This window comes from Tinamus guttatus, unplaced genomic scaffold (genome assembly GCF_059628265.1).
Source record: "Tinamus guttatus ecotype Peru unplaced genomic scaffold, ASM5962826v1 Tinamus_guttatus_pri_ptg000213l, whole genome shotgun sequence".
Taxonomy (NCBI): domain Eukaryota; kingdom Metazoa; phylum Chordata; class Aves; order Tinamiformes; family Tinamidae; genus Tinamus; species Tinamus guttatus.
The window spans coordinates 9330708-9402796 of NW_028288747.1; the positions used below are offsets into that span (position 1 = coordinate 9330708).

General features: G+C 40.0%; 1 protein-coding gene and 1 non-coding gene across 2 annotated transcripts; one reads left to right on the forward strand and one right to left on the reverse strand.

The window, feature by feature from the left end:
* Positions 1-757: 757 nt before the first annotated feature.
* On the reverse strand, positions 758-875 carry LOC148594701 (small nucleolar RNA SNORA26). The gene has a single exon (XR_015913379.1). It is a non-coding gene; the product is annotated as a small nucleolar RNA SNORA26 (small nucleolar RNA).
* Positions 876-8070: 7195 nt separating this feature from the next.
* USP46 (ubiquitin specific peptidase 46) lies at positions 8071-32782 on the forward strand. Its single transcript, XM_088524713.1, has 9 exons — positions 8071-8281; positions 20678-20758; positions 21580-21793; positions 23145-23374; positions 27661-27737; positions 30253-30336; positions 30622-30819; positions 31280-31358; positions 32528-32782. Exons 1-9 carry the CDS (start codon positions 8246-8248, stop codon positions 32627-32629), a joined length of 1101 nt encoding a protein of 366 aa, XP_088380839.1. The 5' UTR covers positions 8071-8245; the 3' UTR covers positions 32630-32782.
* Positions 32783-72089: the final 39307 nt, after the last annotated feature.

A 72089-nucleotide genomic window follows, 5' to 3' on the forward strand; every position in this document is an offset into this window, starting at 1 on the left:
GTACAGGGGAAGTTACCCAAGATGGTATCAGTTATCAACCACTCACCACATCATGATGTTTTACATCAAGTCCCAGTTCCTTGCACATGCTGGTTTCCTTTCCTATAAGTAAAAAATACATATATATTTTGAAATCAACATCTCACACAGAAAAGGTTTCTGGCCAAAGACCAAACTATATCAACATGAAAGTTATCTTGAATATACAGACATGATAGTCATCAGATCTATTCCACAGTACAAATTAGTTAATTAGTACAGGATAGAATTTTCCTTTCCCTACCTTTAGTAAGGATCCTGTTCAAGAACTAGCCAGATTTGAATCAACTGATACACTGACCGTTCTGCCTCATCCTTAAAATTAAGCATTCCTCAGACTTCTTCCCATTTAGATTTGCCAATATATACACATATAGCACTATAGCAAGTAAAGCCTAACTTAAACTTCTTTAGCTACAGCAGGCATATACTGAAGACTAGTATTCTCTTCACAGTGCATACCTGGAGACTGATCAATTTACAAGCAACTCTTTCCTCAAGTTGTTTATCCCAGATCACACACACTTTAGAAGACTCATGAAGTGTACTTTAGGCAGTTGACAAGCACCAACATGCTTCAGCTCTGGAAAAAATAAGATTAGCATAAAAAAAGAGTTAGATTAAGTGCTAACCTGATGGCAATTCAAAATTTACATGAAGGCTGCTCTGAAGGCAGTAAAGTTGACTCAAAAACTTCCTAAGTTCAGTAGTTTTATGAATGTGTTTCTCCCAACAGGATCCAAAGTAGAGTTGCAATCTCACCTCTGGGTTTAAGAGAGAATTTTTCTACCCCTCTGTACTGGCCACTTAAGACACCATCAGACTTAAGAGGGCAAAGCAAAAAAGGGGAGCAGACTGACACCATTTTTTGTCTTTAACTAAAATGAACTGTATTACAGCATTTATTTGAAAATAGTATTACGATTCACCAAAAATTTTGTAAGTTGTCATTATCAAAAGCAAGATTCAAAGTAGTCCAGAACTGTCATTCCATTGGAGCCCACTTACCTTCTGGCAGAAGGCATTTTCATTCTGAGGAAGTTGAGCACTGCTACAGCTTAGGTGTGATTGTTCATCTGTTCAACATTTTAAATATTAAGTCACTGTGACACCTAAACAGCATAAAAAAGACAAGAGCATTATAACACATATTGAATCCAGGTTTTGCTAACCAGATTGTACAAAGCTTCAGAAACCACTTGCGTAAAACGCATTATCATAACTAACATCTAGAGATTGAAAAGATGCTTTTCTAATCAGCAATTTTAAACCATATAGAAAACGTTTTTAAATGTGCTGCCAACCAAAAACCTTGAAGTTGATTAATAAAACTCAAGTCATTTTAGTCTGTTACTGTGCTGGAATCTGTGGATTTGTGGACTTGACAGTGATTTTACAATGTAACTGCTACCTTCTGCCTACTTACCCATGCACAGTAACAAATTACCCAACCACCTCAACCAAGAGGAAACATCAAAGGCCACTATTGAGGCACACTGTAACAGAGGTCTGAAAGCCTGCTTACATTCCCCAGAGTTGAGTCTATTTGGACTCGAGCACCGACAGCGTTCAATACTCCAAATATCCCGGGTTATTAGAACTTTTAAACGAGATACTGTATCTTTATTGATGAGGCCCACAGGAAAAAAAAAAAAAAGTTTCCAAATGCATCAATGTATCTATAACACAGCGATGAGAGCCGAGGCCCTGAGCAGAGCAGCGGCTCGTTACTCCGTACAGTGCCCATAGAGGGGACTCTCCCTCGGGGCACCGCCGCTCCTGCTGACCCACCGCTGCGGGCCGCGTGTGCCTCGCGACAGGCTGCAGGGCGGAGAAGGGGCTCCGCGCTGGGTTTTTGCGAGGCAAGGGCTCTCTATCCCCCTGTGTTGACTGCTCGGGGCACAGCCAGCCTCCGAGAGGGCAAGGTGCGAGGGGAAGGCCGGCGCGGAGCCCGCGCGCCCCCGCCCGCCCCGCGCCGCCCCTTACCGCAGCGCCGCCGCAAAGAGGGCGCGCGCCCCCGCGCCGCGCCTTAAGTAGCCGCGCGCCGCTCCCGGCGGCCCCCGCGCGCGCGGCCGTTGGAGGGGCGGTGCCCGTGGCGCAGCGCCGCCGCCCATTGGTGGGGCTGGCGCACGTGACCGCGGCATTCTCCCCCCCGCCCCCATCGCGGCCGTTAGGAGGGTGTTGGGCCGCGGGGTGGGGGAGCCGCTCGGGGACCCTCGGGCGGGAGCTGAGAGCTGAGACTGCCGTTCGATCGTGGCGAGAGGCACAGTGCGATGGGCCGTTGTGACCGTCACGGCCCAGCAGTGAGGGCATAAGACAGAGAAACAAAGGCATCCTCAGCGAGGATGCAGCTGCGTAGTGGCTCTAAGGAGCGAAGTGCTTCTGATCTCTGTGCAAACACCATCCAAATCCTTCTTTAGGAGGATTAGGGCATGTCTGTAAGGATAAGCCTCGGGCCAGCCAGGCTGGTGGCACGTGCGGCTTGGTCTGGAGCGCAGGCATGGTGGGAAGACCCAGAGCAGCCTTTGGTGCAAGGCCTGAGCCTCTGCTCACACCTCCAGGTGTGAGGGCTGCACTTCCAGCCCTGCTGGGGGGTGCTGCCTGGCTGTGGATACTGCTAGGAGGTGTTAGGGTGAGTACAAGCAGATTAGCGGGCTCAGGGAATCAGCTTGCAGCACGCAGACTTCAGTGTCATGCGCACAGAGCAGAGCTAGTTGTTAGGAATCGGCAGCCTCTCGCTTCCCCTGAGGTTGTGAATTCGTCTGTGGTCCCTGCTGTGTGCAGGGGAGAATGTGTTGCTGACAATTCATGACAACAGGGGCAACAGTGTTGCAGGTGAACTCCCTGTGCTAATATGTATATTGTGAGTCCCCCAGGATTCAAAAGCAGTCTGCTGGCTGTCCCTGAGTCATTTGAATGAGAGTTTGCAGAAGCACCTCGCTTTGCATTGCTTCACGTGGGATTCTCTGCAGCGAAGGTTACAGAAGGTTGAAGTGACTTTTGCCTGTACCTTTTCAAGTACCTTCAAGTTTCTTTTCAAGTACTTTCTACTTTTCTACTACTTTCAAGTTTCAAGGAGTGCTGGTGGAATATATGTTAAGATAGTTTCTTTTCCATTAGGTAAACTGGTACTACAGTGCATAGCAAACTTGTGAGCAGTATCCATCCCAGATAAATGTTTTTTGTCGGTTAGATAAAATCAGTCATTTTTATTTTCCCATAGGCACTTTCCCATTCATGGGACACTTCTGTCTTCCCTGTTCATTTTTTGCTTTAGCTCCATGATTTTTTTTTTCCTGGTAGAGGCATAGGTTCAACAGGAGTAATAGAGAAGTTCTCAACTTTTGTCTTCCCGGACTTTTCCTGGAGAATAAAACCCTGTCCTAGCAAGGGCGAGATATGAATTTGAGACTCTATGAACAGGAAGGAATCTCCTTTTCCTTGAGCAGGTGTAGTAACTGCTGAGTTTTGCATGTAAGACTCTAGGCAGATCTACCATTTGCATGAGTTTTGAAGAGAAAAGGCTGTTGGTAACTTCTGTCTGATGAGGCTTCCCAGTTGTGCTCTAAGTCTGCCTGCCACACTGGGTACTTTAGGCACTTGAGGGAAAGTACTTTGCATTGGTGAATGTAAGTGTAGCTTAACTGGGATCTCCCAGTGCAGTGGCCTTTTCTACTTATGCATTAAATATAACAAAGCTGGGTTTTGAATAAAGCTGCTAATTTAATAAAAATATAATTTGATTAATTTATGCCACGATTTACATAAAATGAAAGGGCTGTTTTAAATTCATTATGAAAAGAGACCCAATACCACTTGCAGCCTGTCTACTTTCAAAATATCCATTGTGTTTTGTTCTCAGAATATAAGTTAGTTAGAGCCTGTAGAATAGAGCAAAAATAACAAATAAAAAAACTCTGGAGAAGAGGAGGGTAATACAGGATTGTTATTTTCTTTCCAGAGGCAGAAATAACAATACATTTCTGCAAGCAACTTAAGTTTTCAGATAGTTTTACTCAATGAGGCTTTTCTTGTTTGGTAAATTCTTGACTTCTGTAACTAAGGGTTTTTGTTTGTTTGTTTGTTTTGCCCCTAGGTGATACCCACTTATTAGAATTTACATAGCTTTTTTTTTTTTCCAAAAAATTTTTTCATAGGTACATTTTTCATAGGTAACAGAAAAGCCAGTAAAATTCACTAGTAAACTTCCTTGCTAAACAAGGTACCAAATGATAAAGAGGCCATACTGCAAGCTTCTACCTTATGGAAATGAGGGAATAGTTTGAACTGAGCAGTGTCAGTGAAGATCAATATTAAATATACCTGTAAAGCTGTAGCTTAATATGCAGTTCTGTTACTGTCCCTGTTCAAAGCTCCTAATTGATATCAGGAATACAATTTTATGAAACATAATCAAGTAGGAAGAAAAAAAGGCAGGAATAAGATACTGTGAGATAATCTAGGTCATTAAAGAGCATCAAACTGTCTGGAAACTGTTACAGACAGAAAACAAACAAAAAAACACCTAATAATTTATTTCATCTATTCAGCCACCTTTTGGAGTATTAGATAACACTATAAGTGTATTCTGCCTTTTGGTTTTAAATATGACATTTAACTGCAAAAACAAACAAACAAACAAACAACAAAAAAACCACAGATGCTGTGTCTGTATTTTGTTTTCTTTCCTAAAAGTGGCAATTTCTGTGAAGAAGGAAATGAGAGGAAAGAGTGCTCCTTCTCTCCCATCTAATGTAATGTCTACATCAAGCAAGCTAGGCTAGATAAAGAAGAGAATTTAATGCAGAGTTTCATCCTCTGTGCTTCATATTCAAGAGGAGATAGTATGACTTGGTAAGATTGTACAGTGAAAATAAAAGTATACATATGTTTTAAATCAAGGAAAATGACTCAGATCATTTGAAAAAGATGAGTAGATGCTGATGGGTAAAGTTAATACTATTCAAAAGAAGAATAGCGATTTCACAGGTTTTTGGCCTATGTAACCTCCCCACTTACTTTTATTCATTTATGTATTTATTTTTGTAAATCACCATCAATTTTTTTATAGACTGCAGCCTGCTTTCATCACTAGATGTAAATACAGGGGGTTCCACGGGCTCACTATGAACTGGGAATTATGGCCTCTCTGCTCTGGCTACAGTTTGGAATTTGGCATTACAGTAAAGCTCCCAATCTGCAATTTTGCAGTGGACACCAAGCTTCATGGAAAATATCCTTTGGTAAATTCAGGGAGGGATTTGCATAGGATTTATTACGGTCTTCCCTGTTTCATGGCTTTTCCTGTAGGAAAGCACAATTGTTTAACTTTTAAATAGGCCCTGCTTACCCGACTTGGTATTACTTTGAGAGAACTAAGAATAGAGTCCTGAGAGCTGATCTCAGAACTATTTCTCTGCTGAAACTAACGATGGACTATGCTAAAAATGGATGGCCTTATGTAGACAGAAAAAGGTCAAATAGATTTGCTCCTGTATTTATATATATATATCAATTTAATTGTGCTTCTTTGTGAAAAATAGGAGAATATCAGATACCTTTCTATTTCAAGAATAAAAATTCTACACTTTAGGAAGCAATACTTTGTGTTGCTAAAATTTCCTCTCAACTGAAATAAAAATTAGAAATTATAGCCTCAGTATTCTGATATATGCCTTCTTAGTATTTTTTTTCTGCTTGTATCATCTGCGTATTTTTCATCCTAACAGACATACTGATCACTTTAATCATAACGTGATAATCAAAATACGAAGTTTCCAAAATTATAAACACACTTTCAGTACCGATAATGTAATTCGGATATTTGAGTTCTTTTTTGGTTCTTACTGTACTTTAATTTTAACTGCCTCCTTTATTTTTCTTTTCAGCTTCTTTTAAACCTGAAAATATCCTAAATTTGATGCTGTTCCAAACACTTGTTTAGCATAATTGACTGATGGACATTCATTTCTGGACCCTAGTTTATTAGAATAAAATGTAAATGAATCCTCAGTGGTATTCCCTAAGACTTCTCTAGGGGAAATGTAGTACCCTCCTGTATTACAGAGTAAGCATATATTCTAATCCCAGCTTTGCTCCTCACTTTTCTCTGTAACTTTGGACAAGTCACTACATTTCTGCTGCCTGTTTTCTTGTTTTGTAAAATAGGCTAATATTAACTTGCCACCCAGTAATTTGATAAGGCTGGGTGAATGTTTGCAGAGTACTCTGAGAACTTCAGATGGAAAATGTTACTGAAGTCCAGAGCACTGTTAACCAAGGAGGATATTTACTGTAGGTGCTTATTTTATGTAGTGAAATACAAGTGTTGAAGTATATAGCCAGATGATAAGGACTGATCTAAAAGTAAATGCAGGAGACATTTTTTGACCTTTCAACAGAAATTATATAAGCACTCTTAGGTTATAAATAGCTCTTTGTTTCCCTTCTCTTTGTCTAACACTGAAAAGAAACACAGGGTTAGTTGTTTGTTATGAAGAGATAGGGTAATGCTTTAGACTGGAAACAATTGTTCACTGTTCTTTATTTATACAGTTCCTATAGTGGTAGGAACTAGCATTTGCTACTTTTCTTAGCACTTTGTCGTCAAAAAACTGCAGAAATAAAGTTTCTAGTTCTGAAAATAATGGCACCAAAAATAAAATAAAACAAAAAAAAAACACATTTCAAGTCTAAATGTTCTTTTCCCCTTTCCTGGTTTGGTCCATGGCTAAAGAACAAAAAGGTCTGTGCTATACTTATTATTACACTGTGCATAACCACTTGTGTATTATTTTCTATTTTTATCATTAATCCTCAAAGATAAGACATCAAATATGTACACCCTTAAGTGAAAGGCTCTATATAAGCTTTAGGAAAATGACCTTGAAATCTTCTGATGTATGCATACGTATTTATACATGTGCGTGTATGTGGTATATCTCTGTGTGTGCACCTTAGGTTTCCAAATATGTTTATTTTCAACAATGGGCATTTCCTTGCACAATCAACAATTTGCTTAGCTAATAACAATTTTGTTAACAGAAATTTTAGCAAACACAAGCTCCTTGAAGTCTTTTCCTGAGGTCATGTAGTTGAGATCAGCAAGAAAGCAAAAGTATGAAAATGACGCTTACCTTTCCTTACATTTCTTACTGTGCTCCTTCTTGCTATGTTTTCTTTGGGTTTTGTACTATGGGAATAATATCCTTCACATTACAATACATGTGAGGTAAATTGCTTTATTAGTTACCACATTTTGCTTCTTTTGATTTTTAATGACCCGTCAAAACCATTCATTTGCTTTGTAGTTTTCTTCACAGAGAGCAAGTATGATCCATTGCAGTAAATTGGAATAAATGAGGTGCAGCAAAGAGTGCAGAATTAGGCTGCCTGAATAAAAAGGCGTTTGTTTGAGAAAGAGCCGTGGTGCAGTGTTGTTATTCTCCACAGGCTACTGTGAAATGCACTGGAGAGCGAGTCGGGGCCTGGGTGCTTCAGAACTGAGTCTGGGGGTGGCCGGTGCTGAAATGACATCTCTGTTTTAACTCCTATTTCTCTTGGCTGTATTAGGAAGACATGATATGACTCATAACTCAGCCCTTGGAGGTTAAGCAAGTTAAACAGCTGGGGTCAAATTCATACACGACATAAGACCACGAGCGTAGTAGAATGACACCAAGGCATTTTGGTGCTCGGTGTTACTTTCACGGTTCTTTCGCGCGGTGAGCTTGCACCTTGAGGGGGAAGCGCCTCTCGGTGCGGCCGCCGAGCAGCCTTGCGGCTCGGCCCGGTGCCCCGAGCGGGTTCCCGCGCGGCCGGGACGGGCCCGGGAGCGCCCGCGGCGGGAGTCGCGCGTCTGCACCTGTGCGGGGCCGCCCTCCCGGCGCGATGGAGCCGCCGCGGCCGAGGAGGAGGAGGAGGAAGGGGGAGGAAGGGAGAGATTGGCGCGGCTGGCGCAGAGGCGGCTCCGGCGGGAGCCGGGCCCTGCGGCCGCGCGCGGAGCGGAGATGCGGCCGCGCTGCTGAGGCGGCCGGGGAGGCGGGCGGCTCCTTCCTGCCGGCAGCCCCGGCTGCCCGCGCTGTTCCCTCCTCCCGCCTTTATCCCGGAGCGGGAGCCGCCGCCTTCCTGCGCGCTTCCCACCATGAGCGCGGCCGTTTTCACCTTATAAAGATGGCGGTGCGGGATCGCTGCAACCTTTAGACTAATGACTGTCAGAAACATCGCCTCCATCTGTAATATGGTGAGTGCCGCGGGCAGGCCCTGCTGCGGGCGGCCGGGGGCTCCCCCGGGCCAAGGGGCCGCCGCATCCCGGCCCGGGGAGCCGCGCGGGCCGTGCCGCGGAGGCAGCTCCGCGCCCGCCATCCGCCGTGTCCCGAGGAGTTTTCCCGGAGCAGCGCCGGGATGCGGGGCCGGGAGCTCGATCCGGAGCGGAGCTGGCCCCGGCCTGGCCCCGGCTCGCACGGTTGGAGCTGGAGTCTGCCCTTCCTCCCCCTGCCCTAATAACGTCGCGACGGAGAACTGCGAAGCTCTGAACCCCCATCCGCATTCACTCAGCGGCCCCGTTTCACCCTCCCGGGCAGGTGCCCTGTGGCCAGGAGCTCCCTGGGTTGCCCAGACAATGAGGACACTGATCCGGAGCTGTGACTTGTTTGGGTGCTTTGAGAGCCGGGTGCTCGGTAGCTGTTCTAGGAAATCTCTGCTTTAGAGTTAACGTCGGGGTTTCTCTTGCACTGCATGGCACTTGGAGGACTGCGCTTTGGGAAGCGCTCTTGGAGCGCTTGGCTTGCTCTAATCATAGACTAGACAATTAGGAAGGAATGAGGAAATGTTAGTATTCTGTTTGTGTTGAGACTTTGCTGCTTTCATCCCCAGGAGAAAATGAAAGGACACTTCCGTCACTGTGTGCTTGGGTCTAGGTTTAATCTTTACTCTACCAAACTGGAACATCCGACATTTTGGTTTTTTAAAACTTTTTGGTGAGGGAAGGCAGAGCTCAAATCATGCCTCTCAAAGGGGTTTTTAATTTGATAAGACAGTAACAAACTTGTTCAAGGGATGAGCTGAGCGCTAAGGACCGCTGCAATCAGGGCAGCAGCTTATTCCCACGCATTTCGTTGTGTTTGTACTTCTCCCCCTTGTTTCCAGGTTCTTCAAGAGCAGCTACGTGCAGTTGCCAGCTCCCCTCCATGAGGTGCCCCAGCCCGCCCTGTGCTGGCGATGCCACGCGTGCCGTTCACCCACGCCGGGGAACAGAGCCTGCATGTGGGGCAAGGCAGCGCACGGCCCCACACACCCGGCTCCTGCAGGGCCGGCAGCAGTGGCCTCGGGGCGCTGGGGCTCTCAGCCTCCTCCCTTCCACATCTCCAGGCCCCAGCTTCCTTGGGCTCGCTCTTTGCTTGCCCGCCAGACGCTGGGAGCATCCTGCACGTAGTTCTGACACATACCTCACTCCTTCCTTTGAAATACACAAAGATGGAAGGCTGGCTTGGGGTTACAATAAGTGAAATAAATCCAGGCTGCCCGGGGTAAAATAACTTGCATTCTTAGCTTTCTTCGCCCACAGCAAGTAGTTCTCTAAATTTTTCATTCTTCTCAGTAGTTTTGGTCCTATGAGCCAATGGGCCAAGGATACTGCAAAGAAAGGTTTAGGAGCAGTACAGTACTGAGGAGAAAACCTGGGCTCAAGCTGACCGTCCTTTTTAGGCAGACTCAGTTTTTCTTGCTTGTAAATGGTAGGTGTGATATCCTGCAAACCCCTTACCAGAGCGCTACATGAAGGGGAGCTGGAGGCTAATGGTTATAAGACATTAACATGGCCATAAGGTATTACGACCTCTGAGATTTCTCTCCATGTTCTTCAGAAAGATGAGCTTATAACCTAACATGCTTCTCCCAAGGCATGAACCAACCCAGGGCTGCTGCTCAGCCACTGATAGCAAAAGTAGTGCCTGAGAAATGGAGTGGCATGGTGACACTAAAGGGAAGAATGAAGAATCTCTGACAGAAAAACCCAGGCAATTCTGGCTTATGATACCAATGCAGGTGACAGTGGGTAAAATTGATTTAACAGTAGCCATGTGTAAAAGTTATGTATTCTTTGGGCTCTGCATAGCCTGCTTTCAGAGATGTTTCGCGGATCACATTTAGCCTTTTCTGCATAAAAATAGTGGTAGGAAGTACTTTTAGGAAGAGCAAAGCTGAGATTTTCAGAAAGTTGTAGGAGTTCAGGGGGCTTTAAGAAAAGCACACAGTATTGTAGTTATTGGTAGCACTGCATCATGCCTTCCCGCTCCGAATGAGCCCATCTAGTTGAGGTGGTGGCTGCTGCACACTTGGACTCAGTGAACTATAGCAGGACCTACGACAACCCTGCATGAGAATGGGACTTGGGAAGGTTAAGGATATTTGCATTATATTTGCATTAAAAAGTGTGTATTTGCAGTGCTAGTTTGATACCAGGCATCTGCAGAAATCTACCAAAGATACTAGTTGCCAGATCCTGTTCCTGTACTACAATTTAGTGCTTGAAGAAGTGAACTACTTACAGTCAATGACCTAGTAAAGAGCTCCTTAATTCTTAGGTAAAATATTTGACACATAATGCACATAATGATAGTATTTTTAAAGTATTTTAATATAGTTGGACATAGTAATGAGAAAAAAAATACTTCTTTTCCTCTTTTTTTTTTTTCCCCCTTTTGTGTTTTCTTTCCACTTGAGGAATTTACAGGGTTGTTTTTTCCTAACCACTTTCCCCCCAGAATGGATGATATCTGCTTGGGCATTTTTTGCTTGTTTGTTTTGCGCTGTTGTGTTTTTCCCTTGATGAACACAACATAGGTTTTCATATTTAATTTCACAAATTTTTCATATATTTTCAGGAGGAATTCTCTCTAGATGAAGGCTTTTGTTTTGTTTTGTCCTAGTATTTTCATGTCCTGGAGGAGAAAGGTTAGATGGAATTTCGCTGGGTAAATATGGCTCGAGAGAGCATGGCTAGTCAATGTTGTAGGATGTATATTTGCTACCTAATTGCCTGCCTGAGGTCTAGTATTTCTGGTTTAATTTTGGTCTCTGGAAGGTGATGGGGATTCAGCATTTTGCAAGAAGAGTCAAAGCCAGTGTGGTGAAGTAAGGGAGAGTTTTTAGCTTGTTTTCGAAAGACATACCTTGTATTATGTATGAACTAGATAAGCGCTCACATACTGAGGCTAACACAGTAGGAGCTAGCCAGTGAGAAAAGAGATAAGGTATAAATCTTAGTCTTGGCACATGATTTGTTGTAAAACTTCAACACAGCCCAACTTCTAGGATTAATCACCAGAACTCCTTTGTTGTCTTTCCCATTTTGTTCCCCTGATTATTGTTCCTTGTTATTATTATTCAATGACTTAGTAAATAAGACAAAAAAAAAAAAAAAAAAAAAGAAAAAGTTATTTATTCTGCTTGGAGAAGGCAGGGAATTCCTGAAAGATTCAACGGGACTCTCATTTGGGCACAGCAGCTACCCTCACTGAAGAGGGATGACAAGTCCCAGAGATGCTGCTCTTAATCTGCCTTTCAGACACTTAGGAAGCATAGGAGGCATCCAGGAAACACTGTTTTAGGGAATACCAACAGTTGGTGTCAGGTAACTCTTGCAGACTCTGGGCAAAACTAGGGATGTGTTTTTAGCCCCTATACTTGCACTGAGATCTTCTTTGGCGGTGTTCCTGTGAGATAACCCACATGACTCAGGTGCAGAAGCTGGTTCAAAGGTGGAGAGGCATGTTGTCATTTTAAGATTGTTGCTTACTGAAATCCTCTGCAATGTGTTTCTCCGTGGATGAGCTCTTGATTCACCCTTGAGCTCAGAATTAAGCTCATGCTGCAGCTGTGGCCTAGAGAATATTATTACTATGTGCAGTATATGGCATCCAAGTATTTCAGAATGTACTGATATATATTTTTATAGAGATGGCTATGGTACCTGGTGGACCATATTCTTCTTAAATTCCATTTAATGTCCTGCTGAAAACTTACATAAATTTCCTCTTTCATAATTCTGTAATAGTATTTCAAACAATCTGATCTGTACTTCAGCCTGCTCTGTCAATTTAATGAACACCAGATTATCATCTCAAATACCTCCCAGTTGCCCCTCATAGTTGTTTTATTGCTGTCCTTTGAATAAAAAAGTGCAGTACGGAAGTTCCTCAGATTAATTTTACTCTTTATTTATTCGTCTTTCTTGTTACCTCTTATTCTCATAATCTTTATGACTTTCATAGTGGTGGATTATTTTCTTCAGGCTCACAAATCAAGAGTTATGTGAGTAGTAGCGAATTCCAGCTCTCATTCTAAAATGAAAAAAAAAAATCCCTCTAAATGTTATAGAGAAAAACTTTAAAACCTGAGAGACTTTACAGTCAATAAATAAGTAAATAAAAATATTTTCTTTAGAGACTCATTACAGGATTTTTTTGAATATGGGGGATTGGTAGGATGAGGATTCAAACCCCTGGATTTGGCAAATGTTAGCTGCTAGAAAATATGAAAATTCTATTGCTCTAAAATTAGTCAAATTCTGTTTTGTACAATAAAAGTCTTTTGGGGTTACAGAAGTTATTACTACGAATTTTAACTAGATTCATTTGTATGGGCACCCCACAGTGCATATGTCCTCAAAACTTCTAAGACTTCCTCTCAGAAGGACAGATTTTACCTGCCAAGACAGTAAGCCATCTATCTGAAGATATACTTAGAATCGTAAAGGACCATGAATTTTTATATCTGAAAAGATTAGCTGCAGGCAGCTTAAGCAGTGCGGTTTTAGAAACATAGTCTCATGACTGCACAATTTATGTACGACAGACAAGCTAATGCAATACTGTGAAAATATAGAGAATGTGAAGTCTAATTATTGTCATGTGAAGTAAAAAGGAGTTTGCAAGTGTGACTGACAAACAGGTGTTGAACTAACAATCATGAAGTCACTATTCCAACAAAGACAAATGAAAGTTCACAAAAGAGACTTTATATGTTCTTGGGTTGAAGAGGAAATGCAAGATGGAAAACATGCAAATATGTAATTTCTGATTTATAATCTGGATTTGGGGCTTGCACAAATACTTTGTTTATGGCTGAAGTGATCTCTAGCTGGTTAGAAGGTGGCAAGCACAACAAGACAATATACAATATCATGCAAAGAACTTTGTGTTTCCTTTATATGTATATGGTCTTTGCATTATATAGAGCTGATGAGTGTTATGCTAAGTGCCTTCATGAAGCAATCTCTTAATTACAACTCCACAAGGCTGAATGTGTCACAGAAGGGGTGGTACTGGAAGCAGCCTGTTTGGCTCCAGCGACTCTGGAGCCTGTTTGTGGGAGCTGAGGCCCTTATGAGCTTGAAGAGCCTCCAGAGTGTAGGTCATGGCTAGTGGGAGAATTAGTCAGCAAAGTTCCTTCTGCTCCTCTACATTTAGCCTCAAGGAACTGTCTTTGGCCGGTTGGTTGATAGATGCATGTCTGCTGAAATTTATGTATTTTATGTACACCTTACACTGCAGTACCTTGATACTGCTTGGGAAGAAATGGTCTTGCATCTCCATCACCATCAGGATCCAGTTAAAAATATGTTCCTGGTATGCTCAGTCTTTGGAGAGAATGCTGCATTGCTGACAATTTCAAGCCAGTCATGATTGGATGCCATATGGTGTGGTTATTTTATTCAATTTCACAATTAATTACCTCATAATGGTTGCATCTAATATCTTCTGGGACAATACCAATCATTGTGATCTCAAGACCAAGTTCCCTGGCTGTCCATTGAAGTTCCTTTGATAAAACAGAGTCTTTTTTTTTTTTTTTTTTAAAAAAAAGCATCTCTAGGCAGTTTAACTCAGTGTTACCCAGTGTTGAAACCCAGTGTTTCAAGGTTTCAAGTCCTTAAAACTGGAAAGTTTCCTACTGTCCTTCCTGAATCTCCACTGCTCTAATCTGAGCTTTCTACTCATGCAGTTCAGCCTTTACACAGAGAACAGACTCCTTCCTTCTGTTCCTTAGCAAAAGTTATATACTTGAAAACATTCCCATGCCTTTCTTCAGTCTTTTCTGCCTTTTGCAAACCAACTCTATTCAGCCCCTTCTTATGGGTCATTTTTCACTTGAGTTTATTTCTCATACCTTCTTCTGGGCTTTTTACAGTTCTTTCTCTCTTCCTTGAAGCCTACCACCCAAACCTGGACAACACTGGCCTGAAGTCTTACCAACAGGCACGTTGCTTAAACACTCTGCAGACTGCTCTGTGTAAGACACAGAGCACTACTTGGTTGATGCTTATTCAAGTCATAACCCATATGGTCTCCAGCCTTCAGCCTGCCCCCTGCTTTTTCTTTTAAGAGATGCTATCTTGGCTGTTTCCCATTCTGTACATGGACAGCCAATTCTTCTATTTATGTGCAGAATTGTGCACTTTTCTCAATTTCAACATTTTTTAGAGCATTCCTGTAATATGTGAAAGACCATTTTGAATTCCAAGCCTGTTCTCCAGCAGCCCTCATGATTCCCATAGTCTTTAGATTTAATGAAGATACTCTGTCTTTTGTCCTCCAGGTTCTTAAAGAGCTCTCCAGCAGGTGCAGCTGTGATGGGGTCTATAAGGTCATGCCCTTAGGATACTCTGAGGCACCACATATGTAGTCTGTTTTTACTGACTGTAGTCAGTAAAAAAATGCTGTTGAAGAAATGATATTCTGCAAGCAGACTTCAGTGTCATTCACTTGTGAGGCCATCCTGAGGCTATGTGTTCTGAAGAAGGAAATTGGCCAAAAGAGAATGTGTTTGTTGGGCGCTCCAGCTAAGGCTTGGATGTCGCTAGTCTAAGAACAAATAATTTCAAATTGGAGGCAGACTCTATTGGGCAAATATTGAGTTTTGGTTTGGTAATGATCACAGAAGCTTAAAAGTCAGTATTTTGCAAAGTTACTCAGGAACTTAGTTGCAATATTGTTGTTGTTACTTAGTTGTAATATTTCATTCGAATCTCATTTTCAATATATGGTCACTTGATGTTTTGAGAAAATCAAGTTTTTAAAGTGATATAAAGTTGAATGCCTTAAAATCTTAGACAAAGTGCTTGCCTGATTCAGAATTTTAGGCCTCTCAGTTTTCATCTGTTTCTTGGTAATGCAACAGTGAAAGAACCAAAGTTGTTGATGGCACATGCAGCTATGATTAGAGATAGCTCAGTGAATCCAGAAAATAAACAAACAAGCAAACAAAAACCCAACAAGTTAGACACCTCCTTTCCAATTCTTAAAATTGTTGTAATTGTTGTGTAATGACCAGAACACTCTTCGGAGAAATGCACAAAGATAATTTATTTAGATACATTGTTTTAAATTGTTTTTCTTCAAAAAAAAAGATGTTACAATGGTTTTTAGATTGTCAATATGATTTTACTATCTGCTATGATCCCCTCTATCTTTTTAGAGCACTCTCTCTTCTAACTTTTCATCTGTGGTAACAGGAACCCCAAGGACCTGTTTTGGAGGAATACCAAAACATTTCTATACAGCAAAAAGCTAATCTGGCTAAATGAAATTATCTTATGGAACTTATGTTTTCAAGAAACTTTAAAAAATAAATACACATTTCAACTTTGACATTTATCTTCTGTGAATTTGGAAGGAGCCTAAGTAACTTTTCTTAAATAAATTGCCCTGTAAGTTTCAGGTTATTTTGCTCCCACTGTTTAGCAAAAGAATGTCTCATTGTCACTTTTATTGTTATCACAATTTAGGATATTATTTTAAGGAGATGTATTTCAAAAGGTGTATATATATCAAAAGGTATATATGTGATCTTAGAAATGCTAGTCCTTATAAAATCCTGCTGTGATCAGTGGAGAGAGAGGGAGGTCCAACCTTTTCAGGAGAACATTCAGGCTGACTGAAACAGGAACATGTTTTTAATTGGATTGTGGAGACTTTTTCTGTCTCTCCAAACTACAGTGAATATCTTTCTTGACCGAAGATTGGATTTAAAAAAAAAAAACATAGAACAAAGTGTAACTGTTTTGTGGAGAACTTAGATGCTTAATTCCAACTTGCCCTTGTTCAGCTGTAAAAGTTGTAGAACCCCTGTGAAAGCTGAGGTTGCTTCCGAGAGACAGAGATGGGCTGTCACACCCCAAAGATAGGTAACGTATCCCTTGAAAATACTTGCAACTCTACAGCACAATATGGTATCTCTTGCTGTTTTCTTCCTCTCTTTTTCCTCATGTTGCTTGAGAGCTGAGTTTGAATGTTACTTAAAGTTGCTTCCTCTTCTTCCAATTATCCATCATGGCCATTTGCTGGCCAGTAGGCCTGACACATCCTTCTCTATCTTGCTTTTCCCTTCACTCACATATGTTGTGTCTTCTGAAATTCAGGCTGCCTGCCCCGAAGCCATTCCTATTTTTACTCTGTTTTCTTCTCTACCAGCTCCAACATCACCTTTAGTTTGTTTTAAGTTTTCATTTTCTCCCTTCAGGAAACAACTCTATTTCTAGCACATTGTTCTCACTTTCCTTGAATACTAAGACAAAAATATCTAGTTCGCAGCTGTATGGTCTGAAGTCCTCCCTTTTTTTGTATGGATCTGCCATCACTCATCAGTTGCTCTTTATATATTTATTAAACCTCTGCTTTCGCAGTTCAATTTTGCATGTGTTTTCTCTTATGATTTTAGCTTTTGTTATGATAACATGTCTTCTATTTCTTATTTTCTTTTTCTTTTTTTTGTTTGATGATCACTCATACTGTGTTTTCTGCTTACTGGGAGAATACCTTTTGATTTTTTTTTTTTACAGATCACTTCAGAAACCTTTTGTTTTCTTTATTGGATTAATTTATTTTGAACCAAGTACTTGCATATTTCTAGAAAATTAGTGCCGTTTTTATAGCTCTATGATGCTACAAAGTCAAGTCTGTCTTCTTTTCCTAACAAGTTTCATATTCTCTCACTTTCACTTCTCATCTTTTATACAGTTATTGTGCTTAAGTTATTTTGCTAAGATAGCTTGGTTTGTATTTCTGCGAGAAGGAAGAATTGTTCTCATAGCTTTCATTTCAGTATTTTTTATGTCCTTTTTTAAGACATGACTCTCTTTGCTAGATCATTGGTGAAGTCAGACCAAACCTAACAAAAATGTTTTTTGATATCTCAGTGTAAACTTATTTTTAGGCACTTCACCAGGGAGAACATATGTGGAAAGTGTCCCCACATATGGCATACAAACCTTTTTTTCTGAGTATGTCAGCGAATTGACTTTTTTTGTAACCAAAAACCTGTGTCATGGAAAAGGCGCAATACTTCGAGTCCTGAAGACTGGAGGAGAGTTTTTCTCCTCAAAACACATGTATGTTTTGTAATAACTATATAATGCTGTAATTTAAGAGAATTTATGACTGAAATAGGAGACAATATGACAGCTACAGAAGGTTTTCATGGTACTCTGTGATTGTTTCATGTTTGCAGATGAGCAAGATGAGACTTTTTGTCCCATAGAATTTATATTCTTATCTGATTTAATAATCTTATGTGTTGACTTTTTTCACACAGCGTTCTTTTGTATACATTCTGAAGTGTAAAGGAACAGGAATTTTTCACTTAATCTCATTCATGTGGTACAAAGCACAAGTTAAATTCTTCACTACATTATCCAAAATTTCAGTTGAAGTGAATTCTGTTTGGCCTGTCCATGAGGTTAAAAGAGGGAAAATAACCAGGTCACATGGATTTTTGGAACAGTTATTGGAATGATGATATGATAGAAGTCTGTTTTAGTCCAAATTGACTCAAATTTGGCTAGGTCTTCAACAGTCTATCTCTGCCATTTTATTAGAGTATGTTAAAAATAATAAAGGTTAAATCCTGATTGTTGAATTTAATGGCAAAACTTCAAAGAATCAAAGATCACTAACACTACAGGACACATTATAGGAAGAGTTTCCATGTTCTTGTTCCCATGGGGTCTGGCCACTAAGGTCACTTGGTGCATTTCCGTCATTAATGGGTTCTTTTAAGGAGCAGTTAATGCTTCTTTGTTATCTCTGTACGCAGGTGTGAATTTAACAGTCCCAGATTCTAAGTTATTGAATTACATCCCGGGGCTCTTCTCAGATTAAGGTCTGTGGCTGCCCTGCAACTCTTGCGTTTAATGAAAGCACAATAGATTTAGCAGTGCTAGGGTATTTCTTCTAGCTGAAGCTCAAGGCCATTTTAAAAACATAAAAATGGATTGTATTAAATTTTTAGGCAGGTTTTCACTTGCAGAAGAGATCAAAATCCCTTGCTGGGTGTTTGAACAAGGACAAACCTGTTTAAAAGCATGTTATGTAGCCATGATTGATTGTAGTTGTATATTAATTATAACAGTGTAGAGGGAAATTTAAAAGCTAGAAAAAATTTGTCAAAACTGTATGGCATCCTGTCAAGTACAAAACTCCAGTCCTGCAAAAAAGTCAAATTGATCAATGTAGAAATAATTAATTAGCAGAGCATTTTACAGAATCACAGAATGGCTGAGGTTGGAAGGGACCTCTAGAGACCATCTAGTCCAGCCTCCCTGCTCCAGCAGGGACACCCAGAGCACGTGGCACAGGGTGGCATCCAGGCGGGTTTGGAAGATCTCCAGAGAAGGAGACTGCACAACCTCTCTGGGCAGCCTGTGCCAGGGCTCTGTCACCCTCACAGGAAAGAAGTTCTTCCTCACATGGAGATGGAACTTCCTGTGTTTAAATTTATACCCATTTGCCTTCTGCTAGTCTAACATCATATCCTCATGTACAGATCATAAAAGAGTGGATGTTAGTTTTTAGAAACATTATTTTTCCACGAATTCCCAAGGAAGAACTGTTGTTACTATGGAAAAAAGATCTGCAAAACTGAAGAAAGACTCACTTCGTTCTTATTTTAGGGAACTTGATTTGAACACTAAATATGTGCTGCAAGAAATTCTTTGCTTTGATCTGAATGCTCTACAATGAGTATTAATATGAAGATGACATATGACATTGCCATCTCTGTTGAAATACAGTCAATAATTTCTTCATATGGATTGTTCCTTTTTATGAGTTTCTTGCTTTATGAGGGTCAGTGGGAGCTGGTAGGGATGCACAGCACATCCCTTAACTTTGCTTCTGAGCTCTGCTGGGTCACCTGGAATGTGGATGAGGTTCTTGGGTCTCAAGTGGATCACCTGGGAAGTCACATATACTTGGGCTGAGGAATGAGCTGTGCATCTGTGAGAGAGACTGGCAAAAGATATGAAAAGAGGATGTGAAAAATAAAATCTCTGAAGCTTTTCTGGAAGTGGCCAGTTTGAAGGGAGATGTTTTGGTTTCAAGGCTTCCAAATTCTCCATGAACGCCTGTGCTGATTTTCACACCACTGATTCTGTTGACTAAAATCATCAAATTAGCTTCTTTTGATGAGCTGACATGAAATAATAATCTCATATAGCAAGCAGTGCTGATGGTACATGCAGTAAATCGAGCTTTGGGGAGAGGATGGGAAGGAGCATGAGAACTATAGAATCTGATTAGCAGCAAGTTTGAAAATTTTGATTGATGAGCTCCGTGAGCCAATATTATGTTGACCAAATCTCAAGAACAAGGGAATCCTTAAGAGTATTAGGGAAAATAATGTCGTATAGACTTTTTTTGTGTGTGTAAAAGTCAGAAGGAATGCGTGTAAATGCAATGTGACCTCACCCTTATACAAAACTACAAAATAAGTGGTAGGGGATGCATCTGATAAAGAGCAAAAAGATAGTGGTATTTTATATGTTGGCATGTTGATAGTGGTATTTTACATGTTGTATGTAAATAGATGTGTCAGCTGCTCTTGAGGAAATTAGAGGACGTGTGATGGACATTATTAAGGCATAGTATATACACAGTAAATAGATGTGCAAATAGAGACTGTGCTTACAGACAGCTGTGAAAGCAACTTTGCTGCTAGAATGAAGGTTCAGCTGAACATGCCACACAGTGGCAACACAGTGATGGAGAGATGAAACAGTGAAACTTGCATATTCTTTGATGCTAGACAGAGCAAAATGGAAAATATGTTTTGCTTCCTTTTAACATTTGTGGTGCCGTTGCTAGAATGGAAATTCATATTCTGTTAAAAGTTGCTGGTGAATTAGAAGGGGTTTAGAGGAGTTTCAGTAATGCTTGGAAAACCTGCCTTACATCAAGAAACTGGCTGATCCAAGATAAGTTTAAGGGATTTGCTTAAGATCAGCAAGTATCTTTATGAGACAAGAGAGTAATGGGATCCAGCTGCTCATGTACAAAGTAAAAATAAGGGGGAGGTGTCTGGCGGGGGAGAGCCACTGTTGTTGTGACCCGTTCACTCCAAGTCAACCATTACTGGAGGACCTAGGTCAGGCCGGCTGCTCCACTACCTAGAACTGCAAATATTTTTATTGGCTCATATGGATGTCATGCTTGCACTTCAGTAAGGCAGGGTTGGCTTAGCTAATTGTAGCTGAAAGGAAAATGTGCATTTCTATCTCAGTGCTGTCCATAATATCATTTTAGAATCCTACATGAAAATGGAGACTAATGAGATTTTTCCCTCTTTTTTTTTTTTTTTTTAGGGCACCAATGCCTCTGCTCTGGAAAAAGACATTGGCCCAGAGCAGTTTCCAATCAATGAGCACTATTTTGGATTGGTCAATGTAAGTACCATTTTCTACAGACAAAACTACAGTAGAGAACTGTAGAGAACTACAGTTTTGATGTTAACTTTGCTTCCCTTACCACCACCACCACCCTTTTTTTTTCTTTCCTCCAAACTCCCTCTAAGGTTTTGATTTGAAAAAGTGCTCCGTATGTTCCAATTTTAGATGAAGTGGATTGCAGAACTGTGTCAGGTGTTTGAAGACAGCTTCATACCCTGCAGTGAAAACAGCTTGCCACTCTATGAATGTTGTTAGTGGCTAGAAGTTACATTTCAGTAAGGTTAAAAGTCTGGTTTATCCATAAAATGTGAGGAATAGTCTTTTTCTTAATTTTTAGTAGGAAGTGATGGAGGTGCCCATTTAGATACAACAATCTGCATCATGGGCTCTTTGAGGAGTACCTTTTCTACATGACATAAAGAGAAAAAGTGTGAAAGGGCTCTTTAATCACTTGTTTAATCTCATATGAACTAAACTGAGGTACAGCTTCTTCTCATTGAAAATATCAGTCATTCTGCTACCAAGTAATAAGGTGGAGCCCAACAAGAACATATATGGAAACAAGTTTCAGCAAGACTCTCTCTAATAAATGCATTTCCTACTCATGGAATAGTTTATATCCTACTCAATTTATAAAACCTTAGCTTTTTTTTTTTCTGTTTAAGTGTTGAGGGAGGGTGTGGAAATGTCTTCCTACAGCAGTTGCCTGATAAAAATGGCTGGTATGCGACAGTTACACAGAAGCCAGAAGTTGAATGAAGCATCTAGTTTTATTATGATGCACAGGGATTAAGACTGTTTTCACTTTTACTTGGCAGTTTGGGAACACCTGCTACTGTAACTCGGTGCTACAGGCATTGTATTTTTGCCGGCCGTTTCGGGAAAATGTGTTGTCATACAAGGCCCAACAGAAAAAGAAGGAAAATCTCTTGACTTGCCTGGCAGACCTTTTCCACAGTATTGCTACTCAGAAGAAGAAAGTTGGAGTTATTCCACCAAAGAAGTTCATATCAAGGTTACGAAAAGAGAATGGTAAGTGCAAAATCAGAATCCTTTTAGAAATTCACAGATTGGTCAGGAAATTTTGGGCAGAGTAATGCACAGTTTAGTAGTCTCTTACTACTGGCAGAGTCTAACTTTTTGAAGCATCAGACCATTTTTGAAGATTAAGTTAGCAATAACGTATGCCTGATTTTGTGGCATTGCTTTTTAGGGATATGAGGAACATCTTGAAGTAAGGAAGCCTGCCACAGTTGGGTTTTGGCCTGGGTTCTTGTCAGTGTGGGTGGTATGCTTAGAAACAAGGGAGCTTTGAATGGAGAGACAGAGCATGAGTCGAACACCTGGAAGGAATTGCTTCCTGGTGACAACATATAAAGGGGCAGACTGTTCGTTCCGAAGGAGGCAATTGAAATGTGACAAAGTTAGCTCTGAGTCATCTAGCGATAAATGCCCCTACGCTGTTGGGAATCGCTTTCAGGGACCGCATCTTATGTTCTCAGCTCTTTTAAATTAAGACCAGACTCACTGTGGGTTAACTTGTTCGTGTGTCCAGGCTAGACATCGCAAAGCCAGAGAGTCTGTGAAATAATATTTTCTGAGGAAATCCATATGGGCTTTTTCAGGAGCAGAGGGATAAAAGTACACATTTATTGGGAATGCAAATACTTTTTTTTTTTTTCTTTCTCTCTTAATATGGTGGGCAAATTAAGTCTTCTGTGGAGAAAAAGTCTGTTCTCCTTCACCATTAAGATATTTTTCACCACCTTCTGCAAGCACTTCCTATATGAGGAAAGCCTATAAGGATTTCTTCCTATATGAGGAAATTTCCTACAAGAGGGCATGCCTATGTGTGTGAAAAATGAGCTTTTTGAAGATGGTGGTGTTATTATGTGTCAGTGTCCAATGCTTTTTGTTTCCCTGGCCGAATGTCTTACTGTCCAAACTCAGTTATGTTCTGAAGTGACTGAGCTACTTGGAATGTATGAGTGGGAGTCAGTTTACCTGAAGTTAGGCATCTAGTCCAAATAATTAATTTAGGTCCCCCCTGTAGTCATTAGATTTCTCACACCTAGCTTAGGCAGGGATAGTTGGCTGGCAGGAATCGCCCTCTTGTTTTTTTCATTGACTGTAAAGTGAACCTACACCACTAGCTCCAAAGAAAAGCCTAACCTTTTAAAGGACTACAGTTAGGTGAGATTAGATTGACTTCGGATTCACAAAAGTCCAAGTGACTGCAAAACTGCTTTCTTTGGTATGATTTCAAATACTTTTCTGAGCAAGGCTTAGTTACATGTATTTGAAAAGAAACAATCAATTTAGTGTGCTTTCATGAAGGAGAGAATATCCTCAGCTTTAGAAATCTTGACTTTCTTCTTCACAGATCTCTTTGACAACTACATGCAGCAGGATGCACACGAGTTTTTAAACTACCTGCTGAACACCATTGCAGACATTTTGCAGGAGGAGAAGAAACAGGAAAAGCAAAATGGAAAACTGAAAAATGGCAACATGAATGAAGCTGAAGAGAACAATAAACAAGAACTCACCTGGGTGCATGAGATTTTTCAGGGAACACTGACTAACGAAACTAGATGTTTGAACTGTGAAACCGTAAGCATTGTGATAGTTGGGGTTTTTGGGTTTTGCCCATTAATAGGTAGATACGTTTTATATATATAAATATGTGAATCTTTTCAGACATCTGAGAATTGTGGATATTCCTGTAGACTTTACTTCTTGAAGTGAGTATATCCTTTTCTAAAAATACATTTTTCTAAGCATTACTTGGCTGACCTATGCCAAGTCTTGCTGTCCTAATACATATCTCTACAGTCAAAATCCTTTTTAGTTAATTAATACCATTCCTTATTACTGTAACTTCAGGAAAAATAAATATTTGAATCATTATTCCATGAAGCAGGGATAGTCAAAAACTACTAAGGGAAAATTTTAAGATGAATTTGTGTTAATCGTTCCTAAGAATGTGACTGATATACTGCAGGTTTGTTATTAACAAACCTTTTTTTTTTTTTTTTCCAGTCTTCCTAATATTTTGAAAAGGGTGCTGTCCATTTGAAGTCTCTTATGTTTGAAGTATGAGTAAAAAGTAGTGTTAATTAGCAAATCTGACTGCAAGTCCTCTATCAATTTCTGTGTTTTACAATTGCACCCTACTATTGGGGGGAAAAAAAAAGGGAAAAAAGCATTGCTCTGTGAGGCTCATATGTGAAAGATCCACGCAGACAGGAAGAACCTGTGTTTTGGGGGAATAGTGTAAACTATTAGCAATAGTGTAAAAGTGACTTTGCAAAAGGAACAAAATTCACCTCACCTAACCTTTGCTGTGTAAAAGGTTGGTGTCAAGGATGAACTGGTTATCTCAGCTCCTTCTATTGATGATGGAGATTGCAAAGGACCTGCAGCAGGAAGCTCTCTCCATCTGTCTTAGGCTGGTTCATGAGACAGTTTTCAGCAGTATCAGGTATTCTGTCTGTGCAACTTGTTCTTGTTCCATGATGCTCCTGTCCTCGCATTGTGCTGTGGCAATTATTTGTGCAGCAATGCTGTGAACTGGGCTAGCAAACTTACCTGGCCTATGTGTTTTTAGCTCGGACCAAGGAATTAATCTAAAGATGCCTTATTTTAGAAAGCTGAAGTTACGTGACATGAATCCTACCCAGGTCCTACCAAATGCTTAAAAGAGCATACTCTGATGCTTGTAATTATGAAGAATAGCTGTAGTCCAACAAGAAGATAAGACTTCTCAGGGGATTTGGGTATGGAGGAGAGACATACGGCAATAATCAGACATACTGCATGAGAAGAGGGATTGGACTATATTTAAAACAAGATTGCTGAAGTGAAGACAAGGGAGAGAGAGCACAATTGAAAATTATTTCCCTAATCTTTCTCAATTACAAAAGCCCTATTTGTCATAGTTAAAACAGATGAAAGAGTATAATTATTTTTTTAGTTGACAAGATTTTTTAAACAGATATGATCTAATTCTAAAGTAATATCCAGTATTTGCTCAGGCATACTATGGCAGACAGGATGTGTCCTTGAGTAAAATCAAAGCTGCACATTGTCCTATTTGTAATTCACAGTGACTAAGCTTTTATGGAAGAACACAGCTAAATGCTGCTGCTGTAGAAAAGCTTGCCTGTAACTTCCTTTGAATGCAGAAATACTATGTTCAGTATATACTTTTCTAGTTTGTACTATTTTTATTGTATTTATTTTCTCTTGAAAACTTTGGGAAGCAGTAAATGGATTAAAAGATGTTACTTTGCTAAAGTTTAAACATATAGTATATAAATATATAAGTATATAAATATATATATATATCATGAAGAATCATTCAGATCCCAGCAGTTCTTTTTCCCACTTAGAAAGAATGCAGCTGGAATTCAGTTTTCCACCTACCTTTCGTATGGTCTGTATTATTCTAGCACCAACCTGGTCTTCTTCCCCTTTCAGTAAAGGTTTTATGCTCTGCTTGATGAAATAAATACCAAATTCCTAACCTCCATGTGATACTCAGATGAAGCACTGTACTTTGCCAAGCACTTAGTATTTAATCTCTACCCTGATGCGTGCTAAGCCCATAGTACTTGCTCTGCTCCTTGGTTCCAGCAGTAGAGACACGATGTTCTCTGAAGCTTTGTTGCTCTCTCTTTTGAATTTTAGCTGTATGTTTATACTGCAGTCGATCGCTGCCAGTTTTGTGGTTTCCTGTGATCTTTGGGTAGACTTGTGTCTCTGAGATGATTTGGTTGGAAGAGCTGCTGTTCCTTTTATTTGGATGTATTCTATACCTCTGTACATCTCTGATAATATCAAAACCCATCCTGGATTCAGGGGGCTGCATTCACTGCATTTATAGGGTCCCTGACACAATGCCAAGAGGAGCTTAAAGTAGTGCAGATTCCTTTAGCAATCTAAGCAAGAGAGATGCGGATCAGGTCCAAAATGGGGCATGGATTTAAGTCAGATCAATAGATTCAGTCCCACATGGACGCTCTTGATTTGAATATTGCTGTCCCGTCTGTTTTCCATTTGCTCTAAGGAAATGCAGGTACACGCGGCAGAATGTGGAGTGTTCATTTAATAGTTTTACAAGCAGATTTGATTGTTATGATTATGACCTAATTCAGGTGCAGTAATTCCACTGTGATTTCTGTGATCTGAAAAAACATATAGTGGTTTTTCTGGATCCTAATAACCTTCTTGAATTATCTTTATAGATAAGAGAAAAACACTAAATTTTGGAACTCAGTTGATAGCGTGTCCTAATTCAATATTTAATCTACCAAAAAAAAAAAAAGGGGGAGATTAGATACTAAAAATGTGTTAGTATTGTGTATGATTTGAGATGACCCCAAATGGATCTTTGTTTTCCTTGCAGTTCCTTTCCAGATCTATTTATGCCTGCCATGCCCGAAAGAGTCACACTTGATATTGGTTGGTGGGAGGTCCCAAACAAAGGCAAAGACTAGAATGTCTTTGAATTCTGGAGTCAGAGTTTCTGACTATCTCTATAAATCTCTCTAGTTCCGAATCTCATCATTGCCATAAAAGACTGATGTTCTTTAACGAGCTGACCTGTACGGGACACAAATAGAATTTTAAGAATTGTTGTCTTCCCCGTTTGCATCAAGTGGGTTTAACTTCAAAATTCTCCCTGCAAGAGACTTCTTAAGAAAAATGTTTTAGCTCAGTTGAAATATTACAGTTATCTGCTTGAACGGATTCTTATATTATTTCACATCATGCAAAATTAAACCTTCTAGATGAAAAATCATTTTCAAGGCAAAAATCAAGATCTGTTGTTCTGAAAATGGAAGAAAAAAAAAAAAGAACCCCCCACACACTTTCTCAGAAGTCTTCTCCTCTTATTCCTTCTAATCGAAGCACTGGCAAAATCAAATTGTTTTGGTAAAATATCATCACTTTGACATATTTATTTTTAATTTTTTGTTTAGTCTGGTCAGAATTATTGTCCAGCAGCAAAATTAAATGAGGAATTGCAGCTGTGTCAACCAGAAATACAAACTCTACCTTCTGACTGCTCTTTGAAGAGAAAACATAATATGTAGTTGAATTTGACATCTATCAACAGCTGCCTACCTGGGACATTGTGTCCTTAGCAGTGGGAATAATTATGTAGGGCATAAACTGTCCTTCTGTAATGCAAAACACAGGTTAATGAAGCTCCAGCAAAATAAGGAACTGGCCCAAATAAACACAGAGCTGTGCTGCATAGCAAGGAAACATGCACACTGCATCAGTCACAGCTAATCTAGGGGATGATAATTCTCCTACTTATTCACCCCAAGACAGTGTTTGTCTGATTATGTATTTTAAAAAGCTCAATTTCCTGTGTTGTGGTGCAGTACGAACTTAACCTGAAAGTGGCAGAAGTCATAAGATACTAGTTGCAACCTCATCCTAGGACATGAGTTTCAGGATGATTTTAAAAAGAGAGAGAGAGAAAGAGATTCACTCCTTACATTTAAAAGCAGATTTTTTCACTTTGCTGCTTCTTGCATAAGAGCATAAAAGTCCCAGAGCAGCTGAAAGCTGGCTGTTCCAAAAGGAAGGTGTGGAGAAGTCATTTTTATTTAATGAGCAAACAGCAAACTGCAGTCACAGGGTCATGGTTGGTGGGTTTTGGTAAGTGGAACAACCCACTGGATTGATAGGGGTTTCTAACCTGACAAAAGGAATATAGACACACTGAACTAGTTTTTTTTTTAAGCATTAAAATGTATTAATGCTTGTGTAATTTATTTCTGTGGAAATTGCTCCATTCTTTCGCACACAGATATCAACAGCATTTAGATGTATGGCTTTTTACTAAGTTTCTGTTTTACATGTATATTTTTTTGCTACAGGTTAGTAGCAAAGACGAAGATTTTCTTGACCTTTCTGTTGATGTGGAGCAGAACACATCAATTACACACTGTCTAAGGTAAATGAATACATCTCCTTGGCAGATACTGCCATTCTGTCTGACTTTGCTCTATTTCCTGGTCTGTCATATACAAAACAAAGAGAAGTTGAATAGCATTATTTATTTGAGCAGAAGAAAAAGACAATGCAATGGTTTTTATTTCCATAAATGGCAAAATGCACATTAATGCACTTTGTTTTTCTCACTTTCTCTTTCAATGTGTATGTTTGAGAGAGAAGAAAAATAATCCTCTCGGGGAAAATAATTGATTACCTTGTCACCTGGAAGAATTGCTGTAGAATAAGTATTTGCTTCATAGGGCTTTAGTGTGCTTATCTCTAAGCTTCTACTCAAGTGCTTTGCTGATTAGAACTTATGCACATATTAAAAGTTAAGATTGTGTTTTGCAGAATGAAGGCTGAATCCCTAGAGGGCAAAGGATTTCAACAGTTTTTTTTCCCTCACCATATAAGCTTATTCTGTGTCTCATTTGAAAATTACGCAGAGAAATCTTGTATTTGTGGTTCAGTTCTGCTCTTAGTACACACTTAACTATTAAAAAATGCTTTGGACACCAAAATAATTTTCAGATTTGCATGGATGATTACTCAGAGAGATTTAAAATATCTGGAGTCTTGTTTTTGACTGCAACAAATTGATATCTAAGTGTTTAAAACAATATATTGCTGCTCTAAGCTAACTGTATCGATTGGATGAATTACTTTTTCAAGCTCCCAAGTTACCGCCAATTTTGGCAGTGTGCTTACCAGTTATTTTGGAGGGCTTAGGAAGGGATGTCTAACAACTCACACCAAACAGAATTACAAAGAAAGAAGGCACGTGAGGTACTAAGTGCTTCCTGAGTCAGAAAGCAGTGATTTTTCTGATCACCCTGCCATAACAACACTCATTATCCCCGAGTAACCATACTCAGCAACAACCATTGCATTTTAAAGTGCCAATTTTTCCCCTTCTCAGTCTCAGGTCAGTCTCTTGTAGTGTATTGGAGAAGTGCTGGCCTTAATTTCCACACTGCAGGGGTGAGCCTGATTTTAGGAGAGCAAAATAATAGGTTTGCCTTGGAAAGCAGTGCTTAAAAATACTTTAAAAAGTATTTTTTTGAACTGGCCACTGATAATTGAAGCAGTGCTTGTACTGCAGACTTTTGTTATTAACACGTTTATATTCTTCACTGTAGTCACTACTTCGAACCTGTTTATGTCAGCATTACTTACCTTTCCCTATGGTTTTCGAAGTGCATTTGAAATCATATTGGAATACAAGGCCTAAAAGGAGGCTGAGGTCTTTATCTCCAGGGTCCCTTCTAATTTGAATTATTCAATGTTTCTATGATATACAGTTACTGGAGACTGAACACCGACTGTTTTTTACAGCTTAGTGAACTTGTTTGCCGCTTATGCAGAGCAGCAGTTTCTGTCTGTCCTGCAGCTTTCTCCAGTTTTTATTCCACTTTAATGTTAACTTTCCTGGAGACATTTTTAAAAGATCCTCTTATGGAAAGGTACAGGATACAGGTAAATGTGGATCCAATCTCAGCGCTCAAGGTCTGCCGTTGCAGAGGGTAGTTTATCGCTGAGTCTGAATTCGAACTCTGTCAGGTAGTAGGTGCAATCAACAGGTGAATTCTGTTCATTAGATGCATCTGTTTAAAGCCCAGTGTCACAAGAAAGTCTGTGTGCCCGAACTGGTAGACAGATGCTTCTGTCTCCACAGTTTTCCAACCCCCCTGCTCTGCTTCTACATAACTCTACAGATGACCGAAAAAATCAGAGTTTTTTTTTTTTTTTTTTTTTTTTTTTTTTAGCAGTTACATTCCTTAACTACCTAAAATTCTGTTCCAAACTGTATTAGCACTGTGAATCCTGATGAATCTTTTCTGTGAATCATCAGACCTTCCTCTTCCACTTCAAAAACTCAGTACAGAAACATTTCAAAGCATATTTGCTTGATCAGGATTTATAAAAACTGTTATAGTAGCTTACACTTCCCTTTATAGACAGCAAGAAGATATAATCACAGAACTTTTGCATAACAGTTCAGAGGTTAGAGGATGCAGAAGACTGAATTCATTTTTTTTCTGCCTAAGAGGATTCAAGACTGTCTTCTATAGGAAGAGCAGAAAATGTGAGCTGTTTGGATATGACAGAAGTGCACTTGAAAGTGCTCTGCTTTGCCAATAATTTAAAAAGGCCCTGAACAGGCTGGTAGGTTGAATGGTTCCCTGCGCTTTGGCTACCCTTTGACATGTAAGAGAGGCTGAATGTAGGTCTTGTTCTGGGATACCTAACTCTCTGCATATTGGGCCTCAGCTGCTGGTACAGGGTTGTCACAGCATACACACAGATACCTTAATACCCTTGGTAGACCTCTCTTTTTTTAGAAAATGGGACTTCAGCAGAGAGAGGATTTCTTCCTGTGTGTCTCTTTAGAGGTCCTGTTTATCAGTCCACATGTGGCACTGACTCAAAAATATAAAGAACTGTTAAGAACTGATAATTGTATTTATTTGCAGAGACTTCAGTAACACAGAGACATTATGTAGTGAACAGAAATACTACTGTGAAACTTGCTGCAGTAAACAAGAGGCACAGAAAAGGTAAGCGAAGAGGGTGATTCACTTTGTCCCTCCTGACCTTTGTAAACCTCCTCCTTAAAAGCCAGTGTTTAGATACCTGGAAGCCTTGCACCCTACCTGCACATTCCGTGTAGACCAGAGAACCTGTAGGCAGCTCCAAAGCTGTCTCTTCATTTTGAGACTGGGACTGATAGGCTATTGCTATTTGCAAAGTGCTTTCATAATGCAAGCCTCTAATTGGTAAGGAAGAAAGAGTGGCTTTGAACAGCTCAGGTCTTGATCATGCACATTCTGATGGTTTTACAGGATGAGGGTAAAAAAGCTGCCAATGATTCTCGCCTTACACCTCAAGAGGTTCAAGTACATGGAGCAACTGCACAGGTACACCAAGCTGTCTTACCGCGTGGTGTTCCCTCTGGAGCTGCGGCTCTTCAACACGTCTGGTGATGCCGTCAACTTGGATCGGATGTACGACTTGGTAGCTGTGGTTGTTCACTGCGGGAGGTAAACTGCTGTCTTATGTACCTACACCTATTGGCCAGACAACTCTGTGGGGCTCCAGAAGTGTGGCTTGTTGTCCCCTCCTCTGAAAGAGTGTTTGCAACTAAATGTTCATGACTGATACCAATCTGTTTTCCCCCTTAAATTTAATTCATGTTGTTTTAAAAATATTTGCAGTTAATTGATGCCTGCCATGAGATAACTGTTAAATATTCTGTAGGTTGATTTGCAAATTGTCATAGCACAAATAAAGAGGAACACACTTAGCTTTTTGCTGATGAAGACATTGTGACTAATCAATAAAATGGGAAAGGAGAACATGCCCACTGTAGCCCCAGGGGAGGGTTGACCATCATCTTCAAAAAATCTATTTATAATTCAGCCTGTTTGCATATGGACATGTGGTTTATCAAAACAGACAATATCTTCTAATTTTTCTTGTTTGTTTTTTTTTGCTTTTTAGTGGACCGAATCGGGGGCATTATATTACTATTGTGAAAAGTCATGGATTTTGGCTCTTGTTTGATGATGACATTGTAGAGGTCAGTATGCTAAAGGTCATCGGTACAGCCCTCTTCTTTATGTGCTCTACTTGGAGTTAAAATATGATCCAGATCTGGATGCAGATTACTAGTCTGAGAAGCTACAGTTTGGTTGTAATATAGCACTTGGATCAGCTCTATTAGGAAATGCTATTAGAAACAAAATGATTAGTCCTATAATTCTTATCCTCCCAGTATCAGAAGGGGTTGTTTTATTTCAGTGCAACATCAAATAGTTTTAATATGAGATTTGAGGGGCTTAGTTTGGAATGATTTCTAAATCTAATAAAATCATTTTAATTCATTAAAAGCTAAAAAAAAATCAGGGACAATTTTGCAATCTTTGGCAATATCAGGCTTCAAAATTGGACTGTGTTAGTGCAGAATCCTAATTTTTCAATAATTGTGAGGTTACAAGAAAATATTAAAAAATTAAGCAAAATCTGGCCTGCAGCTATTACAGAATCTTTCTAAGCATAATGCAATTAATTCCTAAGCAAACCCTTCATGTGGCACCTCAGCAAAACTGGGATCTTGCATTTGGTTTCCCAAGAGGAAATCCAGTGGAATAAAATAGAAGTTGGGACATTAGAAATGAGAATTGGGAGAGGAGGAGTCCATTGCTGATGGGCAACACTTCTGCCAAATTAAAGCTACAGCATTCTGGGCACTTTGGGGCTCAAAAGCCTGACTCCTTGCTTCATTTGTGTAGTACCCTACTGAAGGAATAGTCTTCTTGATGACACATGACTTGCTGGTCTAAAGGAAGGATGCCAGGCTCATATAAGACAAGAGCCATTCAAGGAAATTAAAAATACAAATAAAAGGATTAAGTGTCTTCTCTACAAGGATTAAGTGATGGGTTTCTGTTACCTTTCCCAAAGCTGAGGTCACATTTATGCTTTCTTGCTATTGCAAAAGTGTCTCTGCTACTGGGAAAAGCCAAATTTGCCTGTGTTTTCTAGGACAAACACTCCATGAGTGAGACCAGTGGAATTTATCCCCTGAACTGTTACATCACCCTTTCGGTGCTTGAATTGCCAACAGAATTTGCTAATTGTTACTCTGAAACAGATAACTAATTTTGTTGTTGTATTTGGAGAGCCATTTAATCTGTTTGGTATTTCTTTCATCTAGCAATACATTAAGCCATTTTGTTTATTTTGCAGAAAATAGATGCTCAAGCTATTGAGGAATTCTATGGTCTGACCTCTGACATATCGAAAAATTCCGAGTCTGGATATATTTTATTCTATCAGTCAAGAGAGTGACTTGGCAAACTGTGACAATGACGCACAACAAGGCTGCACGCAAGGAAGGTGATCAGCCCCCATGAACTGGCTTTTACAGAGAAGACATCCTGTATGGTTGCACAACAACATGCTCTGTCTCCTATTAAATAGTCCATGTGGTATTGACTATAACCATTTTTGACATGTGAAACTTTATTTTGGAGAGGGGAGGGTTTTTTGGTTTGTTTTTGTTTTTTTTAAAAGGTCTGACAAAGAAGTTAATTGCAGCCAGATTTTAGTGGAATTTATATGGACTAACATTTACAGATAATAAGATTTGGATGTCAACTCTTAAACCTAATCAAGCTAGAGTAATATTTTTTATGGAAGTGTTCATTGCATTTAGGGCAAACTGTTTAAAGCCTTCTAAATGGCTTTGGGATGTGTTGACTTACAAAGCATTCCTTTAAACACATTCTTACATGTAGTTACGCATTTTAAGTATAAAGAAAAAAAACCTGTTTCATTATGATTGGAATGGTGGTTGTACAGGGGATTTTGTTGCACTCGCAACACATTTTATTGCTCTGCAATGCAAGAAGATATTCTTCTCAAATCATTAAAGCTTTGGGTTATGAAAAACTTTGTCTAAGCCTAAAACTCACATAAATGGATTTAAATTACAGCAGAACTGAATAATATGGTATGTCCAGTCACTGTGTTTACCATGAGATACTATAGATGAGGTGAGATTTCAGAACTTGCAGGGAACAGGGACTAAGTAGAGCGAGAAGACCCATATGACACAGAAAAAGTGCATTTATAGAAGTTGAGCTTATCTTTCTGTTAAAATAATGTAACACTTAGTTTGCTTAATTGAGTTTTCAGATTTGCCAGTACTGCTCATGTAAAACATATTCACTACAGCTGAAATCACACAGTCCAGTTAAATATGTAGCAACCTTTAGCTTGCATACACGCTTGTGTATTTATCATCGCCAGCATTTTGGCCATGTTTGACAACATTTGGGTCACCACAAAAACAAATGGGGATCAAAAGTGTGTAATTTTAAAAATATCACAGGGCTTAGTGCAACTGTTTGTGATTTTACTAGGTGATTGTGGCTTGCACTAGTCATGTTCTGGTTAACAAAATTGCTGTACACACATACTGGAATCTGGAAAAGAAAGAACGTAGAAGAAAGTATGCACAGGGTATGAGAAGAGATAAATAGTAGGTTGAGGCAGTCGCAACACTGCGTAACTGGTTTGCTTGATTTGAACCTTATACTCCATTATCCAATTCTTGAACTTCAGTAGCCAAATTCCAATTCCAATGAAGTCAGCAGCAAAAACTTCTTGTCTGCAAGGGGAGTTGGAGTTGGTTCTAGTATTTAGAAGGAAACACTCTCATCTCACAGTATTTATTTCTATGTATTATATTTTAATTTACTCTCTGTATTTATTAGACACTGTTGCTTTTGATACTCCTGCTCTTTTAGAAGCCTGCCTGCCATTTTGTGGCAGAAAATCCATTTCAAGAGATGTTCTTTGAAGCAAAGCTAATTCTTATATTTTGGTTTCCTGTAGGAGAGAGAAAAGCTTATTTTCGTTGTAAACTACTGTGAATGTGAAATATCTTTCATTAAATTATGGTGAAAATGGAATATTAGCTTTTAGAGTAATGTAAGTGGAAGATCAATTGGATTTATTGATGGCAATTTTGTAAACCAAGGAAAAGTAGCACTTTATACAGAAGATTAAAAACAAAACTGGACTTTTCATTAAAACAATTCGAGACTTAGCACGTGATGCAAGAAAACAGATGTAAAACATAATCTCAGAGTACTGACTTGGGTGAATAATTGCAGTAGTCTACAGAGATCTTTCACATGAATAAAGGTTGTTATGTAGGCTCAGGGCAAGCATAACTGTTATGCAATTCCAATTCTCTTATCCATGCCAGAATGCAGACGTTCTGTCTTTAACACAGAAGACTTCAGGAGACTTCAGGTCTTACCAATGCCCATGAATATTTCCATTGAAAAACTAAACCTGTGAGTGTTAATATCAGGTCCTTTTCTAAATGGATTTATTCATGGCCATTCAGAATTTCCATATAAAAATATAATAATCACTCGCCTTTTAAAACAGGGATGTTTCCTAGTTGGGAGCAAAGGCTCTTTCTAGATCAGCATTAACCACTGTTGGTGAGGGTGTCCATACTTCCCAGTTTACTGCCAAACATTCTTAAGTGTATTCTTCAATTTTAAAACAAGCAATGAAAAATGTATCATTAATGTATCATTTGAATGTTTAGGGTTTGTGTTTGTATGAACAGTAATTTTACATTAAAATAATTCTAAAATCCATTAAATTTTAACAAATGCTTTTCATATTTGGATTGACATATCTGAGAATTGATTTTTTTATGTTAATAAAATGAAGTAGTATTTAAATACTAAAGCATAGGATATTAATCTTTGTTATTCTCTGACTGCAAGACAGCTCTAGATTGTAAAATATATACAGATAATTGCAGTATGTTATTTGGCAGCAAAATGAATAGAGTAAGCTTTTTTTTTTGTAAAGTATAAAAAAGTTTAAAAATAAAATACCCAACTTTTCTGTTATAAATGAGAAGAGATGGAAAATATGTGGCAAAATATTGGAAAGGTCCTTAAGCTGGAGCTTGTGCTAGCCCGCAAAGATTACAGCAGTGATATTACGGCAATCCAAAATTGGTGGCCTGACCTCCTTTCTAAAAAGTCATGGAAAGGCTGTAAAGTATATGAAGTTTGTAAAGTAGATGATTGTGCTAGCATCAGCTAAATGAAGGAGCATTTTTTTTTCATCTGAAAAATTGTAGTAACAATCTATAAATCATCTCTAGCCTACAGCTTCCAGTCGGGCAAAAGCTGCCTGTTCCAGCTGTGTGAATAGTTCCAGTTGAGGCAGCACAACCTCTCAGCTACTTAAAATTAAGAGCACTCCTTGAGCTTTACAGGATTGGGAACCTCCCAGGATCCTCCGATGAGGTAAAGGATTTCAGTTGATTAAACAAAATGTAATCCTTTTTTTCCTATGCTTACATATACATTTACAGTCCCTTATAAAAATGGGAAAATATCTAGGACAATCAAAGCTTTTCAGTTAGCAGCTAGAAAATAAAACTGTAGCACAGATGTTTACCAGTATTCTGTGCTTCGCTAATATGATGGATTTTAGAGTGTTGGATTCTGAGTGTTTTAGGCCTAAAGGTATCTGAAGGTCATAACCTGTTTCACATGCTGCTGCATGAGATACATTGTCCACTTTCAAATCTTATTGTTACGCTCATGCTTAGAGAAGAGCATATTTCTGTCCTGTTGTTTTTTCCACTAAACCCAACGAAGTACTGCAGGGCTGATGAATCAGTTATCTTAGGGGATGAGCTCAGACCTGAGCCTTTATGTGTCACAGAACAGACTGGCAGGATTTTATGTAATTTCTATTTTTGGGACAGAGCAGAAGGAGGCAGAAGAGGGTAGTGATGGAGAAGCCTTATCAGAGAAAGCAGAACACGGTGTTGAAATACGTCCCAGAGTAACTCCTGCCCATTCTGTTTTAATAATTTAAAGTTAACACAGATAACTAGATAACATCTTAATGTCTTGTTCCTTTAGCAGTTGGAGTAAAGGTAGCTGGGGTGGGGAAAGTAGAAACGGGTGTTCCTTTGCATTAGACTTAGTAAAGATATTAAAGACCTAACAAAGCGGAAACTGGAATTCCTGGTACCTACAGTACCAGGAGGTGCTCCTACACCTTTCTTTTGTCCTCAGACATGACATTTCTTTCATCTGTGTGTTACAATCTCAGGCACTTGAGCCCTGAACAGATAACTTGCAGCAGTCAGGGACTTGAGGCCTCTCAGCAGCAACAGACCCCTCTTGTTTTGTCTCTCTCTCTCTCTCTCTCTTTTTTATTTATTTTTTATTATTTTTTCTCTTTCTGTCTGAGAAGTTTGAACAGCATCTTTTATAACTAAATGTGTATAAGAAATTTTAAGAAGTTCTGTCTTTGTACGTGCTTTACCTTAGTACTTTTTTATCAGTATTTAATTTATCTCTCCTTTTTGTTGCTCAGTTACTGTACCTGTATAATAACTTGCATAGCTAAAATTATTAACCTTCTGTTTTAACTTTATGTACTCTGTTTCTTATGGATGTAATCAACCCAAGCACTTTAAGCAACACTGTCAAGCTTGTGAAATTCCTACCAGCTTAGCACTTTGCCTTTTGCTTTTGCAACTTTTTGCTTGTGATCCAGCTTCTCTAGTTACAACATAATTCCTATTTCCACTTGCAGGCTTGTAGTACCAGGTGGGGACCGAATTTGGGAAATCTTGGTTGGTACATAACCAGGATGCCGTATTTACTTCATGTCTGTCCACTCAGCTGATATATGAGTGTCCTTTTGATTAGTTGCTCTGCTCATGCACATTTGACAGCCATTTTTGTGCTCTGCCTACTAAATCTATGGTGCAGTTATCAATGACTACAATTTTGAAAAGCTCCACTTCTCACAGGAAAAAAAAAAGCTTCTTTTTAACCAAACACAAGGTTATCTGTCATTCGTTTGAAAACGTGTTCATTGCTCCCCTTGCTGTTTTGCCTGTGCCTGGTGCAGTAGCAAATGTGAGTAAGTTTAAGCGCTACATTGGTTCTTGATCATTGCGTAAATCCAAGCAAGGGGAGCAATCTCTTTGCAGCTTTATTCTTTTCTCTTGGGCTCATATAAAGGATACAGATAATGAAGAATAAATGTGGTCATAAAGTAATCCCCCCGTTCTAGCAAAAATCACTGGGCACTGAATTGTTGCTGTCTGTGGTATATACATATCAAAAAGTACCTGACTTTCTGTGGTGGTGGTTTAAGGATTATTGTTAGGGTTTTTTTTTTTATATATAGAATATTTGCCTTGGACAGTGAAAAGTGAAGACTTCTGTTTTTTCCTGTTGCAACTGTTCTGCAGTAGTGATGTTTCTTCACAATTTAACAGTGCATTTAATATTTAAATAGGCCTTGGTATGCCTTGATTGACATCCTTTTAATTTCTTTCAAGTTAATACTTCAAAGAAATTGCTTTGAACCTGTTCACAAAAGCCATTTGGATTAACACAGCCTTGTGCACACGAGGTCAAGAAACACCTCTCGGGAGGTATGTGCCCTCCTGATGGGACCATCTGGGCTAAGCCCAGGCCTTTTTACACACTAATGATTCTTCACCCCCTAGGAGATTTGTTTTGCTGCCTTTACCTAAATGGTTTAATATGAGACTGTACATAACTCAATTTGTTCATGCTCTCAGGTTTGCTATAATTCTTTAATAATTCCTTTTTTTGGGTTATCAGGACTTGGACATCACACAGTGCAAAACAAATTAGCTCCTGTGTGCCATTCTCAGTGCTCAATTTAACAGTTTAATGATCTTATTCCAAACAAGGCTTTTGCAGGTGGCAACTTTAGTATAAGTAATAATGCAAAACGGTAAGTGATTTTTTTCTGTGCTAGCACAGGAGGTCTGTAAGAGGGGCTGGGCTGGCATATATCTTATTAACCCTCTGCTTGCACCGCAGGCAAAGTTTTCGCTCTATCCTCTAGATGGTCCTAACTCTTCTACTGGGGCTTCTGAAGTGCAGAGGTGGATCCTTTGGGAAGATGCTTTGCAGTTCACCAAAACATTTTGTCAGCCACAGCAGAGAATTAAGGACCACTTGGATCCCCCACCCAATATGTATGAATTCCTTAATAAGGCTGTGCTTATGCACCAGCTCCAGCTTTGCAATGGTCTTCATATTTGCAAACATCTCAAGATAGACTGTGCTCACGTACCATATGGTTTCTTGCTCCTCTCTTAACTCTCATTCTAACAGTAGCAGCTGCATTAGGGCAACCGTGTTACAGAGTCATTAAAGAGCCCTGGCCAAGGCTCTATAATTACCCCTCACCATTTCAGTGTGAAGCCACCATGAGCTGTATGAGAATGAGTGCAGGGGTGGGGGAAGGAGGAAGGAGAGAGAGGAAGAGGAGGAAACATGGCAATGTTGTCTAAGGCTCTGGAAACGTGTAGCCATTTGTAAACATGTGGATGCTGTCTACCTTTTCAAAAAGATGTGATCATACTAAAACTGCTTCAATATTTTGTACTAGTTTTTGAATGGAGAAATAGTAAAACTATTAGGCATAAAATCAGGGACACGTTATAAGAATACCGAGTGTCTAGCAAAGCATACTATGTGCAGTGTATGTGTACAGTTGGGTATCTGCTCTTTTAAATCATTTATATGTAATTAAACCCTGCACTATCTGTTCAACTGTTGGTTATGAAGGTTGCAAATCAGAAAGCAAATTTTTATCCTGTTGAAGTGTTTATATTTTACATTAAAATAAACTTGCCAGCTGATCTTATTTCCATTCAGCTTGCTTTGAATTCAGCTGGAGCCAGTTTGAGGCTGCACATTGAGGTTAGTCATTACACAGTGTGCTTCTGGAAGTAGGGTATCTCTATATTACAGAAGGGAAGACTGCTGATGCTGGCTTTTTATGTCATTTGACAGAATCATTGCATTTGAAGTGACTTGAGGGAATACTTCATCTCCTGGGCTAACTGCCTCTGAGGTGGTTAAAGGGAACAAATGTTGCATTCAGGCCACGGGTCGCCTTCATGGAATATATAATTGCATGACATAGTTGTACCCGTTGAAAGCCGATAACTGATTCTTCCCATGTTGCTGAGAACAGCTAAAAGCAAAGGCAGCGAAAAGCAGACAGAATTTAACTTCCCGTCGCATCAGGGGAGAACTGGAAGCCAAGGTGTTTAGTCTGAGATTTTATCTATGACTACTGAGTAGGGAAGTTTTGTTAAAGAGGTCTAAAATTCATTCAGAGGATTGAAAGATCCACTTAGCCCGCCCATCTTCTTGAAGTTATTCATTAACAAACACAATTTACTTTCTAAAAAGCAAGGCAAGTTAAAAGACTGGAATTTTTTCTCCTGTATAAATGGATTCTCAGTATTACTTCAGAATCCTTTAGAGAACCAAAATTAATCCTAGCTGCTAGACCACATATTAAATGTATATATAATATGCTGTAAGATTTATGGCACACCAAACTGTCAAAGGGCTGGGTTGAAAAACACTTCAGTTTTTACAGCACACATTTCTTCTCAGATAAAAACCTTGAAGCACCTTCAAATTTATTCCTAGGTCATCAGATCACAAACTTTTAACTGAACAGTGAGGAAATAAATTTAAAACACAGATGCCTGAACTAAATCTCAAATCCATACTTTTAAAACATTTTTAAAGTAAAGTATATACATAAATAAATCAAGAACAGATAGCTAAGAAGTGGGATCACAATCGCTACTACTGTATGCGGGCCAAGCCAAAACTGCTGTAATTTCTGTAGCACATTTTGCGGAAGCTGTATGACATTTAGCTCTATCTCTTTTTACTTATCTTAGGTGAAGAGAACTGTATGGTCTTATGCAGCTGCAAGGCACTGTTATGAATGGAATACAACAAGCATAGGGAAAAATACTGAAAGTGGGATTATCTTGGCCCTTTGAAACACAGAAGTACGTAGAGAAATATATGCTTTATGGAGTCACTAATCATATAATTTTCATTTACAAAGCATTTTTAGTCTTTATTTTTATAAATGGTTTACCAGCTTATTTATTAACTTTCCAAATCTTAGTATGATCAAAATTGCAGAAATTAGGTAATTTGTATCAAAATCCCTACATATTTAAGATAAATAGCTTGGGCTGAATCTGTCTGCCTCCACTACAGCAGTTTAACCAGTAGGAGCGTTTTCACCAGTTTCTAGGTAGCTGTCTTGGTGGCCTATTCACTTCTGGGTGCAGTTCGAAGTGCTGACCTTGCAATATATCCCCCCAGTATCACTTGATCCCTTGCTATCTCTGAAACAGCTCGTCTGGCATGGAATGCACTGGGGCAGCTAAGCTTACTTGGGAAGTTTGCTATAACTTTGCTTTCCAAGAAGTGTATTAGCTTTCTGTTTGCCCCCTAATTATTCCTACCAGGAAATATTAGATGAAGCGTGGCTGATATCATTTATTTAGTGTATTTTTTTTCTATGTATGTTCTGGATATCTCTACTTAAATTTTCAGACCTGAGGTCTTACAATGTTACCAAAGTATTGACTTTTAATTCCCGCACGATCAGTGTCACAGGCAGAGACTAGTGTTGGCTGAAACACCAGACTGTCTTCCAAAAAAACCCCAAAACCTTAAAGGTAAGGAGATTTCTTCTTATTATGATATTTTTAAAAAGTCAAGCACCAGCTGTTAATTCCATTGTTAACATATGAGGAAGATATTTCCAAGCACATTGCATCATTGCACTGTGCCTTCAAGTAATATTGAATTAACTATGGTTTTTGTATTAACAAACTTCAGCTCATATGAAAGTGCAGAGCAGGTACCACACCTGATCATGGCCCATAACCCCCTTTTCTCTATCTTTCCTGACATTTGTACAGAGACCCTGCATTTGCAGAAAGTGTCCCTGTTTTGGCCTGATCCTTTCCTTTATTTTTCCCCTCTTTGGATGCCACCACTTGTATGTTCCTCTCCACATGAAGCCCACGTTCTCAGTCATTACTTGTGAGACCCTCTGTATTTGCTCCACACACACCTCCAGTCTGGTTTACTTGATCTATCCCTCCATATTCTCTTAATAACACACAAGCTGTGTTATTAACATTCCCCTGCCAGAAAGATCATATGGTCTAGACCACAAGCAGACGTGTTACCCATGCAATAGTCATATTAAACAGTATTTTTGCCATAGCTCAGAGAAAGGGGTATATGCAATCTAAACCCTTATAGCAATATTGCACTTTCATACTCATTTAGTGTTCCCAAATGCAGTTGCAGAGGATGAGTGAAGCCGACCAGTTTATCATAAAGTAGACAGTACTGCAGAACACAGACTATGCACAGACAGCGTTGTGTGTGCTGAGCAGTGCAGTAAACACCCACGTTTTAGTAGGCCCAATTCATGGCATTACACTTGCAGAAGAGACGTATCTTGAGAACATTTCTTTAATACACAGAATCTCTTCCTCTCATTCTTGTTCAGTCATTCCCAGATACTGAGCTAAAAATGAACTATTCCTTCCATATATATTTACAGTATATACAATTTAATATTATTTAACCAAATATATTCTATTCAAAAATCACTGTAATATGAAAGTGAGCCATAGCCCTCAAGAAAAATATTTTTCAGCATGAAACTTTGTTAACATGAGCACATACAACAATTTATTAATTTAAAAAATGGATACTATTTCCTAGGCACAATTTCAAGTGGTATTCAACCCCATCTCCTTTTTGGGCAGATTTCCGTGCCCTCCATAAAGTCGTGATGACTTCTCTATCTTTCTTTCCATTACTCCTCTAATTTTGAACATTGTCTTCTATCATTTTAGCTCTTACTAAATGGGAGTATTCTCATTGTCTGAGGAACTTTGCAGCTATTCAATATCCAATATTAGGGATGTATTCCCAGATCTGTGTGCAGCCTTCAGCTGCACTTCCCGAGCAGTCAAAAGATGCTCAGGGCATCAGGGAAGGCAGTAGGGTCTACAAACTGAACACGAGATTACATGATTCCTAATCTCATCTCTACCAAGAACTCATTGTACCATATTGCACTGCATAGATCAGAGGAACAGAAGTTGCAGGCTCCTTCACCTTCATATACTCTAGGTTTTAATGGTATATTTGTTTTCCTTTTCGAGGAATCTTCTTTCAGTAAGTATAGCAGTCCTTTAGAGGATGGAGACATGCAGACAGTGAGATCAGCTCGCTTAATAGTAAGACTATTCAAGAGGAAAATAGAAAAAGAAAGATTCAATTTTGTTCATAACCATGCCTGAAATTATTTCTCTCTTGGGCTTTTTACTCTTCAGTTTAAAGTTATTTTTCATATCTGTAAAACTAATTCAACTTAATCATGACAATACTCTAAGAAGGAACAGGAATATTGAGCAACGTTATGGTTAATACTTATGGAGGGGGTTGAGAGGAAGAGATGCCCTTTTCCTAAAGGGCAGCTTCTGACCCGCACTGCAGTTTGGAGCTCGTAAGGACTATCGGGCCTGCAGCACCGCAGCAGTGTCACAGACTCAGGCACTGGGGCTTTTCCCCCTCTGTTTTAGTGAGCCAGCCAAATGCTCCTGCTCCATTTCCTGGGCAGATGATGATGGATGACATCTTGGACAGAAGAACTACTCAAGAGCGAGAAATGAAAAAACAGAGGGTTGAATAATAAATAAATGGCATTTTTTTTGCTTTGGTCAAACCTTTTGTAAAGTTACTTTGGGAAGTATTTATATTATTGCTGGCCCTGCAGTTTATTTTCTGCAGTCTCAATAGACATCATATACAACTTGAATATTCCAGGTCTTCTCTATTTAGTCTAGCCTTTTCTAAAAAGGATATGAAGAAATGGCGTTATCCTCCCCCTCCCCTTTTTTTTTGGCCAGTTATCCCATTTACTGGCTATTCCATGGCCAGTAAAGAAACTTTAAGCTTTCCTGCCTTAGCTGGGAAAGAAGGAAACACGTCACACACTAACAAAATGATTTGATACTATTATAAACTGGTGAAGTCTGTAAGCAGTGTCCTGACAGAGGAAATTATTTGAGCCAAATCACAGCTACCCTCAACCTAATTTTACCTGCTAAAATATTTTTTCGAGGAGCAAGAAGTCTGATGACAGTCAAATACCACAATGAATACAAAAATATGGGTTTCGTCACTTCAATCTTTTCACCCCAAACTAGTTAATTTTGAATAGTAAAAACAACGACATTTAAAATATTAGTTAGGTTAAATATGTAAAGCTATATTGCAAGTAGATACGAAGAGAGGAATAATAGTGATACAAAGGTGCTAACAAGAACATTGACTCAACACCAGACATACTTCAAGGGAGGTTTAAGCAAAAGAGACAAAAGCAGAGCACAAGACTGAGCTCCCTCTAGGAGCCTGTTGTTGTTGTTTTGTTTTAAAGCGTCAGGGAAAATGAATGTACTCTACAGAGCCAGCTACAATCCAAAGTACTTGCCTCGATCCGGAGCCACAGACAAATCATTCCCAATTTTCTCTTTCAAAATCCAATTTGAACCAGGCAAAACATCTCAGGTTTCTACTTTCATGTTGTATGGACTTTAAGTGGGAATATTTGAGTGAAATGTAGAATGAAAAATTTATGTAGAATATATGTGAATAAGCGTGGACACATTTAAACAAGGTGGAATAGAAAAACAACAATGAATCTTTGAATAACCTTTTCAAAAATCTCTTTTTTTGTGTGTGTTTGGAACAAATACTGGTGAATAGGCAAAAGTGAGTGATCCTCAGCTATTACTGTGATGAGCTGATGGTTCCAGTAGCTGCCATTACTTCTTCCGTGTCCATTACTACCAGAGTGCTTCCCCTAGGCACTGACAAAGGAAGGACTGCGTTTTTTTTTTTTTTTTTTTTCTCTTTCAAAAGCAGAGAAGAGCTTTTATAGAAAAATATTCATCATTTGACTGAAAACAGTATTTCTGGATTTTGGGAAAGGTCAGAGCCACGTCTAAAATCAATTTCAAGTTTTATGGGTTTGATATAACAGCTCTAACAATGTTTGTTTCTTCTCTTTAGAAGCTGCATGTGGGACTCAAATAAATCCACATTAGGATTACTAATGTGTAAACTACTAGTGTGCAAGCCATATCAATCACATCCAATTACGAGTGGAAAAAAGCTGACCAGCTTGTGCTTAATTTCCTGATGGGTGCTACAATAGATTAGGTGGCACACTACATAACACAGGAACTTGTAAGCCAAAAGGACCTTTTTCAATAGTAAAATCATCAGCCACTTTTACTTGGTTGTCAGTCAACACACTTTCTCACACATCAGCAATATTTCCACTCACAGGTTTGAGGTTTATTTGACAAAGTGATGGAAGGGATGATGGATGAATACCTCAGACATGAGCCTCAGGCATGCTCCAGAGTATCTGCAATGATAATGAGAGCATCAGGTATCATTTGATCGTCACTTTGAAACAAGAATTATTCTCAATACCATGTATGCTCCCTGTTTTCCAGTGGCAGCTCCTCTTCCTATTGCTGTTTCCTCTGGACTGCAATAATTTTAATTATATTTATTCATACAGTCTAAATATTTATATATACATATAAAAATTATTATTATAATTCCTTTGCACTATTAATCAAAACAGAAAAGCTGAAGTAGGAGAAAACTGTGACCTTGTTTCTCTAATACAGTGTTTTTCCTTGGCAGCAGATGTCTACTGACACTGATCACATTCCTACTGGAACTGTATTTTCTTAATTCTGTGTATTGTTGCTGGCATTGCCTTTCTTCCTCCCAGATCCAAACTGCCATTCTTCCATAATTAATACAAATTTAATGAAGAGCCGGGCAAAGCAACCCTCCATGCATCAAATAATCCCAACTGCCAGTGCATGAAACAGAGCCAGGAGCTGATGAGTACAGCTGAGGAGTTCAAAACAAACCTTCAAACCCAAACAACCCACAACCGACATTAATTACCAGCATCTAAATTTATGCAGTGAGCATATATACACATGAGTTAGCATTTATACACATGGGAAGGAAATCCTGCCTTTTACAGGTTGCAATTCAGAGGACTCTATGGCGTTCCCTGAAGTGGACACGGGCAGTGAGTACCCAGCTGTGCTGCAGAACTGGCTGGGACACGGGGAGCTAGGTGTGTGCTGGCTGCAGGAACACAGAGAACACTTGCAATGTTACTGCACTGAAAATGTAGCATAGAGATGTAGGACCTTGGGAGTTTATGACGGATTTCCTCAAGTTATAATGATTCTGACAGCTTTTCCTGCACAAAGAAGGCAAAGAAGAGCCAGGTTCCTGGTGGAAATGTCAGAGGTAAGAGGAAAGGCGGCTCGTTGTGAATCAGCTGGCTTCAGAGATCACTAAGTACTCTACATTACTCTCTGCAACACGGTAGAAAGGTACAGCTCGGTGGTTTTCTTGCAGAAACCTGAAGTAGAATAGAGAAACCAACACACCTATGTCTACATGATTAGATGTTGCAAAGAGCATCTGTATTGCATGCCTAATGCACACAGTTGTTTCTTCTATTTGTAATAGAGCATGAGATGGGATTTCAAAAAAAAACATTTAGGGTAGAGTCATAATTTTTCTTCACTAGTGCATGCTTAAAACTCCCACATTAATACATATATTTATACATAGACATTTCTTTTGATGCATATGGCACTACAGTTGAGTAGTATTTCATTTGGAAATGTACACATGGAAAACAGCATCCATATAGAAGGGAATTCTGACTTTATTGCTCCGAAAAATTACAAGAGAGCTTTCTATCTTTTTTAATCTTTATAAACTAAAGAATAAAACATCTGACTTGAGCATCATTCAGACTCAACTGCAGCATGAGGATGTGAGCTTTCCATTTGTGTGGCCTGCGTAGGACATTGGACAGCGTAGGTTTAACACTGGAGGAAATATGTGCCCTGGGGAAGCAGGGGGGTCATGCTGGGGCACTCACTGCATCTCCTGCGAGGGGGCTGAGCCACTGTCACCTCAGCTGGCAACGGCCGGGGCTGGCGACAGAAACAGCAGTGTCCCATCACCGGAGAAGGTGAAACCATCACCAACCCTCCCCGTTCTGGGGCTCTAAAGAACGCCCTTAGCATCTGGGTCTTCCACATTGGAGCAAGTGGGTGCCAGGGCCAAAGGACTGGGATTTTGGATGAGTTAATGAGGACTAGAAAAAAACAAAGGAGCTGCTCTGCCCTTGAAAGGCAGGACAAAAAGTTAGAGGTAAAATAAATAACACAGCTCCCTTCCCCTGAACAGATTAAATCATAAATGTCTATATGTTCAACAATAATAAAACCTGGCCATAGAACATAATGCCCTCCAACTTGGATGGATTTTGGAAGATGTAAGTATGCAATGCCAGTACAGCTGAAAACATCAGGTGTAATGAATGACTGAGTTTCTTGATCTTGAATTCATTTGAACCATTTTAATTCTAAATGCTCTTCTACAATGGATATAAATTAATTTAATCTGGCTAAAGGATTCATTCCCTGAAATCATGATTGAATTTGTGCCAGTCTCCAAGTGGCAGTAACATTTCTTCCAAAAATGTGAAGAGTAATGTTAAAAAACACAGAACAAAGTGCTCCTTGTTTAAGCCTAAGCCAATATATAAGCATTATGGAACAGTTTAATGTCATGTTTGGAGACAAACATTGTACTGGCAAAATCAGAAACAAAAAAATCAGGTAAGAAAATATGGGGATGCCAGTATTTGGGGGGCTGAGAAGGAATCTTTCTGTGATAATTTTTTGTCTTTTTGACATTTCTGTTATTAATTAAAAAAAAAAAAAAGTTGGGTTAGTCCACTACTACAAAACCATTGCTAGTTTCTCTCAAATGCCAAACAAAAGATATTTATTTATTTATGATTTAGAAATCTGGAGGAAAAGGAAAGGAGAGAAAAAGGGAACAAGTCTGAAGCCATCTAATTACCAGCAAACCTCACATTCCAACCTCACCAGCCAGTCACTTTCAGAAACACTTATTCATGCAGAATACTCCTGTGAGTTATGGTCCTTACAGGATTACTTAGGAGTTCAGGTGCTGCTCAGTGTGAGTAACACTGCCTTTTTCTATATCTCTGCAGGCTATGAACATGTAAGTAGATCAGGTCATCAAGAACTGCATGAAACTGGAGAAACTCGTGGAAATAAGATGACTCATGCATAGAATAGGTGGGAGACAAAAGCATTCAAGGAACATAGTAAAAAATACTGATTGTTAGGCATGCCAACAAATTGCATCATGGAGCACATTGTAAACTAATCCTTCACAAGTTTCGATCTCTGCATAAATGGTAGATATAGCTCATCTTCAAAATAGCCTTCCTAGCAAGCTTTAGTTTTTCTCTGTCAGACAGAAGCTTGAATTGGCTAATGTGACAGATCAAGTCAGTGATACCAGTGATACATCCATAAGAGAATGTGGTAATTCCCACTCCCCTCTTTAAAAGAAAAGTTTAAGGTTTCCACTTTTGTCAAATACGATAAGATCTCAGCCAAACTCTACCCGTGAGAAGCTTACCCATGCAAGCTACATGCAGTGGAATTTGCATCACCCACAAATGTGATTAACTGTGGATGTCAGCATGTGTTAATTTTACGTAGGACCATGAAATATCTTTGTGGCTGTTCAATTCATTCTCTAAAATTTGTGCTTCATTAAAGATTTCTGTTTAGCTCTACTCCCGTGACCTTGCCAGTCTGACTTCTCTCTTGCAGAATGCCAGTTCTCCTGTTATAGATATTCTGCAGATACAAGTCTCTTAGCTGTACCTGTTTTCAGAGATATTCATCACAATGTCTCTTTAAAAACAGTTTTGTTTCATTAAGATGTCCGAGTGTCACATTTCTATACCACTGCTATTACCAGGTGACAGTGTTTTTGCTTTTAAAATACCATTTCCAAGTTTATCATCCCACTCCGTGACTTGTAATCCTTCTGGATAAACATCCTTCAGATCTGCAGTGGTATCCCTGGTAATGGTTGCCATAGAGCTCCACAGAACTTCATTTCTGCTCATTCCTCAAAAGCAGGACTCTGGGTCTCAGTGGGAGGCCCAGCTGCTCTAATCTTAGATGTTACTGTTGTTACTACTCTGCCCCTGCCAGGGTATGAATTACCCGGGCATGTCAGTAGCATCTTCACCTTACGCCATCAGCTCCACTCAAAATGCTTGTCTCAAACCATTCTCCCTCTTTCTATAGGACTTTATTGCACATCAGTTGAATGTGTCATTGCTTTCTACTTAATTTCTATCCATCTCAAGTACAAACTATTCTCCATTAAAAGATTCAGAATACATTTTCTGGCATCATGCACAATATACTCAGGTTTTAAGAAATTAGCATTCATTTTTTGAAAGCTTAACATTCACTTACATTCAAAATACCCAAAAATCTGAAATAACAATCTGTTATTCTAATTGGCTCAAATTGTATACTTTCCACAGGAACAAATAACCTTTCTTTGTGCCGTTGAGTCTCTTCCAGTCTTTCTCTCATTTTGACAAATACCTTCCCCAAGCTCCTGTAGTTCTACGAAGAACTTTAGAAAACTTCATGAGTCTTGAGGGCATCTTTCTAAGCTAGATATGAAATGACTGATGCAATGACTACCTCGGAAGCCACATCAGCGGCCACTAGGTATCAAAACGCCTTTGGGAAGCAGGGCCACGCCAACCCTTTAGAGGAGGTAACTCATTTGAGCAGTACCTTGCTTGTCCAAACAAAGTAGAAGCTGAAGAATCTGTTCATACAATACTGGTGGAACCTGGTTCATCACAGTTCCAGAGTTGTTTGTTCAAGCTACAGTTTCTAAAGGGGTATTTATATAACATATATCACAAGGACCCCCTCACAGTAGGTAGAGGAGTCTTTTTAAGTGAGTAGAAGCACAGATACATACATGTTTTGTATAAAATAGCCACAGCTGCCTCTTTTCATGTCCAGTGACTGAGGAACAGATGAGAATAAATGTCCTCTGTGGTAATTTGTTTGACCAGTGGACAAATGTAGCATAAAACATAGTGCAAGGAATGTGCAGGATGCTGAAGGCTGACAAGGAAGAGGAGAAAGCCCCTAGAAGAGCATGGGCACTGGGCAACAGCCTCCTAAATTCCTTGCATGTTTGGTCAGATACACTAGAAAGTTAGTGTCACAGCAGTCCGCAACCAAGGCGACTATTTTGTGATCTTAAACCCGGGCCAGAGCAAAGGGGGTTATGAGAGTGGCAACATTTGTCCACACAGGATTTAGCCTGAGTGCCACACGTCTCTAGGATCTCTGCACTATGGTTTGCAGGATGAAGGTGATGGAAGGGTGTAATGTTCCCATCAGAGTTACTTAGGTAACGACTTTCTCCGTCACACAAAAGTTTAAGGTCCCAGAGATGTTTACTGGTTGTGGTCAAATACCATTTGAAACTCTTCTATTTTGTAAGTCAGCAAGAAAGCACAAAAGGTGTTTCTTGGAGGACTCCTACACAATCCTACTGCTGTGCTTAAGAAGACAGGAGGTAGAAGTCACCTCTCTGGAGTGTGCGTAAAGGACAGTATGTCCTGGGAGCTTTCCAGAGTGACCCAGAGCAGGTATCAATGGAGAGTGGCTCCAGGCTGCCTTGTACATCACACCCAGGATCATTATTCCCTCATGTTCATCTTTGGCTTCGGCTGTCCACGCTGGGGAGAACAGCAGCGGTAACCAGGCATTTTATGTAGGTCAGCCAGGGTATGTCTACGTGCCACAGAGCTGTGCCAAGGAAGTTAAGCAGCTCAGCTAAAAATCAGGTCAGCCCAAGCAAATGTACCTTGTTGCTTAACAGGGCTAATGAATTTGGTTCGTTGTGCATAACTCTACTGCTGCAATGGAAACATCCCTCAGTGCTTCACTAGGGCAGAGCCTGACCCAAAGAGAAACCACAGTGTCCAAACCCTTCCCTAAGGATGTCACTCCAGGTGACATAAAACTTCTCCTGTAATGACCCATCTCTCTGATTTGAATTTCTACCTCCGTGTAAACTGATATTGTCCAAAGGGAAAGTCTAAACTTTCCAGAGAAGCTAAAGCCTCCATTTATAAACACGCCATAGCAGATTTACTCTTAGACCAATTATATTATGTGTGTCTCTTAGAAACACCCAATAAAGATTTATAAATACTTTAAAGAGGTTTTAAGTACTACTGAAATAAATGGATCCTGGGCACCAGGGAGGGCAAGACAAAGTACAGGCAGGCGCCAACCTGGCTTCTTCGCATACTTCTCCTTGTGTTTCTGAAAACTGACCTGCAATACTTTTCCTTTCCAGGGGCAAGGTCCCCTTGCTCCCCCAAGCCATGGGTCTGTGTGTGGCCAAGCACTCAGCTTGAAAATAGCTGCCTTCAGAAAGGGCAGCAAGGTGGTATGACCTAGATAGATTACATACATGCACACTTATATGCATATATATATATATATAAATATACATGTATGCATACAGCACTAGCCTCAGCACTTTTAATAGCTGGAATAGAAACAAACGGGGTGGAAGATGTGGGGAAAGAGGGAAGGAACAAGCAACAAGGACAAGTGTGTAGTGTGAAGAGGGTCAGGCAGGTGTTAAAAGCACAGAGAGAAAAGCAATGGGAAATGTAGGGCATCTCAAGAGGGTAGACATGGTCAGGGAGACCACAGGATGAATGGAAGGGTCGCAGGCAGGAGATGGCAATACCAGCCGCAAGAAATGACAGTAGTCAAGCAGTGAGGGCTGAAAAAAGCTGGCACTGGAAGAAATGGGGCAAGCTGCTCAGCAAGGACACCGAGGTGGGGGACAGACAGGGCTTCAAGAGGATCTGACAGAAACCTCGGTCAGCCCCGTGGCAACACAGGGGAAGCTGCTAACCTAAAGGTCTGACTGTTTAAGCTGTTACAAAAACCTCAGAGAGAACGAGGATTTCTTTTCAGAAAACCTCCTTTCTTTGGTATCGAGTTTCTCTTGTTGCTGTTAATGCAGTTGAGCATTCTCTGAAGCTGACATAATTTCCTTCATTCTGCTTCCCCACCCCCCCCGCCCCTGTTCTTAGTCCCTGGTTGAATTAACAATTTAAATTAATTAAAAGCATGATTGTCTAAGTGAAAGTTCCCTTATGCAATGAGTTGGGAAGAAATACACCACATGGTTCTAATAGTTTCAAGTTTGACAGATTTCGCAGATTTTCTCTATAGAAATGACCACTTTTATGTGACTATGGGTGTATCTTCAGAGTATGAATGCAACCAGATTTCATTAATTCCTGCTATTAGGAGAAGGCCTTGATCTTCTTGACTCTTTTCTCCCTTCAGTGAACAGTTTTTTTACGTGAAAAGTACTCAATTGTTTCTCAAATGACTGACATTCTTCCTTCTCAAATCTCTTGTCTTCATCCAATGGGATTTCTACATGTTCACAATTCTTGGGATATTTCCTTTGCATCAGTCTGTTCCAGATGGAACTGGCTTTTAGGGATTTTATGAATGTCTACAAATATTCCTAGCAATATTGGCTGCACTGTCTCTGCTTACTGATCTTATCGTAAGCCATTTACCGTTTCCATTTTATCCTTCAATTAGACCCTTCTTCAAACCCATTCTTTCACATTCCTTCCCTCGGTTCTATAAATGAAAGGTCTTTAATCTCTCCTTTCCTCTAATTGAAGCTGTCCTTCCCAATGTGTTTTCCACTGGAAAGCTCTGGTTTTCATTAAACAATGTCAGCAATACTCTGGTTGCTGTTGCTTTCTGTTTAATGTGGTTTTGCAAGAATAATAACAACTTTTTTTCTCTCCATAGAACGTAGAAAGAAAGTTTTAATTTATTGGACTCATAAAACAAAGCACAGCAGTTCTGACTCCTCATGCAAACTAGGAGAATGTTCTGTCTCAAAGTCCCAACTATATAATTCTTTACCCAGAGTTGAGGCCTTATTAGACACTGAGATGTTCCAGCCGTAATTGGAATGACTGCAGGTCAACCCTGTTAGGTAAATAACATGAAAAGGGGGATTAAACAAGGAAAGATTTCTTGAGTCATGTAATTGTGACATGAAGAGGCCTGGTGCACGTAAACAGAGGCTTCAGACACAAAATCCTGATAATGATCTGCATAGCTGGAGGGGTTTGAACCAGCAAATCCCAGCAATAACCCAGTATAAATTGAGGGGAGACATTAAACATTTGGACTTTGTTCTTCACTGGAAATACTGATAGCAGCCACAGAAGAGCTGATCAGATTAAAATCAGACAAATAATGGATGTTTCCACAAGCAGGAGGTCTCAGCCTCCAGCAATTAGCATAGCTCCACTATTATCCACCAGTTGAGGAGCTAACTTAGTTTATCTCAGATAACACACACAAGCAATGAAAATAAAGAAAGTTCTTAGCTTGAATCAAATCAAACATGAAAAATTCTTAGTGCTTTCATGGTGTGGAATATCTTCGGATCACACTTGCAGACAACTAGGTTTGCTATGAGTTAAGACAAGTGATGGAGACAAAAGCAATATACACAACATGCACTCCAAATCCCACACAGCTGTTGGAACAGGATAATACCTGCTCTTCTCATAGTTCATTTTTACAGAAAAAGAATAAAACAAATATTTTTTGTCCTTGAGTAGGGAAGGAAGAGAAGGCCAATTAAGGAATGAATAGCAAGTAAAAGACGCTGAAGATCTTTTCTAGTGTTTTATTTTTCCTGCTTTTCTCCCAAGTTGACATCTCAAAAGCAAAGCTTAAAGATCAGCTTGGACTGGAAGCAGAAACAGTGTCAATGCTTAATCAAGCTCAATGTAACAGCGAGAAGTGGCAGGAAAACAGCTACTTCTTGCTTATGTGAGCCAAAGCTGTTGTAAATCCTATCAGGTGCCTGCGAAGGTGTTACCCAGGCCAACAGAGCTGAGACCAAGGCTCTAACCACTCAAACATGTCCTAGAAACCAAATTGCAGGTCCTGCAGTTACCAAAGGCAACTTGTATACAGGGACAACATGCCACTATGTCTGGATATTACTGACAAGACATAAAAATGGAAAAAAAAACAGATTAGCCAGAAGTCTTATCTCTAAATATGATTAATTTAATTACCTTGGTTAGTTACCAGCTCTGGAGCTAATGCTGTCACTGCCAGGTCAGGACCTTGCCATCCACTGCCTGTCTAGCGCCTTTCTTGAACTCTCTTCCTTCGAACACATAGCCCAGTCGATATGAAAAGATATTTAAGGCAACATGAGCCCAGGAGTTGAGAATCATCAGTACTTATTGAAATTGAGAACTTCCATGTCACAGGGAGGTTTTGCTGTTTAAAGTCTGTTTTTGTTTTGAATCAGAGTTTAAACCAAGATATGTTTACCAGATGATGAAAACATCGTAAGGTATTTGTTTTGGGGCAAACGAAGTCTTTTTATTAGTTTGAGTTAAAAAGATTAATATTTTTAAACATTCACAAAATTAAAACGATTATAAACAGTCATTTCTAAGTGCTAGATAGAAGAACTATATTTGAGGATTGGAAAAAGAAACATTTCAACCTTACTGAAATGCTTCACTGACTTCTTTCAGAATGGCATTTCACATAAACAAGTATATGACAGGAAAAATATGAACTATAAAGCAGTATTTTCTAATCAATAAACACAGGAGTGGAAAATTTCTGTTCCAATTCAGAAAGACTGCTGCTGATGTGCTCTGCCCAGTAGGTCCCTATGAAAAATATTTTGGAGCCATGGTCATGCACATGAAAGGTTTTTTGGAGAGAGTCTGGATCTAAGAAGAGATTGAAGATTCTGAGTTTGCTGCTCCATTTCTTGACTCATCTTTTCCTAGTGTCATCTGTCAGGCAGCTCTTGCCTGGGTCTGCTCACAGTCACATGCATCTCACTTGTCTGAAACGAGACCATGCAGAGCAAGGCAGAAGCCATGTAGAGCTTCCGTTCTTCTTTAAAGTATTGACTGCCAGGAGAAGTCTAAGATATAGGCATGGTTGGTCATCAGATTTTTGTAAGCAAAGTTCTTCACATACCATGCATTGCCGTATAACAGGTTTAATTCATGTGGCATGATTAGTGCTGCCTGAAGATTAATCTATTCACATAACCTGTTGATTTTGTTTTGTGTCTAGAAATTTTTAGAATAAATGACATTCCACTTTGCTTTTTGCTGCTGTTCAGTGCTACTCTGTCACAAATCTGCTTCCAGGTGGCTTATTTAAGATTCTAAAAAATTTCTGTGGATTTTAAAAGCGTCTTTGTAATGTACTGTGGAAAAAGAAAGCCTTTGGCTAAAAGACCTGTTTTCCTGCAAGTGTATTTAAATAATTTTATTCTGATGACCTGCACTAAAGCTTTTCTTGATTGTTATCATTTGAAAGTATTATAAACCATAGAGTGAGAAAATTTAAATAAACCAGTCTGTATTAAAGTCATCCTCTGGCCTTTAAGTACAGGCTAGATTCTAAATACCCAAGTAACTAAGACCAGTGAGAGTTCTACTTGAGAACTTCGAGTCTGAACAGTTGTGCTTTTAAGCCTAAAGTTTTTGCCTAAGCCCATGGTAGAAGGCAACCTGACATCCCTGTCCTTGTTTAGTAGAACCTGTGCAAACACGATGCACTTCGGGACAGAGCAATGTATTGGTCAGGAGATCATCACTTTCCAAGTAGTATTTGAAATGAGAGGAGCCAGGGTGCTTCTCGCTGAAATGAGCCCAAGGTGTGCTATAGCATTTCACATGAACTTCTGAGCCACAACGGTGAGCAAGAAATATTTACTAGACTGGTGCATGCCATATACCGCATGTTATTGCACATTTGGAGTAATTACAGCATTGAGTCCTGGGCCACATGCTTGACATACATTTTTCCTGATGACTATTTTTGGATCTTCAATCATTCTTTAATTTTTCAAACTGTCATCAAAGTGTGTTTTATTGCAAATTTGTCTGTGATAGATGGCAGAGTAAGGTCAGACAGAGTGTATCAAGCTTTTTATTTGGAAGAATGCACTTTCTGTTGCAAGTGGCCCCAAGCATCACTCTTAGCCTTATCATGAACTGGTTCTTCAATCAGTGACACCCAGTGGACCTTTGACTCCTTGAGACAGTGGTTAGAGATGCTAAACAGCTTTCAGTCTTGTTGTTGTGGTTATTTATTTTGCCCCAGTTCCTGCTGTTAGAGACCCATCCATTGAAAAAGTGAGGGGAGAAAGACTTAACCCAGCTCATACCTTCAGGGCTCTCCAGGTGAGCATACTCTCTTCCCAGTGCCATATAACTCTCTCCATCCAGTTCCAGATGTGGCAGGCTGAAAAAATAACAGTTCTCTCTTCTATTTTTCCATGTTACTCACTGAAGCCAATCCTATGCAGTTTCCTGGTCCTTTCATGAAAATAACCCAATTAGAGACATTGATGGTGGTGTCCTCACAGCACAGAGAGTATCACATCTTGGCAAGAAATCCTTTTGCAGGTCTCCTAGGTGACAATGTTTCCTTCAAGCACTGACCATGCTTGGATGTTTCTTTCCATCTCGATGGAATAGAAATATCTGAGGAATGGCAGATACCTATTTAAAATAGCTATTATGGGAGCAGTAGCTTCATAGTAATAGTTAGGATAGTGTTGGGTAGGAAGTTAAAAGGCAAGTCTCCTGGCCAGGAGGATGTTGTTTTTCCTTTGGGTAGTAGATTCAGTCCAAATTGACCTGTTTCCTAAAACAAAGAAACAAGAAAGAACAACAATCCTAGTCCCATTTTCTGGATGTATAAAAAAGTACTCCATGTTTTGGTAAACAAAAGCAAACACACCATTCCCAACATAGCTTAAATCATTCATTCTTTCTTTTCCAACACTGTCTCCCCTGCAGAGTTTTGAATCAACTCTTATTTGTACACCAAGAACCTCACATTGATTAACTCTTCATGTATGGTTCCCAGATGTCTGCTGAGGACGGTGTAAAGAGTTTAGCATAGATGGTAGGGTCACAAGGCCCACAGTCAAGAGGCACAGTGTATCACACACATCATATCTCCCTACCTCATTACTTCTATCCAAAGTTGACAAATATTAATTCATGTTTAAACCCTTATCCGTTTGCATTAAATTGGTTGAAATACCTTTTTACTTTCATCTTCTTGTCAATGAACAAGGGAAAAAATGGAAACATGCGCCAGAAGGACACACGAGGAGTGTCAATATGCAGGAAAGTGGGTTTATATGTGATAGGATGATATAATTAAGAACAGATCACATTTAAGACCCTTGTCAGCACCTACTGAAATTCACTAACATGGTGCACCAGCTTGCATCAGAATGAGTCATAGCCAATGACAAAGCATCATTTATCAGAGCATTTTCCCTTTCTAGGAATTTGAAATATTTGCATGCAGTTTGTTTAGATGATCTTCATTCTCTAATTTTGAAGCTACTCCCATCTTTGCATGAAGCTCTACTGTTTTCAGTCACAACTTAGAGCCTACTAGGAATCATCTGTGTCAGCACATCATTGCTGGACAATGTGGCTTCTGGGAGCCAAAATATTTGGTGGGAGCATACCCACTAGAGCAAATTTTCTTCACACTACCATCAGGGCTGAAGTCTGTTTGCTGTCCTTCCAGCTCACCAGGCATGGACTTTATTGGCCTGCATCTATAGGGTCTGTAGGGGCAGAGCAACCCCAGCAGACAGACTGCTCCAAGCCCAGCGACATCAGGACTTCCAGGCTCTCAAGGAGAAGTTTTTGGAGGCTCAGGCGAAGGCATACCTGGCACAGCAGCCATGGACAGTATGTTCCTAGTTCTGGAGGAACCATGCCCATGCAATCAAGATGTGCAGACATGCTCATCTTTTCTGGAGGCAACTATTTAGTTTGCCTTTTAAAACAGACAGCTGCTCACAGATGGATTATCTTTATCTCTGTGTCATGACTTTTCTGGACTGCTATATAAATACTTAGGGTGGTTTTAGGGTTTTTTTTTTTTTTTTTTGCATCTAGATATTTCCTGTGCTTCAAACAAGATATTATTAAATACAAATGATTTTTAAAAGAATAGTTTAAATAAGAGTAAACTCATCATCTTTTGCAACAAGAAGACCACTGGAGGCTCATCAAGAACAAAACTACTCTAGTCTGAAATGCATTCAATATTGATTGAGTCTATGGTAGCTTAGAATTGTTTCTGCCTTTTGCCCTGTAGCAAAGCAGGATGCATGTCTAACATCTTCCTGTCCATGACCACATAATTCTCTTTTCTGTACAGATTCATAACCTTCTCATAGCTATAAAAATTTTGGGCTCCTACATCATATGGATTTGAGGAAGAGCAAAGGACTCTTGAATGTAAAAAGCCAGGAGATACTCAGACAGCAAGTCTTCTTAGGTCATGCAAACCCACTTTCTCCACTGGGTTCCTTAGAAAATTTAGCAGAACAAGAGCACACAAAAGCAAAGCACAGAGCATTCTGGCCTTATTTTAAAAGGCCATTTTTCCAGGCCGTTAGCCAGGCTCACATTAGCCTCCTTCATGACATTTCCAAGCGTGCTGCTAGCCAGTGATAGCACTATCAACCACTGCAATCACAGGAGAGCAATACCTGGAGCACAGCACCACTTCAAGAATACCCATTCTAAGGTATCTCAGGTCAAGATCTTCTTGGACTGAACAGATGTTAAGACATTTGGTTAGTTCTGCAGCTGTGAACCCCTTGTAAATGCATTGTTTCATAGAAACCTTTCCACTTTAACCAAAGACAGATGGTGTGCTGAAAGGGGTCATGTAAGCCTAGTCTCATAACATGACTAAAGGAGTAATCATTTCCTTCTGTTCTTTTTCACCATTTCAGTGTATTTGACGCTGTTACTGTATTTGCTGGTTCTCTCTCTTTGGTGAATGATCTGTAATCCCTCAGCAATGGAGGGTACATCAGATTGGATGCAACAGCAGCACACAGCACACACATCTAGAAACTGGAAAATGCTAGAAACGTTAAAAGTGCTTTCCTTCTTTGGGCAAAGTCTAGCGTGAAAGAAAAAATAGCCACTTGCAGAAGAAATGGGATACTGCTTTTCACTTGGTTCTCTAGCAAGAAAAGACTGTGAGATTGCTTGCCTCTTCAAAGGTCAGTTTGTTCAGATCACGAAGCAGGGCACTAACAGAGCAGCTCTAAAAGCAAAGAGAATTTGAAGTCAATTACTCAAAACAGCAAAAGCAGAGCAAAACTTAGAGTCAGGAAGTGATCAGGCAAAACTGAATAAAAAGAAATTAGAAAAAAAAAGAAAAACTTTATTATGATTCACAGTAATGCAACTAAAACTGAGGTATCTCTGTGAATAATTACTGAGAGCTGTAATAATTGGAATAAGACAAGATAATAGAAAATATTCTGTACACTACATTCTTGGAGTGGTAAAAAAGGACTATCTTGATATTTCTTGTATTTCATATAAGTTCGAATCATACAAGAAGCACGCAGAAGACTTTTATTTTACTAAGAAAATGCCATTCCAGTTCCAGTGTCAGGAAAATGAGATATGTGCATGGAAGTGTCAACTATGTGTGGAAGATAACTAGCAAGGAGAAAACATGGTAAATGTTTCTCTGGAACAGTGTTAAAGAGTGAGGAGAGGAGCAGATATTGACTGTGCTGATCTCCCTAGGTATGTACAAACGCTGAGAAGTAAGAGAAAAGCAGAGCCCAGCTGGGGAAGGGAGTGAGGTGAACAAACACTAGTGTGGAGCTGGAGATACAGGTGAACGGTGAGAAAGCCCTAAAGGGCTGAGGTCAAGTAGGAACTGAGCTATCAGAGGCCGAAGTGGACTCCTGAAGAAGCTAGAAACTGTGAGAAAGAGCAGAAAAAACACTCCATGTTGTACGTCTGTGTGGGAAAACAAACACACCTGAAGGCCTGAGCAGAGGGAAAAGGGCAGTGTCATGGCCACCAGTTATAAAACACACATTTAAGTTAATAGGTCATACTGTTGAATAGCTCAACACAGTCAGTTTCCAGGAGAACGAAGAAAGGACTGAAGTCAGCCTGCAAAAAAACAGCACTGGCAAGGTTGGTTTCCTCAGGGTGACTGCTGAGCAAACAAGTTTCTCCTTGTCTCCTCTTCATCTTGCTACACTCTCTCTAACCTACCGGTGTCCAGAGGTTCTTCCTTCCTTTTAAAGGCTCACATCAGAGGGCCCTGAGATTGACCTATTTTTTTAGTATCTGGTGCCAATGGTAAATTTTGTATAACTGGAGGATCTTTTTTCCCCTGAATAAATGCGTCAGTGCTATATTTCTTAGTGTTTAGTGCCTGTGGCCTTACATGTGTGAGAAACGACAGACATCTTCCCTTTGGGAGGAAAAATCACTCAAGTCTATTAGCTGAAGGAGAAAAATAGCAGCATACCAACTGCTAAGGCAGAGACTTGGATTGCGCTCTCCCTTGCACAGAAGGGCTCCTGTTCTCCCAGAAATGACCTCTGAGATCAGGGAAAGCAGCTCAGCACTAAGACCCACCGACTGACACATGGTGCCTGCTAGGGCAATCCCAAGAGCATACTGAATGCCAGGTTGTTTGCAGGATTCAGTAGCCATCATCCCTGCTACCTCCTTTGAGCGGTCTGAGCTCTTTTTACTCTAAGTATCAGAGCTCTCCTACAGCCTTGCCAAAGGCGGCTCTGGAGAAGTTAACTGGAAACTCAGGGTTGCCTCAGAGAGCAAGGAAGCGTCCCTTGAAGAGAACTCTAAGCACTTTGCTTCCTCCCAGGTATACCAGCAAAGTCACCTCAGAGCTCATCCAAAAGCTATTCCTTCAGACAGACTGGGTAGATGAAGTCATAGTTTATATTTACTGCAGAGACTGCACCCTCTGTCATCACTGTCATTCCTTCCTGTCATCCCTCTGTCCTCCTACACTTGCTCTTGGAGGTTACACTGCCAGGAGAAATTACCTTTAAGTGTTAGAAACATGAAAGTGATTAATACCTAACAGAAATATGGCCCACCTCTTCAAAATAAATCATAAAAGCATGTTTTTTTTCCAGACAAATGCTATTTAAAAATACCATATATTAGTTTTTCTGGACATTAGAAAAGTTCTCAGTGTTTTTGTTTTCCTGACTACAGTTCCCTTTCTTTACTATCATTGCACAGTAGTACTGTGCTTTCTGTAACACCTCTTCTTTTACAGATGTTCCATATCCATATCTTCTGAAAGCAGCAATGTGTAACTTCAGCATCAGTGCTATTTCAAAGTTATCACAATAGCACAGCAGCCAACTACTGTAGATCCAGCAAAAATGATAATTTTGCATATTTTCATCTGCTTCCGCACTTAAACTACTATTGTGTCCTATTGAAAGCACACAGTGAAAAATGCCTAGACAATAACAGAATATGGAATGTTGAATAATTACATATTTCTCAGAACATGAAGTTAGAGGACATGTTATTTGTAAGAACAATGTGTAGATAAACATTATGGAAGCTTCTTTTCCAGAGTCTTGCAAAAAAATCAGAACACCCTCCAAAAACAGACTGTGGGGTTAGCATAAACCAATCCTATTTCTTGGATCAATAAAGTTTGTCACAAGATTGTGAACTCAGACAAAACAAGCAGAAAGTTATCTTTTTGGTGAAAACTGCATAAAGAATTGCTGATTCAAGAAGTACTGAAGACATTCAGCTATCAATAAGCCCTAAATATTTTAAGGACAAAAGAAAACCACAACCCAGAAAGGTTTCATTCGTATTACAGTGGTGCCAATCTTTCTAGGAAGTTAAAATAAAATTTCAACACGGCATCTTTACTTTATGTATGGACTATAGGCTTAATACTAACTGGTTTCAGATGGAGCAGAATGACAGCAATGTTAACGGCTTCAAGCAAAAGATCTGTAGGTTTTTCCAAAGACAGAAGACACCCTTAGCCGCCTACACACAGGACTGACAGTCACAAAACCTGGCTGTAATCCACAGCTTTGCCATTGCAATCAGCGTGTGGCCACATGCAAGTCATTTAATGGCTTTGTAGTGCAGTTCATTGCAAGGAGAACTGGTACTGTCCTGCTTGCCACTGGCCTGGCCTTCTCAGTGGTCTGGTAAGAGAACAAAAAGGTCTTATTATAAAACACTTCGGTTGAAGAACTCAAATTTTGCTGACAGATTAAGAAAAATTTGACTTCCTTCATCCAATTTTGTTCATTACTTTCTTTGCTACATATTAATACTTCTCTTCTTCCATGCAGTATGGAACTAATTTAGCTGGAATTGTTTTCAGTGGAAGTGGGATTAGAGCCTCTGTAGAAGTGCTGGCAGTCCTGTGGAAGTCCTGGAAACTCTCATGGAAACTTTAGTCACAGAGGGTACAAGAAGCAGAAGAAGTTAGTTATTTCAAAAGCCACACAGTCTGTAAGCTGTGTGGTTACTGCTGGCAGGGAGAAGTGAGATTCTTTAATAGACTTAATGAGCTATGTCAAAATCTCTGTTTAAATATTTAATGTCATTTAACTGCCCCGGAGTATATTATTGTGGGTTGTCTGCCTGTTGAGACACACGTAATCTGATCAGATATTGACAGCACATAACGGTGCGCTGCTAATAGAGCACTGGGTAGATGACACAGATGTCAGCCACCTCTCGAGGGATCCCTCTCCAGGAATAAACCGTAGGTGACATTAGAGCTCACGGGCAAAGGGAAACACCCAGATAAGAAATGCTGCAGGAAGATCGTTTTCCTTTCTGATTTTTCAGTTCATGTGCAGCCACATGGAGCTTGAACAAATAGCAGGGACTATTTGTGCCATGATGGTCACTTTAGGTTGTGCTCTAACCAGGTTATTGCTTAAATTCCTCTACAAGCGCAGCTCTTCAGATTACAACCCAGGGACATAGCCTCAACTGATACAACTAGCTGTTACCACCAAAGATGGTACTTTTTGAATAGCTTAAGGTCTACTCACTGTCATTTACTGTAGAACTATAGAAACATTTTCCAATAAGGTTTTACCATTTTCAGGGAGTTTAGTGGCTGCAATTTTGACAATGACCCTTTAAAGTATGTGAATGGTTTTTAGGGCCCTTTTCTCCTCTCCAGTTCTTCAGGCTGCTTAGCAAGTTCAATACAAGGATATATCACTTGAAAAATCAGGATAAAACTAATAATAACCGCATGCAGTTTTATCCAGCCATCCATCTCTTATTTCACCTTTGTTTTCTCCTGAATTAGCCTGCAAACATAGAAAGACTAAATGCCTAATGTAACATTATCAAAACACTAACCCTTCCCCTCACTAAAATCACCAAGATTTCAAGCTCAAATGTGCTAATCAATAGAAGAAAACTAACATTCTATCGTGCTGAGAATCTAATGGAAATTCAACTATCCCTGCTTTGTTATTAAATAGTCAATATTTTTATTACATTTGATGAATCAACAGAAGTAGTCTGCCTGGCGGAAAATATCAGGACGGTACAGTTTTTCAAAGGGGATTTTCTTAAAGATGGATCATCAAAAAGCCTATATCAATCATAGTTCCAATTTATTCCCTTCTCCTTAAAGGTTTTGTGTTGTATGCAGTATTTGCCTGATGCCTGGGTTGTAAAAGTTGCTAACGTTTCCACATACTCATCTTAAAAAATTAGAGGGACATTAAAGGGACTGAACTGCAGTCCCTGCTTTCTGCAAGCTTCCTCTGCACTACTCTAGTTTTAGAACAAAGGCTTTTCATAAAGGAGAATCAACCTCATTATTTGACAAAGTGCAGCAGCATTTCTAACAATCAGTGCTTATTGCTGAAAAAGGTAACATTGCCTTTCTCTGGAGGACTGATAATGGCATAAAGTGAGAAGAAATACATAACATTCTCTGCTGGTCTAAACTGATGGGCCACTATGAACTAGTTTACCTGATGTAATAAATTTCTTTTCTTCATATCAATGCAGTGCCTCTTCAGCACTGTTTCCTTGAAATGAAAACGAAGGAGAGTGCCAAGACAGCAGCATAGGCAGCTTCAGGCTCTGAAAGTCCCTTTCCTCCCCTTCTGTACCAGCATGTTTGCTCATTTGTCTTGCAAGATCCTTGCAAAAGAAGCCGGGCTCACAGTGAGTCCTGCATGTGGTACTCAACAACCAACTGCCTGCATCTGGTTGCAGGCTCTCTGCAATTCTTTCACTGAATACGCCAAATTAAATGAGGTATCCAGGCCATTGAAAGCACATCTGTGTAGTGATGGGTGCATTCCCAGCCTCACTGACGTCAGAGGCAACGTATCAGATCTTCCTTTGTTGTTTGAGAAGCGTAGCAAAGATTTCTTGGCAAAACTAGAAATGCGACAAGTCTGCAATCAAGAGTCTGATCTGCTCTTTCCCCTCAATTCAAAAGTAGGAAAAAAAAAAAGAAAAAGAAGTGAAGATATTTTTAAGTATAAAAACTAGAGCATTTTTAACAGATGTTGAAAGTAACAAAAATGCACTTTTAGCTTTTGGCTCATTGCATTTGTTTGTAGACTGTTCAGGTTCAGCATTCACGCACAAAGCACACCACCATAATGCTATTGAGTAATAAAAATCTGCATGAAATTAAAAGCCGGGGGGGGCGGAAATCTTGGAGACCTCTGTATTTGCTTTACTTGAAGCTGTCAGAGCAAAATAAAGCAGAGGCCCTAGTGCCATGTAGTTATGGAGATGTTAGGGAAAAAAAATGTCATTATGGAATGTTCTGCTACTTATGGCTAGACAGCAAATCATTTCCAAGCAATATTTAATTCAAGGACTACAAGGTACATATTGTGCCACATAAAAAGCTAAAATTCCCTTTTTCCTGTGTTTGTGTGTTTTAATTAGAACTATTGCTTTTTAAAAATAATTTCAAATCACCATCACTTATTAGAGTACATCAGTATTTTCTACACGAATGGTGAATTATGAACTCATCGGGCAAAAGCTCTCTGTGCTGGAGAGGACAGGGACATATGCGAGGACATATGTCGCTGGCTGAGATAAACCACATCTGCTGTTGGAGGAGTTACCTATGTTTCCCACATCTCAGTGTGTGGCACATTGATACCTGGGCAGAAGGTATATTGAAATACAGCCAGTAGAAATATATTGAAATAACTGCAGACTGTGAACTATGAATGGCCTTTAATCAGAGCTTGCATGAAGGCAAGACCAAGCACTCCTGCTTTCCAAGGTCTCCGAAGTTGCTCTTATTCCTCCCCATACAAGCAAGAAGTGCTGCCTGTACCTCCGCAGACCCTCCTCAACTACAAACTCTTAAAAGCCCTGGCTCTCAGTTAGGTGACCACAACCCTCTGACATTTAGTAGGCAATTTCCTCATGATTTTTGTGATTTACTGAGGCAAAAAGGACTGCGGATAAGTGTAGATATGAGTCAAACTCCTTCCCAAACAGAGGCACACATGCCACACTTAGCCAAGGGCTCGTGCAGCTCCGTCCTGCAGCCTGCCGATATTCAGTCCAGTTTTCCATGGCAAGCTGGCACAGGACAAACGTAGACATGCAAAGAGCTAAGGAAAGGATATACTGCCTGGAAAATTTGAGCCAACACATCAGCATTTGACAGGCAGCCTGGGGCCAAGGCCAAAAAGCCAGGAGAGAACTAAAGAGGACTTGACATCACTGAATGATCATCCTTCTTGTTCTCGAACTAAAATAAATAAATAAATAAAACTCAGTTAAAAACCTCTGATATGGCTGCTTGACCTCTGCAGGGTGGGAAATGCAGTTCTCCAGGGACAGCAGTTCACTCTGTTGAACAGGTTGCAGGTCTCCTGCAGGAGCTTTGTGTGTGCACAAGCCTGTCAAAGTCAGTGGAAGCACGTCGGCCAAAACCCAATAATGTCGTGAAGTGAAGCTATGTACATCCCTGGAAAACCCTGAGCAAGGGAGCTCTAAAACAGAGATCTAGAAAAGGAGAACTGAACCCCTACCTCAGAGCTCTACCTAAGCCAAAACCTCCTTCTGACAAGAGAGTAGATCTCTGTAGTTAGACCCCTGGTAGCAATCACTAAATCAATATTGTTTGTGCTTCCCCTTCCTGCTGTCTCAGAGCATATACCTACATTTTCCTGATGTCCTTGTGCATTCACAGGCCAGGATTTGCCTCTTAGTCCTCTTGGAAAGGCAGCTGTCGGTGCAGTTTTGAGGTAAGACAGCCAAAAATCAAGGTTGGGACAGGGAACCAAGGAGAAACACCCAAGAATATTTCTCTATTCAAGAACCATTTTCTTCCTTGTATTGTTTCAAACAACCAGAGTATGGGGTGCAGATGAACTAAAAGATCCACATCCCCTCTTGCAGGTAGTCGTGGTTGTCATGCATTATCAATGTGTACGTGGAGTAGCAAAAGCCCAAGAAGATCAGGCCTATCACAGAAGGAGCATTTTCATTCACAGTTACCTAACCACCCAGATATTATTTAGCTTGATCCATGCCTTGAAACATAACTATGGCTGCAGTGTTTACAATTCACATAAGAACACCATAAGTTACTTCTGTCTGGCTTTTTTAAAGTCTACAGGAGTTTTATGTGCAAGCTGCAAGCTTATAGTAGTTACTGGCAGCCATACCTTCAGAAGGGCTTATTCCAGTCCCCACGTTTAGCAGTGAAAACTAAGTCATTCAACGCCCACCCCTGAGCTGTTTTTCCGAGGCGCCTTGCTCACCTCATCAGCTAAGCTTACGTTGGGAAACGGCTCGGCCTATCTATGCATGGAGGGGTTACAGTCACAAATGTTACTTTTAGCTCAGAAAGGCAATCTCTGCAGCATTTCCTATGGTCCATGGAGGCAGATGGGCTCCTCTGTGGGGCCATCTAAACCAAACCTTAGGTGTTCCTGGATGTCCTCTGGACAAGCATTATATCTATACTTTTATCAAAGAGGGAGCCAAGGGCCTCTATGGACCTCCTAAGGCCATGCTTCCCTGTGCTGTAGATTATTCTGTCAGGGAGCAATTCAGATATAACAGGCAATTTTCAGCTTTAAACAACTGAATCCCTAAGCTAAATCACTAGTACTCTGCTTCGGAGTTCAGTGGAGATAACAGACACTGTCAGAGACGGCGCATTAGCTTTGGTCACCAGAGAGAGAAGAGAACTTCACTGCTAAGACTGTCTGAACCTCACCAATACTCATCAATATGCTGGCCCTAATTCAGGAAACAAACACCACCTGTATAATTTGAAGCAGTAAAGCAAAATATCACTGTTCATAAATGAAAGCATAGCTTTAAACACAAAACTTTGTTGGCCATGCAAAGAAGACATAGCAAATATTGGCTAAAATGCCTCATTCTGAGAGGCAGTAGAACCTCCCAAGGGGCCCTCATCCTGCAGTTAGCTACAAGTGACTGAAGTAGTTGTATTACGTTTGCTGTCTATGGTTTTCAGCTTGCAAATCTCGTACTGCATGACCCACAAAATCCTTGTCCTCTCCTTTATGATCTGTGCACATTACCACACTGTTCCTTAATGCAGTTGCAGACACAGAGATAAAGCAATGTCTATATTACTTTTAAAAGAAAGCCAAAGGGAAAGCTTGCAGGGCAATGCCATATATTGATTATTTCCCCCTCTCCCTCCCCCATTCATTCAATGCTATATGAATGCTCTTAATTCTGAATTGCTGTGGGGCTCTTGCAAAGCTGCCAACACACAGCCTTTGTTCCTACAGATTTTAGCTGCCTCTTGATAAGCTCCTGAATTCTATAATAAAACAGCAAGACCAAAATGTACTCTGGAAGGTGGCCTAATGTAAAACTGTGGCACCAATTGTAAATCATAATGATATTGCCTTTCTGGAACTTTTTCCCATTCTAGCGGGCATGTCAGCGGCGATAAAAATATTGAGGAACAAGCTTTGAACTATTTTGGTGCTCTGTTGAAGTGTTTGAACAATACTGCCTTGTCAATTTAGCTACATTTTATAATAATCAGTGATTTGGGACAAATTATAGAGTAAACACAGCATGCCTAAATCAAACAAGTGCATTTAAAGATATGCTGAATGAAAACATATTTAAGCCTATTGTTATTGCTTTTAGTACAATTACCATGGAAACTGTGTAAAACTCACTTTTAATAACCATTCCTTCCTAAATGCTTTGTGCTGCCTAAATGATATAGGAATTTGAGCATAATTGATTTGGGAGTTTAATGGTCAGTCATGGTACAGCGTGTCCTCTGGAACATGCTGTTAACTGTGTTAATTGCTGCCTTTATGGCATGTGAGGTGCAAGTTTATACCAGCTTTGTTATGAAAGGAGAAGGGAGCAAAACTTTTAAAACCCCAGTGAATGTTCTGGATTATTTATATCTCAGTTCCCTGCAAAGTTGTTAAATTCCAGCAGAGAAAGGCTTGGTCAAATTCAGCCCCACAGTAAACTCAATTAAAGTTGATGCAGTGACATTGCAAGTGGATCTGTTTCACTAGCTTCAGGATTAAGACATATTTTCCTGAATGCTGTTAAGGGCATAACCATTACCACAAGCTGCTTCCCAAGTTTCTAAGGACAGTACCTAAGTGCTTGGTGGAACCTGTCCTATAAACACTTTCGCAATATCCTTTATGGGAGATGAGTAATAAAGAACAGTTATATCTTTGCACAAGGGCAAGTTTCCCAGCCTGAGCCCAGGAATGTGGCCTAGTCACAGGCTGGTTATGGTTGGGCAGAGTCAGCTTTCCAGCAGGATCCTCCAATAAGGAAGATATAACATGGGATTATTTTTGCTGCCCCGAGACACTAAATGATGACTGCAGCTCATCTGCAGGCAAACCAGCTCTACCTGCTGGGGTCAAGAGGCAGGAAACCCCTAGGCGTAATGAGTGAAATAGGACAGGTCTGTGTGTGTGACCACTGAAAAAGACCTAAACCCACATACAGATGCAATGGGGAAGAGCCTGCAGAGCTCAAGCAAAGGCTCCCACCTGAAACTCCCAGCAAAGAAACGCACCATAAGCAGAAGTGGCAACACATGCAAATGAGAGAGTCACTACCCCTGCTTCTCTAACCATTAGGAGTCTGCTTTGCCTATAGCTACACGGAGACAGAGCAGTGACTTGGTGTCAATGCTTTTAGAGCCATTGCAGAAGCAAGGGCAGAATTTTTAAAGAATCATTTTTAAGATAAAATTATAGCATCTTCCCAAGAGAAATGTACAGTGATAGAATACACACAGTCAGAAACAAAATTAAAAAATATATAAAATAAAATTATCTGGTTTCCTTTATTAGGATGCTTGAAATTTAAATTTGAATGCTTGGCCATCTGTCTCAAGGATAAATGCATTTTAAGCTTTTATTCCAATTTACATACATCTTATTTTGCAAAATGCTTCCTGAAATTCATGCTAAGCAATGCACAGAGGAAGTAATGCATTTATTTTCCAAGGTTACAGTACTCCCTTGATGTGCCTTACGATAAAAGACCCAGAAAAAAAAATACTTCAGGAAATGCTGTTCAAGCTGCCACATATTTCTCGTTCCCCACCCTGACACAGTTTCTGTGGGAGTAAAAAAGGTCAAATTATGTAGCGGTATTACACTGTCTAGTGGTGAAATCCTGCCCCTTGTGTCACTTCTCTCTGCGTTCTCCTTGTTCTTTCAAAAAATGAACAGCTGATTCCTTTGAGGCACTTTGCTGCCAGGAGCTACTTTTATCAAAGACGGTGCAGCCACCATCTGAAAAAGCAAAACAGGAATAAAGAAGAGACTTCAGGAAAGAAAAGTTCAACAGCCACTTCTTCACCATATGCACTCATTGAGGAAGATGAACAAATGCAGCCTGTATGTATACACACCCATATTTTGTCAGGGAGAATGTAAATCTGAGTCTTTCCCTTACAGAGGAACAAACTCACAGTTGCCATGAGCTGCTTCTGTTAAATGGCCAGCAGGGATACGCCTGTACAGGCCAACTATAGTCCTGGTCAGCTCACTGCTTGTTCAAGAGAAAAATCATGTTGTTATGAAGTTTAGCAAGCTTACCCTTATAATCAGCACTTGTGGTCTCATCTGCAAAGTTCTACGAAACTTTGATTCAGCACCCAAAGATTTTTTTATACCCGAAGTGGGAAATCTGCACTCCAGGGGCAGACAGAGCTTGCAACCAGAGTTTGCATTGCGTGCTTGCAATTGTAGCACTTAGAATAGGTCAGGGGTGCAGTGGGGTCCAACTTCACACGAAGGAGTTGGAAAGCCTGTTAATTCCTCAGAAGGAAAAAAAATCTCCCAAACTCTGTCTACGCAAATACCTGAAACACCCATGCTCATGTCAGGCGTTTGTCTGCAAGTGAAAATACATGCAGCCATGTCCTGGCGCAGAAGACCGTAAGTCTGCTAACCTGCTGCAGAACATCTTCCTAACTACCTCCCTGCAGCCTCTTTGCTCAGTTTCAGGAAATCTTCAGCCAGAAGTCTTACAATGCCATATCTTCATCATTTCCTCCTTCGCACAGCTCTACCTCCTGCACAACACTTAATCCCTCATTTGCCTGGCAAACTGATGCAGATAAATAGCAGTGTTCGTTTCCGCACAGAAACTTTGTTTCCATGCCAGGCCTTCTACTGTGGCCTCCCTGTTGCACAAGAGATTATGCACAAGAGATTCAGCCACGTGGAGGAAAATATTTGGAAGGGACTATAATTTTTGACAAGAGTAATGAGGTAATCCACTCGTATGACGTGATCTTGCACTGGATTACTCGGCTGGGCATTTGTTAAAATCAGGTCTGATGGCATTTTTAAGGCTTCAATTGTACATCAATATTAGCAAGTAATTTATCCCTGTCAGAATGAATCATCAGGAGGCAGTACCTGCAGCTAGGATGTATGCAGACCAAACGCTCCCACTCTGTCCTTCCATAGCACCTCCACCACCATTTAACCTCTCTGCTCTCCAAATAGTATAAACTGAAAGACCTCCAAATAGCACAGACACATCACCATGTCTGGCAAAAATGTCACAAACTGCCAAGATATGCTCAGTATACATTTGATTTCCCCTTTCAACCATCATTAGGAAACCTGCTAGCCCTTTCACCTGCTAAAGAAAGAGGGTAAAGAACCAGTGACTGTTCCTCGTTGCCTAGACAGTTCAGAGCACCAGAAAATGGGAGGCTTGGGCCCGTATCTGTAGTGCTTTATCCCACCCAGAGGCACTTCCATGAGAAGCATGTCTGTATGGCCATCGTCAGGAACACTCCTGAACTGCAAGCAGTGGTATGGGGTACACTTCATGGAAGGGGAGGAGCGGATCAGATGTTTCAGGGTCAAACCAGTGTCAACTGTGAGGCCAATGTGGAGATTTTGCTGCACATATTTGATCTGATGACCACGCTCTCCTTGTGTGGGTTACCAGCAGCTAGCATGCACGATGACCCTGGCTCATTTTTCAGATATACTAGCGCTATCTAGAGAAGCTAAGCACAGACCACAGAGCCAGAACACCACAATCTCTTTTTTTTTTTCCAGTATGGCTCAGTCCTGCACCATATTTGGGTTGAGATACAAATTTTAAAGCTGGATTACATTCCTACTACAGAATAAATAGAATTCAAAACTAAAATCAACAGTTCTGGGGGAGAGGGGAGAAGAAAATATGAATTTATATCTGAATTTCACGACTGACATTGAAGTCAAGTCTTTATCCTGCAAAACTGTCAAGTTCAGAATAATTAATCCTTCCTGTGAACTCATCATTTTGTTATCATGAAATCAATACACTGGATCTCAACTTACTTATGACCCTGCCACTTAACCCCTTCATGTGTCTTATCTGGTGCTTTTTTTTATTTCAAGAGCCAGTAGTTGCTCGTTTCAGATTTGAACTGAGGTTTCAGATGCCTCAAGGGGAAAACATTCATGTCTCTTCCTGAAAGAGCATTTGTGCATCGGGACGTCTTTCTTCTTTCTCAGGTTGCAGCAGGATAAAGAAGCTTCCACAAGAGCTGCTCTTGGTTCTTGTGGGGGAGTAAATGAGCCCCAAGGGTGCTCTTGGCAGAGCTGCATTTGAAAACAAGAGGAAGACTTGTTATGCCAAGCACAGATGAAGCACAGAATTTATCTTTTGAACCACCCCTAAACCACCTACTGCATAATTGATAAGCAGTGTTCATTTATTGTGCTATTTATGCATAAATGGGCACTTAGGCTTTAATAATTGGATAACATGGAGACTGTATGATGCTCCCACTATGTCAACTGTGTGTTTTCTTATTGATTCTTTGAAATCTGCAGCCAGCATTATCTTCCACTCTCCTAAAACACTGGGAGCGCTACAGCTGGCACTGTGCCCTCTTACTTCACCAGTGATCCAATGCAAAAATAGCAGGAGTCCCACATGGTCCCAAGCCTGGCCAAAACGCAGCCACTCGTCTGCTCCAAGTCTCACACACTCTGCCCATGCAGAGCATCACACACGTGCTGCCAGCAGAGCCCGAGGTCCAAGGCACCAGCAAACCCATTTGCATCCCACGGGAGGCAAGGTTTGAGCCCCCTTTCTAGGGGAAGAGGCTGGCGAGTCCCCACGCCGCCCGTGTCGCCGGAACCGCGGCCATACCTACACCCAGCGCTGCGCACACGGTGATGATTTCCAGATGTTTGCTCGTGCGGCTGGGTTTTCTACATTCATCATTCGCACAGCCTACATACACTGTGGAATTCCATGTTTACTCAGCATTCAAATAAAACATAAAGGGATTTAAAAAAAATCCTAACTGGTCCATTAAGCTTCCTTAAAAGGCAGCTAATGGTATCTGCCTAAACACTTG

Bases quoted from the DNA above. Each gene is read 5' to 3' on its own strand.
- USP46 (XM_088524713.1), top strand. From the start codon at position 8,246: ATGACTGTCAGAAACATCGCCTCCATCTGTAATATG. The intron at 27,738-30,252 runs GTAAATGAATAC...ATTTATTTGCAG, and splicing joins TCAATTACACACTGTCTAAG to AGACTTCAGTAACACAGAGA. The intron at 30,337-30,621 runs GTAAGCGAAGAG...ATGGTTTTACAG, and splicing joins AAACAAGAGGCACAGAAAAG to GATGAGGGTAAAAAAGCTGC.